Source organism: Magnolia sinica, chromosome 18, assembly GCF_029962835.1.
Source record: "Magnolia sinica isolate HGM2019 chromosome 18, MsV1, whole genome shotgun sequence".
Lineage (NCBI taxonomy): Eukaryota > Viridiplantae > Streptophyta > Magnoliopsida > Magnoliales > Magnoliaceae > Magnolia > Magnolia sinica.
The window spans coordinates 22554-76061 of NC_080590.1; the positions used below are offsets into that span (position 1 = coordinate 22554).

At 41.7% G+C, this 53508-nt stretch overlaps 1 protein-coding gene across 1 annotated transcript; it reads left to right on the forward strand.

Moving 5' to 3' along the window:
- Positions 1-8955: 8955 nt before the first annotated feature.
- LOC131233813 (uncharacterized) lies at positions 8956-49055 on the forward strand. Its single transcript, XM_058230629.1, has 7 exons — positions 8956-8993; positions 9193-9428; positions 18303-18653; positions 20024-20179; positions 25804-26147; positions 26256-27108; positions 48099-49055. The coding sequence occupies exons 2-7, from the start codon at positions 9245-9247 to the stop codon at positions 48638-48640; spliced, it is 2430 nt and encodes an 809-aa protein (XP_058086612.1). The 5' UTR covers positions 8956-8993; positions 9193-9244; the 3' UTR covers positions 48641-49055.
- Positions 49056-53508: the final 4453 nt, after the last annotated feature.

The following is a 53508-nucleotide window of genomic DNA, read 5'->3' on the forward strand; positions in this document are numbered from 1 at the left end:
GTAGGGTAGGTGGATTCTGACTACGCAGGCATAGATTCCAGGAAGTCTACTTCAGGATACTCGTTTGTTTATCGGGTGGAGCAATTAATTGGATGCCGAAACTTCAGTCCGTGGTGGCTCTTTCCACGACCGAAGTAGAATATATGGCAGTGACGGAAGCTTTTAAAGAAGTTGTTTGGCTCAGAGGCAAGATAAATCAGTTGGGACTTCAGCAGGAGGCCGTGCCCGTTAACTGTGATAGCGAGAGCAGTATTAATTTGGCTAAAAATTTTATTTATCACTCACGTACTAAACACATTGATATTCGTCACTATTTTATCCGACAGGTGCTTGAGGAAGGAGGCGTCACGTTGGAAAAGATATACACCAGCGTGAATCCAGCAGACATGCTCACCAAGGTCATTCCTACAGAGAAGTTCAACTTCTGTGCAACTTCTCTAGGCTTGGCGATGGCGTAAAAGAAGGACGGAGTGTGCACGAGAAGCATTGATTGAAGCTATGATGCGATGAAGAGATAAGAGGAGAGGTCAAGGTGCTAAAGGCTTGAAGGTTAAAGACTTAGTGGAGATTGTTGTCAGAAAGTCTTCACCGCCGACGACCCGTCGTAGGGATTGCTCGACCGCTCGTAGGGGTCGTCTCGACTGGTCGTAGCCCGTCGACTCAAAGTCCAGCGACTATGTATTTTGGTGTCCGAGACACTCGACCGGTCGTAGGGGTCCTACGAGTCGTAGCATTGGCTCGACTAGTCGTAGTTACGCAGATTCATTTCCGAATCTGATATGGACTACGAAAATTTGAGTTGGTCTTTTGCAAGGTGCGAAAGGAAGTTGCCTAAACTATAAATAGGGGTCCCTAAGGTTTTTTCTAAGAGATGAGAAATATTTGTAAAGCTTTCTAAAGGGGTTCTAGGGAATTCTGTAACGCCCTGAAATTCGGGGGTCGAGCATAACTTAGCTCCCGAGTTCTAAAACATCACTTATGCAATATATTTAATGATGGATGTATGTTGTCTGTATTAGTGCATAAAAAATGGAATAGATTAAGCCAAAGTGCAGATATAATTCAGGGATAAGTGAAGAAAGCAAGCGGAAGACTTAAAGAAATATATGTGTACATGTGTGAATCCCTTAAATACATACACATACCAGGTCGTATGACAAGTGTTACTATCAAAATTACAAGTATCAAATTATATCGTTTCCCAAAAAAAATTCGAGCAACCCGCACATCAGAACAAGACTCACTAGAACCCGTCTGAAAACTGTATAAAAGAGAAAGCAGCCTCATCATCCTCAATCTCCAACTCTGCCTCAAAGGTTGCATCAACATCTGCAACATCAGAAACTAAGACAGAGTCTGGTAGGTGTTTAACACCGCCCCAAAACGTGGGAGTGAGTAATCAACTCAATGGAACAATAAAGCACAGGTTAAGATGTTATCAGTTCAATCAAATAGTAATGATAAAGCAGAACAATTAAACAAGTCCTAAGTACTCTTGTTAATGCAAGGATGTATACAGAATGATGTGTGCCCTCACGCGTACACTCTCAGCGTCTTCATCTTACGTTACGCATGACATCGCCTCAAAGTGCACCACGTCTACAAAACACATACAAATGCGGTGCATGAACATGATTACCAAGTGGTTATTAGTCCTTTTCATATAGCAAGATTGGAAAGCTAAGATACCTTCCTCATGTTACCATCCAAACAGTGATCCTTACTAGGGTCGTCAGTCCTAGGCATCTCATACGATCATATGGTTGTAGGTCGTTGCAAAGGGCTTGTCACCAATCAATGCACGCCTATCATACCTTCGTTACTACACTAAGGCTCGTCACCTCAATGCTGTATCCAGGCATGCTCGAGGTCACTACAAAGGGCTCGTCACCTATCAATGTAGGCCGACAGCACGAATATAGTGTCTCATACCACCATAATCGGCTCACGAGTTTGGTTGCTCTCTGGTCACTACGGGGAGGCTCATCACCCCAGCGTAGGCCGACAGCTCGACCACGGTGTCCCATACCACCATGTCCGGCTCATGGGTCTTAGCGGATCAAGGTACCATGGTTAATAAGATTTCATTGGTAAGTTTGGTATCCTAGATTCAAACAGTAGCGTCCATACATGGTGAACATACATCGGACAATCGGATTACTTGAGGAACTCGACTAGCATGAGCGCACGTTGGGTTGAGCGACATAGAGTGCGCAAACACTCCGCGTGGCCAAACCACTGCGACAACTCTAATACGACTCGGGTTCGTATAATCACGTCCTTCGTGGCAAAAGCAATCTCAGCCACGAACTTAAGGCCGATTATCGATTTCCTGGACTATTCATAGTCCCAAACACATTACATTACAACAGATATTCATATCTACAATTTAGAATAGTAATGGAACAACAACTCAAGTCATGTAGCATATGAGTACTTAAAGGATATCAACTTAATATTAATGTAAGCATAAGTAAAGCTTGAACTTAAACAACAAGGAATGTAACTTGCATGAAGGAAATCATACATACTAGTGGGAGAGTTGAGAATCGCTTCTCAACGCCCATACTAGGTTGATATATCACACTTTAGATCATTCAGACATTTCTACAAACACTTAGAATACAATATACAACATACATGACGTATGTTGAAATACACACATTTGGACAATTCCTTTTGCCAAGGAGTTGTCACGCATACCATTAGCATAAGTACATGACAAATAATCATGGCAAACACAGGTTCATATTTTATACGCATACGGTACTTTATACATACACATAGAATACTCAAATCTCAATATAACACATGCATATCAAGAATACAAAATAAACATATCATTTGGCATGTGAAATCTCATCCATAGAAAGAATAAATCATTCACTAGCATTGAAAGCCTTGAAAACCATAACTTATACGATTAAAGTCCGTACCTTAATCCAGAAAAGAACACCAAACTGATTTCATACGATTTGTCTTCGTTAACGGCGACAAGACAACCTAAAGCAAGAATAGAAATGAGCTACAACAACCCAAAGACTAATCTAAGCTCTATCACAAATTAGGGCTAGGTTAACTTACTCAAAGATGAACTCAGAATCACCGGAATAACGATTCAAAAGTGAAGATTCAAGGATGAAGAAGAACAGGAAAGAATCTAAGATGATTCACCAACTTCTCTCTCACTTTCTCTCTCTTTTCCTTTCTCTTTCTTAGCTAGGGTTAGAAAATTCGTATGGAAAAGAGAGCTAGGGTTTTAAGGTCTATAGTAGGCCTAACTTTAAAGAAAATAACCCCAGGGCCAAGGTATACCTAGGGTATAACCAAAACCGGCCTCTCACGATCCAACGAAGCACTTCCGGTGGGCCTATTAACACGAAAGGTCGGACTTAAGCTCACTGACCATGGATCTAGGTCAAGCTGAGTTTTCGTACCGACCGGGTCTTCAGATCAGCCATGGCGGACTACACTCAATTCAACGGTCACCGAATCTCGATCAGTTCCACAAGCACAAGGGCGTGCCTGGGCCACCTTCCCTGATCAGAGGGTGAAATTGGGTCAGAATCCAACGGTCAGATTGCTTAAAATCATCGCGCAAGCGACACGACTTGGATTTCATAAAAGCTTAATAAATTTCCAACCGTTCTCACACTCTTCACTCCAGACTCAAACAAATCAACCCAGAACATCACATGGACTTGATTTTCGAGGTGATGGTCAAGCCCAACATGGTGACCGTAACAACCTAAGATCATCACTATCGGACTTTCGACGCCCGGTCTAGGTTCGATCCAGATTTTCCAAAAATTTCCAAGAACAACTGGATTTAGCGATGGATCCCAGATTTCAGAGTAACATAGCGCTAACTAATCTACAGGTTTTGAGCCATGCAGATACAATTTAAAGTGATTGATGCAAATTTCACAAGCAATCTAGTATAGCGCTAATTACCCCAAAAAGCTACTAAGGAAAGATTAGCACAAATTTTGCAGGGTCATTACAAATTCAAAGGGTGTAGCAAGGGTGAGATTCGAGGTTGTTCGAATCGGGTAAGTCCTCTCTCTTGTAATTTCTATTTCATATTAGATTTTTGTCACTTTATGCCGTGATTTTTTCCCACGAGGGTTTTCCACGTTAAAACTCTATGTTCTTTTGTGATTGCTTGTTACTATTGAATTGTTATTCTAAATCTAGATCTGTGTGATTCCACAGAACAAATCCCCAACACATTATTGACATTGGCTACGATGGTAATTCTAGACTTTTTGGACACCATCTAAGTTGGACTCACCTACTGACTATCGGATATAAGGTAGATGATACCTACATTCAACAACCTCAACACCTCCATCTTAACCATGTCTTTCATGTTTGGATTTAGTTGGCGTTGTGGTTGCCTTGATGTTTTTACACTCTCCTCTGGGTGTATCCGGTAAGTGCAAATCAGAGGGTCAATTCCCTTAAGATATGTAATAGTCCATTTTATTGCACTCTTGTGATTCTTGAGAGTACCAATCAATTAGCTATCTTGCTCATCAGCTAAGTGGGAAGAAATTACCACTGGATATGTATCTCCATGACCTAAATAAATATATTTCAGCTCGGATTGCAATGGTTTTAGGTCAAGTTTTGGTGCCTTGATGCTAAATGGTAAAGGTTTTGAGTCCGTGATGGGTGATTTTTCAAAGCATGGCCTCCAACGTTTAGTTTCAAGTACCAGCTCAAATTTTAATAAAGCGCTTACTATATCCAAGAACATGTGATCTTCATAACACATAAAGTGAGTAAGATAACTTTTAAGGGTCAGAGATTATAGTCAATATAAGCTCATCCTCCACGAGTGCATCGATCATATTTACCTCATGGATCTCATCTACATCCCCCGGTTGTTTGCAAAGATTGAACACGCTCATTTCCAATGTCATGTTCCCAAAAGACATCTTCATCACTTCATTCTGGCAATTGATTATTGCATTTGAAGTGGTCAGGAATGAGGGTCCTATAATGACTGGAATTTGAGTGTTAGTGTTTATAACCGGTTGTGTATCTGGGATGATAAAGTCTATTGGGTAATAAAACTTGTCAACTTGGACTAACATGTCCTCACATACCCCCTCTCGGTATATGAATAGATCGGTCGACAAGTTGTAGGGTCGTCTTGGTGGGTTTTAATTCACTAACCCCCAATTGTTCATACACTAAGGGATGCGGTTAACAATACTTGCCCTTAAGTCTAGCAATGCATGTTCAATCTGGTATTTCCCTATAATACATGAGATCGTAGGGTTACCTAAGTCTTTGTATTTTAGGGGGGCATTTTGTTTGATAATAGTGCTCACTTATTCCGTCAAAAAGACTTTTTCGTTCATGTTTAATTTACATTTAACAGTGCAAATGTCCTTAAGAAACTTGGCATAAGACGGAATTTGATTAATCGTATCCAACAAGGGAATGTTGATCTTGACTTGTTGAAAAGTCTCTAAGATGTCTTGGTTCTTAGATGGTCATTTTGATGAGGCTAGGCATTGAGAAAACGAAGTTGTGGGCTTGTACTTATGCACCAGCTCTTTTTCATGTGTAATAGTGTTAAGTCTATCATCGTCCTTGGAATTATCTGAATCCTTAGGCATGTCAGCCTTTATCAGGATAATCTTGTCAATTTTCTTTCTAATTCTAAAAGTGGTGGTGGATTTTACTTGTTCCACATGTTGTTTAGGAGGATTTGAATCGCTCAATTCATACTGTCCTTTTGGGTTAGGTTGAGCTTGGGCTGGGAATGTCCATTTCTCCCTAATAGTTAAGTATGATTTAATCCTCGAAACTAATGTTTTAAGATCATTTATGACCTGCATGATGGTGTGATTGAACTGAATTTGCCACTATATGAATGCTTGCAATATGTCCTCTTTTATGGTTGCACTTGTGGTGCACTTTGAGGTGCAGGGGGAGGTCATTGGAGAGGAGTACTGGCATTACCAGTTGGCTCATTTTTCCAATTGAAGTTGGGATGATTCCACCAGTTAAGATTCTATGTGTTAGAAATTGGCGCACTAAATGGGCGATAGGCATTTATGGCATCTACTTAAGCTTGCAACACATCTTGACAAGCTGAAATTGTAGGACAATCCATCGTAAGGTGTGCGTCACTCTCAAATCTGTCACAATCGCTCTCAACAGCCGCATTGGTGGGTTGAATCTCTTCCACCTTCCTTTTGTTTCATGGCCTCAACTATTCGAGTAACACCTGCAATCTTGTCATTCACATCGTCCTCTTCCCTGAGGATGTATATTCCCCATTTTCTCTATAAGATTAGGTTTAAAATTACTTTATTTGTTGGAGGTATTCTATGATTGTATATTTTCAGCCAACATAAAGTAATCACATTCCTCTTCTAGATCATTGGTCATGAACTCGTCGTTGCACAACATCTTAATAAATTGTCGAATATTCGAGTGTAGCCCATTATAGAAGAAATTAATTACTTGTCAAATTTTATAACCATGGTGTGGATATACGAGTAAGAGTTCTCTCCTAATAATTGAAACAACAGACTCTTTGGTCCCACCAGAGGTTTGTTCGGTCTGACTAAAGGTGTACATAAATCAGGTCGAGCCGAGCTTTGCCCAGCTCGTGCTCAATTCGGATAGCTTAAGTCTTAGCTCGTACTCGGCTCGGCTCGACCTTCAGGCTTGGAACAACAGCTCGTGCTCGCTCGATCAGCAGCTCGGTCCAATTCGAGCTAAGTTTTCGAGTCGAGTTCGAGTTCAAGTCTTCAAGCCGGTTTCGAGTTCGAGTTTTCGAGTCGAGTTTCGAGTTCCGAGTTTGAGCTTTAAGTCGAATTCAAGCTTTGAGTCGAGTTCGGACTGTACCAAAGGTTCGTCCAGCCAGTGGTTGCTGGTCAGATGGGTTCGTCCGGCCAATGGTCGCTGGTCGAATGTGTTCTGCTACTCAAACAGACGCTACTCACTGGAAAAAATGGAGAGTGGAGGAGATGACTGACTTTGGGAGAGGAGATCGTCTAGACAGACGTTGGAAAAAGGAATTTCGTCGGGTGGTGGAGAATGGCGAGAGTATTGGGTGAATGGACGACCAATTTGGTCAAAAGGGAGGGAGAAATGGGTTAGGGTTACTAAGTTGGGGGAAATGGGTAGGGTCGGGCAAATGAGAGTTTTTTTTTTTAAAACCCTTATATATTCACTTAAAATCCAATCTGAGTCGAGTCTGAGCCAAGTCAAGCTCAATACCGAATCGAGCCAAGTCGACATAGGTCCAGCTCGAACTCAACTCGAAATGTTCCGAGCTCCCAAAAAATGGCTCGACTCGGTTCGAACAGAGTTTCGATCTGAGTTAAATTGAGTTTTTTGAGCCGAGTCGAGCTAGTTACCGAGCTAACTTTGCTTGTGTATAACTTTAAGTCCGACCAAAAGTGTATAGAACAGTCCAACAAGAAATTATGATTTTTCAGAGATAATTCAATTTGATATTTAGGTGCAACCGAAGTGATGTTCGATTCCACTGAATGAGGGTTCAGTCCACCTTGAGGAAGACAATGACTTTAAAAATAATTTGAGGAAATTCATTTGCAATCAAGGGATAAATTTGGTGCGACCGAAGTGATGTTTAGTGCAACCGAAGACTACAGTTGGTGCAACCAAAGTGTAATAAAGTGTGAAATTTTAAAGTCGGTTCAAAGTCAGTGTAAATTCGGTCTGTTTAAGGAGGTGTTTTAACCTCTTCTAAATACAAGTTAGGGATTGGAAAAGAGATAAAGGAGTGGCAGAGATTTCATGAAGCCACCACTCTTCTTTAATCTTACAGTTTTAGTTTGTCATTTATATTTTTCTTTTATTTTTATTATACGGTGTTAGCCATATTAAGCTAATATCTTAGTTAAGGCTAAGAGATGAAGCTTGTACTTAATTACAATATTTAGTTTAATTGATTCAACAATAATGGTTTAAATGATTATAATAAATTGAATTGATTTAGATTTTACGTTAAAGTCTTTGAGTTGTTGATTTTTGAAGTTATTGTGAATTGCAGTTATAATAAATGCTTTGATTTAACAATTGCTTAGTCTAAATTAGAAAATGAATCAATTTATATAATGATTTATAATACTTATTCAACTTGTTCAATTGATTTTATGTTTTGATTATTGCTGACGATTGGTTTAATATAATGATTTTTCGATTAGATAAGATAAGATTTTTATTTCAATTAAATTATAAACCTTGAATAAGTAAAATTGGTATTGTGATTATAACGAGTGAATTTGTTGATCCGTAGTATTTTATTTATACGAGTCCTAACGCGTCCTGACGGTCTCCGATGTCACCACTGGGTTGGATCCGGATCCGTTTTGTAAAATACCTGGTGGCGTCTGCTCATCGTATTATTATATCGGGATAACTTTGCCGGGAACTTTCACGAGAGCACGTGAGGTTGACTTTTGCAGCACGTGTATTCAAAATGCCAGAGTGGCACGTGTACGAGACTTAGGCCGTACTTCGGTGGGCACAGCAAGTTTATGTACTCATCCATATGGCTTACTTTCATAATATCCACTGTTTTTATATGGTTGATAGGGTGGGCTGGGGCCAAAGGTAAAATCTCTGTAGGCGTGGATTGTACAGTTTAAAAGTCCGGCCCGTTAACAGCCATCACTCGAGTGTTGTGACCCTGCATTCATCGAGAAGCTTTAGGGCTGGAAACGGGTCCTTTCGACGCCTCTTTCTGACTCGTTGATGAAAGAGAAGCGGGAAGAGGTGGCCACAGCCCACAACGTTCCTCTCAATTCATTTCCTGCGACTCTGTTCCCTGCTTTTGTACGCTGAGAGAGATCCTTTCAATTCATTTCCTGCGACCGTTCCCTCCGTTTCTGCACTGAGAGAGAGAGAGAGAGAGAGAGAGAGAGTTTTTATCGTCTGCCTTCCCCTTCTCCACGAGTTTTTATCGTCTGCCTTCCCCTTCTCCACGGACAAGAAAGGTGACGTGGGATTCCTTCCTCCGTTGTTATTATTTCCTCGCGAATTCTTTGCTTTTCTCTTCTTCTTTCTTTTTAAAGAGAAAAACCTATCATCCTGTCGAATGTCTTTCAGCTTTTGATCAGGAGTCCTCCCATACTTGTCTTTTGCATCTCTCTCTCTTCAGCCTTTAATTTCTTTATTTCTGATCGGTTGGTGCAGGGAGAAGAAGAGGAGTGGGGTTACCGTTGTTCCAAGAGAGGAAAGAAAAAGGATGCCCATGGACGGGAGTGTGTTTGACGACATCATGCGTCGGCTTCTTAGTGCAAAGAACAGCAGGACCCCAAAACAGGTGCAGCTGACAGAGGCAGAAATACGCCAGCTCTGCCTCACATCCAACGACATTTTCATCAGCCAGCCTGATCTCTTAGAGCTGGAAGCTCCCATAAAGATTTGTGGTGATTTCCATGTTTTAACGATAATCTCATTACATTCTTTTCCTTGCACCCATCTATTGCTTCGACAAGTCCTTATTTTATGTCCTCTTTTGGTCACATTCATTTCTGATGGATGCTTTATGTTGTTTGCCCTCACGATTTCGTTAACCCTTTGTGAATATTCAAGACAGAAGCAGTAATTCTGAAGCATTCCTTCTATACTTTTGTCTTTATGGTGAACTTGAGCTTCGCTATGAACTGCTAGCTCCAAAGCTTGATTTAATTCTTTTCTTGATTTTTTATTTATGAACTCAAATATTTACAGCCAGCTATATGAAGTTCTTTTCACTTCTTTTATTTTCTTTTCTAATATTTCAACTGATTAGTTGAAAACATCAAGTGATTGATCTTTTATGTAAACAGCTTGTTCTAAGGATTGACTAACTTTCACATCAAATCTGAGACACGCTTGTTGTTTTTTGAGTTTTTGCATGCCCATTGTTGAGTTGTACAAACAAAGTTGTCCATCCAAGGGTGCTAACTGTTGTTATGCTGCTGCCATTGTATGCTTCTTCTTTTTTGGGGGGACTGCGTACACTATCTTTCTATATTTCCTTCAGTTGTGTAGATCAGGGTCATGTCAAGCAATACAATCCTTGTCCTATGTGTCACCATGTTGGGCATGCGCTTGTCAGACTTAATCGTTCCACAAGAATCCAACTGGTTAATCTTAGGTCTGAGAGGGAACACCCATCCATCAGAGGGGATGACTTGCATATAAGCTATAAAGAGGTGATAGAAACTTGGGATGACAAGGACAATTGTTGGCAGATGGGAGCCGCCTCTCTAGGAGTTCTCTGACTAAATTTCACAAAAGAATCCATCGCAAACACAGCGTGGGTGTGGACCAACTAGTGCCGGTAGGCTAGTACTGAAAATGCCTTTTTCAGATTCTGCACTCTCTCTATAGCAGTCTCTTAAGTTTTGATGTTTGGACTTTCTAAATGTCATAACTCATTAAAAGGTGTAGTGATGCTGATGGGAATGCTTAGAGGAGATACTTGATTTGAATGCTCTTTATATATCCATCCGCTTGGAAGTTCTTTATGCTTTTGTTTGTGTATGTTGATTGGGTGATGACCAGTGTTCGAGAAGTATCAATATCGCTACAAGTTTTGCTAGTTGGGGATACGGAACCAATATCATTATCGGCAATAATATCATCGATTCCTGGAAATGCTGGGAAATGTGGAAAACGGTGAAAATTTTCATTAAAACTTCAGAGATGCTAAAATACACATTTGAATATCTAAGAATCAAATAAAAGCAAAAAAGACGCATATTTTTTTTATTTTTTTATTTTTGCGTTAGTTTGTTAGAACACACCCATGTCAGTACACACACTCCATGTTAGCCGGAAAAAAAAAAAAAAAAGATGCATATTTTTGCATACTTAGGAATCAAATGTTTAGTTTCCCTTCAATGGGGCCTAAAAGCATGTATTGTTGACACATAAACATTGGGGAAACATGGGGAAGATGGTGGATCCATCCATCCATGCATGCACATGCATACATACAAACACATGCATGATCCATCCATCCATCCATGCATCATGCACATACACACATATACACATCCATCCATCCAACCAACTATCCAATCATCCATACATACATTCATCCATCCATCATGCATGCATACATATATGTGATCGAACCTTGGGGTTGACAACTCCAAGTATAGGGTTGTGATGGAGTAATAACTCGGTAAGACCGAGGTCAATCTACAAGGAATTTGGTGAGAATATACTAGGAACTTAAATTAAGAAAAATAGTTGGTCTGAGTTTTTAATCCAGCGGAATGAAAGAGTTGTAAAAACAATTGATAAAAGGACTAAAGATCCAGAAATCCACTTATAGGAATCACAATATGATGCAGGACATGGAAAATTAAATATGATATGCAAGATTTCAAGCTTAGATCCTACCAATTCAGAAACAATCACACAAATTCCACGTCCCACATGAAAATCCAAACATACAATTAAAAAGGGGAATCTATGCGGGTCCAAGCCGACACAGGCTAGGACTGGACCAATAAAAATTATATACCAAACGATGTCAAAGGAAAATAAAATCAGCTACTCATGCATAAAAATCAGTCCATAATCCAAGGGATTCCCTAATTTCAATTCAAGGAACCCTAAGGTGATAAAAAGGGGCAAATCAATTAGGGATCATGTAATCTAGGGTTAGGATTCATGAAAAATGGCTATGAGAGGATAAAAGAGAATAAAAACCTGAGCCAAAAGATGATCCCGCATGTGGACAGCAACAATGGCCCAGACGGACGTGCGTGTGATCCCGGCCGTACGTGTGTGGGGCCCACTATTCCGAAAAAGGCCACCTTGGCCCTGGTCGGTCAGGGATGGACTCCAAAACTCCCAAATCTCAGCTCGATCCGATGTACGGTTTGTGTGTAGTGCTCCGCCGAAGTTTCAGCTCGCCTGCGGGCGGAAATCTAGAAACCTACTGTAATGAAGAAATCTGATGCAACAAAAGGACAAATTCGAAGTACGGATGGTGAGGGAAGATGGAAAAAAAAAGATAATGGAAGATGGGGGTGAATTGGGATCGATGTGGCTTCGCACCACGGTAGTTAGCCCTTAGAAAAGAGAGGGCTTCGCACCCACTTTTGAATTCTTCCACAACTCACGAAAAGAGCAGAAAAATAAAACAGGAATTTTTTATTAACTTCAATGAATGAAAAGAACTACAAGGGGTGCCTATTTATAGGGAGAACCCTATACCCAAAAACTCGCACTATGTGCGACACCTATTACTTGGTGATGAAGTAAATTAAAATAAAAACCAAACAAGAAAATCTAAAGCGTTCACGATGTTCTAAATAATAACAATAAGCAAAACCTAAAATATAAAACTAATCCGACGAGTGGGCCACGATCATGAGATCCCATGGTGAGCTTTTCTTGACTATCAGGCCACTTTTCTGAACCAAAACTTGACTTCTAGCTAGGAAGCCCTCCCTGGATGTCGTCATCGAGCCAGATCGATGGTGGGGTCCTCCTACGTACGTACGTGCGTAGGGGGGGCGGCGTGAATGCGCGTGATATCCCCATCACAATATCTCATTTATTGATTCAATATATAACTCAATTGGAATCGAAGTCCTATCATATCCAATCGGAAGATAATTATATTAAACCAATCATTAACACCAATAAGATATGATTTTAATTGAATGATTCTCTCATGAAGCACTTGGATCTCAATCGTGAGGAATCAAAAGCATTTAAAGCACTCTTAGGCGACAATAAATCAAGATTAAATCATTCTTTAATTTAGGCCAAACAATTGTTAAATCAAAGCATTCATTGTACTTGTAGTGCACTAAAAATCTAAAAATAAATAATTCAAAGACTTCAAAGTAAAATCCAAATATATTCAATCTACTATCATCATTCAACCATTGTTATTGAATCAAATAAACTAAATACTGTAATTAACTACACGCTTTATCCCTTAGGCTTAACTAAGAGATTAGCCTAACATGGCTAATATTTTAGAAAGAAAAACAAGAGACAAATTAGATTTGAGAGATCGAAGAAGAATGATGGATCCCTGGAAGCTCCGCCTCCCCCAGGTCTTTCTCCTAAGTCCTAATTCGTACCTAGATCAACTTAAAACACTTCTTTAAATAGGAAAAGTTCGTATTGACTTAGAACCGACTTCAAATTTACGCACATTTGTTACGCTTTGGTCGCACTAATGGTAGCTTTCGGTCTAACCGAACATCAATTCGGTCGCACCGAATGGGTGTCTCGGTTGCAGCCGAACTTATTCAATTTTCATCTAAATTTTGTCCCTCTTAGGTCGCACCGAACTCCCTTTGGTGGCACCGAACCTAACGTAGGTCGGATCTAAGTACCGGGCCGAATTATCTATGAAATCACAGTTCGTTGATGGACTGTTCTGTGCACATTCGGCTGGACCGAACCAATCTTAGGTGAGACTGAACAATCTGTTATTTCTGTTATTGTACTTTGTGATTTTTTAGTTCTTCATCTTTCGTACTTTGTTTTCTTGGGTCTTTGGCATATGAATTCTTCATTAATGACTCCCAAACAAAGCCTTCTCTTGATTAATCTTTTGAGCTTTAATCATAATTCTTAAGCATGATTTTGTCTTTGTTTTCCAGATTTCCTAGTATGTATAAAATATATGTTAGTTCATTAATTAAGCACTTTAAATGCATGGAAAATACTGCAATTGAGAGGATAAATATGCAATATTTAGACGTTGTCAACATGCACATACAAACATGCATTTCATCATACAACCATCCACCTGTAAAAAAAAATTTGAAATGATTTTTTTTAATAAACAATTTTTTGGCAATATCGATGCATTGTCGATATTATTGAAATATTGCCAATACATTGGCGATGCAAGCAACACTTAGAATTTACACAGTCGAAAATATTGGTGATATAGATACATTAGCGTGTTTATACAATTGAAAATATTGGTGATATCGATACATTGGTGATACTGGGCGATATATCATCAATACTTGGAATCTCTGATACTACTAGTGTTATCACTAGTGTTACCAATGCTAACGATATCGCCAAGTTGGAGATACAGATAACATAGGGGATATTTCAACGATATTCGGGAAACTCCTAACAATGGTGATGATCATGATTTGCCAAATGGTTACGTAACAATAACGGTGGTAACCGTTACGCGTTAAGGGGCCGAAACGGTCTAGTAACAACCTTGACATGGGTTTTTATTTATTTAAAAAAGGTCGTAATGGCCTTTATAGCCCATATCATAGTGGTAATGACAATGGCCTTTACAGCCACCTTTACCGTTATAGAACACCTTAGTGATGACTTGTTCAATAGGGCACTTCTTTAGCATGTGGCATTTTGGTAGAAGAGCTAGGAAAAAGAGCAGTCCTATTGATGTAGACTAATGACCGATGCAGATAGACTTCGAGTCGGCCATGCATACGAGGCATATGTTTGGGAGGACCATCCTCTTTTTTCAAAGGTTGTCCACCATAAGAACTCTACCCCATCCAGCCAACCAAGCGAAAGCCGCTATTTTTGGGGGAGCCCCATAAGACCATGCGTCCCTCCGGAAAGTAACCCTCCATCGCCAACATGGATTAAGTTGTAGAAAGATCTGACCGAGAACCTCCCTGAGTTCTCTAGATTCCAAAGCATTTTACCCCTTTCACCCTCGATCGGGTAACAAAAAGAAAGGTGCTCTAAAAGGGAGCTCAACTTCCCCACCTCTTCATTTGACAAAAAAGGACGGCAGGGAGGAGTCCATACCACTTTATTCCCATAGCGAGAGAAGCACCGAGTCACAAGAACATTTGGGTCCGTGGCTAGTCTTGCAATCCTTGGGAATCGATATTCCAACGTCTCTTCACCAATCCACAAATCTCCCAAAATCTTGTGTTTTCTCCATTGCCAATCAAAAAGTGCACTCCTTGCTGAAATCTTCCTCTACCTGATGGTGTTTAGGGTTTAGGGTTCCGTGGAAAATCTCCAAAATCACTTCCCCAACAAAGCATTATTCATCATGCCTAGATTTTTATACCTGCATCTCCCTCCTTATAAGGCTTGCACACCTCTTCCCATTTCAATGGGTGAAGCTTGCCTCTATCTTCCACCCCTTGCCACAAAAAGTCACCCCGCGTTCTCTATCTTGTCCAAAACTGCTTTCAGGCAACGAAATAAAGACATGAAATAAATCGGGAGACTTGACAAGGCCGTCTTGATCATGGTTATGTGTCCCCTCGGAGATAAATACGTACCTTGCCACTTTACAAGCATACCTTCCGCCCTTTCTATCGTTGTGTCCCATAAATGTTTAGCTGGTTTCCCCACACACAGAGGGAGGCCTAGCTACGTAGAGGGGAATTCCCCCATCTCACATCAAAAAAATGGATGCAAGTCTCACATGCTCCTCTTTGCATACATCAACAACAACCATTGCACTCTTAGAAGCATCAACTTTTAGCCCCGACATGATTTCAAAACACATAATAATCAATCTTAAATTCTCCACCATACTTCAATTCGCCTCGCAAAAATGTAAAGTATCATCCACAAACTGAAGATGAGATACTACGGGGCTGAAGTTGTTAACCGAGAAACCAGAGAATAACCCAACCTGCTGGCTGCCCTCCAGCATCCTGCTCAAGGCCTTAACTACCACAACAGAGAGGACAGGGGAGAGAGGATCCCCCTGTCTCAATCCCCTTGAGCTTTGGAAAAAACCTTTAGGAGATCCATTAACAAGAATTGATAATCTAAGTGATTTTGCTCCTTCATCCACCTCCATACGTCTCCGCAAACAATCCTTCCTAACATGTAATCTAGAAAGTTCCAGTCAACGTGATCATATGCCTTCTCTAGGTCCAACTTGCAAATCACAACCCCCATCTCCTGCCTGTAACGAGCATCAATGCACTCATGGGCGATGATCGCACTGTCGACAATGTCTTCCTTCGATGAAGGCCCCCTTGGTTTTGCGAAATTATCCCTTGCAGCCCCCCTTTAAATCTTGTAGCTAATACCTTGGCAATAATTTTATAAATACTCCCAATGAGACTGATGGGATGGTAGTCTTTCACATTTTCCACACCCGAAATCATTGGGATTAGAGTCATAAAGGAAGCCCCAAGATCAGTGGATAACCTCCCCCTAGCATAGAACTCTCCCATAAAGTCCATAACATCCCTCTCAACAGTATCCCAAAAATTTTCAAAGAAAGCTAGGGGGAAGCTGTCTAGGCTCAGTGCTTTATCACCCCCCCAAGTCATCCGCCACTTTCTTGACTTCTTCTGACGAGAAGGGTTTCTCAAGCGAGCTCGCCATCTCCTGGGACATATTTGGAGTGCAGATTATCCAGCGAGGGTCTGTCGCAGCCTTCATCTGTAAGCAAACTTTCATAAAAACCAACAATTGCATTGCAAATTTCTTCCTCTTCTTCTAACCTTGTATGCCCTACCACCACAGAAGACACCCTGTTACTTCTAGCTTGGGCACTCGCCAAGCTATGGACAAATTTTGTGTTTTTATCTCCTTCCCTTAACCATGTTGCCCTAGACCGTTGCCTCCATCTAATTTCCTCCTCCTTAAGGTGATTAGCATAATCCAAAGCAATCTGACTGCGGAGAAATCTCTCGTCTTCCGACAAACCAACTCCGCCGCTCTCAAATCCATCTCTTGTAACTTCCTGAGCATCGCCTTGGTTTCCAAATTTCTTAATCCCACCTCCTCCTTCCAACGGACCAACAAACCTTTCAAAAGTTTTAATTTCTGGCTAAGTTTGAAACCTGCAAATCCTTCCACTCTGAAATTATCCCACCAATCCTTGATCGGATCCGAGAAGCCTTCCGCTTTGAGCCAGGATAGTTCAAATCTAAAGGGCTTTGGCCCCCAGTTTTTCTCAACAACATCCAGCAGCAGGATTGGGCAGTGATCCAATACTGGATGGGGGAGAGTTCTCTGGGACACCAAGGGAAACCTGTCCACCCCCCCAACAAACGCACGGCACCAGGGACAGTCAGCCATGCCCCTGACCTGATTGAGTTCTTCCCAAAACAACTCCCTGCCTGCAACGACATTTGGGCCATACACTGACATGAACAGCCAATGAAACCCATCAGCCACTCCTTCCAGGAGCACCGACACTGAGAACTTCCCAACCCAATGATCACATCTCTTCCAAAGAGACTCATCCCAAGCAACCAGAAAACCCCCCCGCAGATCCTTCAGAGTCCAGAGCAACCCACTCCTTCCCTTTAGAATCCCAAACAGACTCCAGTAAAAAAGAATCAAAAGAAACAGCCTTAGTTTCTAGCAAAGAAAGAATCTGCACCTTGTCGCTTTTGCAGATATCCTGGACTTGGATCCTTTTATCCCTGGATCCCAAACCCCTCACGTTCCAGGACAGAATCCTCATTTGGAAAAGGATCTTGCCCTGTGTCCCAATCTGTCTTCCCGACAAAGGTGGATATCCTCAACAGACAAAAAACAATGTAAGCATACCAGTTCTCTGTTTTTGCCTGAGGACTTCTTGGATGGAGTGACCATCGGCCCTTTACTTCCACGAGCTTCAAAAAAAAACAAAACAAACAAAAACCAAAATCCTGATAATGTTCATCTCTGTCCCCGAACACAACTCCCACTTGCCGGCCAACATGCATCAGCGCACCTCTAACCCAGCACTTGTCATTCACAAAGTTTTCTTGACAAAGTTCAATCCCCGTTTCTGATTGCTCAACAAACTTCTATGTTCTCCCCTCCTGCATAGCAATCTTGGTAGAGAGAGGAGTGACATCAAGAACTGTCGCTTGCAACAGCTCCAAAAGCTCCTGCTCCATGCCATCAACAAGCTCCTGGGGGTGGACTCGACTGCCTCAAAGGAGCAGTCTTCGATGGCTGAAGAAGAAGAAGACGTAAGAGGGATGAGGGGAGACCCTGCTGTCGCCAACTAGTTGGAGATTTCAATTTCTGGAAATAAACCGAAGTCTCTGGGGAAAATATCCTCTGCCTCACCATCCATTTTATTCCTTAGATATTCCTGGACCCCTTCCTTTACTGAGGTAGTTGTGCACTAATCAAAATACTTGTTGTAGTCCCCTTTGACCTGCATGCTATGGAAGATTGGGCATCTGCAGTGCTTATTATAATCCCACTAACCATCATGTTCCCTTTTCTGTATCTATTTGGTTTATTTTACTTGGTTTAAGGGTTGTTAGTAAGATTATTTTCTCTTGCTAAATGCATGATAGGCTCTCAATTATTTTTAACTGATGCTGCATCCATTGTGTTTGTGGCAGATAGAAAGAAGCCAGTTACTATTTCAGACCAAAATTCAGTTTCTGGAAACAAAAAGATTGATGTTGAGCTTTGCATGCATGAAGGCCTGCTTCCTAGTTTTGAATGTGAAGACAGTGACGAACATCTTAGTTCTAGGGAGGCAAATAAGTCTCTTTCATCATTGCCCAAGTGTGCTGGCATACAATTGCACCAGAGAGTAGAAAAACTATCAAGAAGTGGCAACCCTTGTTCTAAGAGACCAAGAACATATCAAGTAGAAGTTTCCACAAACATTGACGGGGCTGCTGATTGCACTGTTATGTCCGGAAATAGTGGATCCATTACAGCAAAATGCACCTCTGCTGCTAAGGGTATTGTTTTGTGCCATCTGTTTTTAGTCAACTAATGAATCCTATTCTCAAACTTAAAAGCAGACCCTAGCATTAAGGGAGCTATGGGTCCCATATACAAAGTAAGGAATGCCCAACCCAACCTGTATTTGTTTTGGGCGATGCTCCTTGCTCATAGATGCGTGGCTTGACTCTTTTACATGTTTTCGGAGCTCAGTGGCCTCTGTCATATGTCACATTGCCTGTTATCACCCTCCCAAGGAATTTAATATAAATACAGATTTTTTGTGCATTGCTTATACCATTTGAACATTTGATTATTCAACTGGTTTGCACAATATGTTGTTGTTCTTTCCTTCACCATGCACATTGCTTTCAGTTTCTTCACTAAACTCAAAATTTGACAAACCAGATAGTCCTTGAAATGTCATCATCACCTGAGCCTTATCCCAACTAATTGGGGTCAGCTACATGAATCCTGTTTCGCCATTCTACTCTATCATGGACCATATCCTTGGTTAAACCATAGGTCCTTAGGTCTTCTCTTAATACCTTCATTCATGTCCTTTCAAGCCTTCCGCTTCCCCTTTTAGAGCATTCAACTTGAACCAAGTCACTCCTAATCAGTGCAATTCTTGGTTTTCATTGCACATGGCCAAACCATCTAAGTGTACTTTCCTGCATCTTATTACCTATTGCCTATTGGTGCTGCTCACAAGTTACCTTGAATGCGTTGATTTCTATTTCTATCCTTGTCTTACTGCTGATCCATCTCAATATCATCATTTCAGCTACGCTCATTCTATGAGCATGTTGTTCCCTAACTGCCCAACATTCTATCACATAAAGTATGTTGATGTTTATTTCACCATACATAACTGTTGTAGTTTTGCCTTCAAGTGCACTGTGCACCATTGTTCCCTTTCTCTGAGGTTCAATAGTTATGCCCACTTTTTGTGATAAAATGTTAATGATTTCTAAGATGGAAATATTAGTATTATCTTATACTAGATCTTAACTTGAATTTCCAAAAAAAAATGTGATGTATTAAACAGTGGATCACTCTTTTAATTTTTGCTCTCTGAATCCTTGTTGTGTGGACATAATTGTAGAGACTCCCCATGTTCTCTAGTGTCATCTATGCGACTTCTTTCTGTTCGTCTTTCTTGTTCTTCTTCCGTTTGGAAATATATTACGGGCAGACAAGAATTTCCATTTCCAAGTGTATCAAAATTTCTAATGTCCAGTCAATAATGCATTGAAATTTTTCCTCAAACTGACTAGCTGACTTTAACATTTATAGCCAGCTTAATTGGTTGAATATGGTGATACTCTTTGTAACTTGTTGGATCATGTAGTGATGATCTCTTTCTCTTATCTTTTCATTTCAGAGAAATCCAGAGTAGTAAAGCAGAAGTGCATCCAAGATGGCAAGCGAGGTGATAATTTTTTTTTTAAAGCAGCAATGAAGACTAAATATGATTCTTTCTTGTCAAAGGCTGGTTTAATGAGCTCTTCTTCAACCACTGGTGGCAATAACATTCTTGGTATGGAATCACCATATGCTTTTTGGTTGATCTTGTTGATTATTTTTCTGCACACTACAGTATCTTTTGGTGTTGAGTCTTAATGCTTTTAAAGGATATCTTTAAAAAATTAATGCTTTTAAATGATGTAATGTTGTCGTTGAATGTTTTAGTGAAAGGGAATTATTTCCTTGTTGGGGGAGATGATCCCTCATCATCTCTTACCCTTGTTGTATGCTTTGCTCTCTTTAACAAGTCACCGTTGCCATTTAATTTTTTCTGAACATTTGTTATAATTACTTGTATTCTATGTCCTGCTATGAAACATTGTATGCTTTTATAACTTGGGTGCATGAAACTTTATGGGTACAAGCTTGAGTTAGCGAAGATGTTATGTGCTCTATCCACTATGGTATTACACAAAAATCAGGTGATATCCTATAGACACATCATTTTTGCCTGGCGTGACCAACTAGAAGTCCAATTTAAGATGATGCACCATCCCATCAAACTGAAGATGACATACCCACTGAAACTGTCTAAATCTCAGACCAGCCCATTCCATCAAACTGAAGATGACATACCCACTCAAAATTTTCCAAACCTGGACCCTTTGGAGGCAAAGAACCCAAGCCACAAAGGCTCCACTTCTCTTTTATTATCATTTATTTATTATTTTTCTTGTTATTTTTTGTGTCAATATCTCTCCCTTGCATATGGAATTTACATGCCATCCCTCTTCCTTCCCACAGGAAATCTCATTGAATCTGTTCAACCTTTTTAACCCCCTCTAAAGAAATTCGTAAATGGGGAATGAAAAATTGAAGATTTTCGATTAAGCAGGCTTTATTAGTGTGATCCTTCCACACAAAGTTAGGAATCTCCCCTCCACCTTGCTAACTTCTTCATCTCTTTCCATCACCAGATACAAAAAGCGGGATCCTTTGGATCTTCCCCCAGCAAGGCTCCAAAAGAATAGGAAACCATATCTTTATATTCCATCCAATTTGACCCTGGCTGCTTCCCTACCAACCCAACCATGTCTCCTTTCCCCACACATTGGGACCTGACTCATCTTCAAAGTAACAAACAAAGAATGCCTTTAACAAATATTTATATGCTTTCAGATGTATCATCGGCAAATTGAAGATGTACTGCAACCACATGGATCACCAACCTTGAAGCCTCTAATAAGACTAATCCTGGGTGCCTTCTCAATTAGCATACTAAAACTATCCACCACCACAGAAGAAAGAAATGGTGGCAGCAAATCTCCTTGTCCGAGGCCTCTAGAACTTAATAAATAACCAGACAGATCCATCAGGGATTTTTTGGTTCTATGTAAATGGGAGTAAAATGGGGGTAAATGGGACTTTTGGTGCATTTGGCACTGTGGAAATGGGAGTGAATTCAAATCCTTTGTAGAAGGTGAGATTTGGGTGTAGATGGGGATTGGGGAGTGAAATAATCGTGACTCTGAAATCAAACCGTCCAAATGGTGGGCCTTTGGGTTGTTCATAAAAAAATAAATGATACAATAATAATGTTTTATTTGAATTGAAAATCATCCAGTGGACTTATGTCAATAAACTAATGTCCACAAATCAGAGATCAAAATTGTTCAAGTCAATGCATTCATTTGTGATAAGGATGCTCTCTAAAATTTCTCTTCTTTACCAAGATCTTATACACACTCTGAAGAAACTAATTAGCAAAAGTCCTTAATATATGCAGGATCCTCCCTGGGGCTTAAGTGGATAAACATCTTATATAAGCCATACCGTCTCCATGAAACTCCCTTTCTAGTCAGATCGCTGACTCCCTTATCAAATGGTTGAAATACAGACTGTTGAGTGTTGGACGAATGAGATCTTCCCTCGAATATAACATGAGTGATAATTGTCGATAGCTTCTTTGACTCGATTCAGATCTTCAACCAAAAAACCTTGGATGAGCATCACATTCATGTGACTCGATCTGCGCCAACCATTGGCCATCATGCAGAAAAAACCGTGTTCCCTGATGTGGAACAGGTCGCGAATGATTTCACGAAGCACCAGTATCGTAAGAAATCTGGCAAAAAGGTTTGATGTGGAGCAAAAACAGCCTAACACATTACAGCTTCCAACAGGCAAAACTTTACAACCGGTTATCGGAATTGTATAGTTGGAAAGCTATTGAGTATTGACCCTACTACCTGAACAATGAGTAAGTCCATTGGCCTCCGAACGGTTTTGCAAATAAGGTTGTTTGAGGGGGTCAAATTTTATTATTTTTAGTAAGTTCCGAATTTTCTTTGTTTCTTTTGTTTTAAAGTTTAAAGAGTCCAATCCTATCTCAAGTCCTTTTGAGTTATTTTTAGTCAAGCTTAGAGTCAGTTTAGACACCCTAACCAGTTTAGTAAGTCTACTATTTCGAGTCGAATTAGGAGTCTTTGCTTATGTAACTAATAACAATTGTGTTGTAGAGAACAACAATTCATTATTTTCAATTTTGTTCTGGTTTAAGAGTTGTTTCTTCTTCTTCTTTTTCTTCCTATTTTCCATGTGAATTCAAGCTTTATCATAGAGGAAGAAGACAATGATATTTTCTGCCCCTCTCTCCATGCTCCTATTATGTAATTCACCCTCTCTGAATGATGTTGCTCTTGATTTTTGCCTCCATCACTGATTTTTCTCTTCTTAGGATGTGGTACTCAAAGTTAAGAGTGTCCTTTCCTCTAGCATGTTGATGCATGATAGTTTTCTAACCTAGATGATAGATGAAATCAGTTTTTCAGTTTCAACATGAGCAACAGAAGTATGGAATTTCAGCAACCTCATCATAAACCAGACAACTAATCAAATAAGCAATTACATGTACTCGTAGGCTACCACAAACTCGTACGAAGGAACTAGTAAGATGTTAATTCAAAATAGGCCCAATAGAATTAAGAAATTCCATCCAAAACATGAGGGTAAAACTACTTTAAAGGGGATCAACTAGGTCCTAAAGGGATTCTAAAGGATTCTAGGTTTAGGGAAATTAGGGTTAGGGTTAGGGTTACGGTTTGGAAATTGGGGAAATATGAAATTACGGTTTATTTGAAAGGAGAACCTAGGGTTTTAGGTTACGGATTGATTGAAGAAAGAAGAATAAGGAAGGATGTAAGAAAAGGTTTGTAGTGGGGTCCATAAAACAGTCCATACGGACTGGCTGTACAATTGTACGGATTCACACGTACGTCTAGACTTTTTGTTCAGGAATAGGCTGGGTTGGTTTGGGTTATGGATGGGCTGAGAATGCTTGGGTTCAAGGAAAAAAAAAAAAATGGGGGGAAAAAGAGAGGAGATGAGAGAATATCTTTGGAACTTGAGAAGAGCGAATCTATGGATGGACAAGGCTTCACACCAAGGTAACTTCCATTCAAATTCACACCGAATGGGGTTTCACACCACATTCTCCATAAACAATAGAGAGAGAACTTTAAGATTTTTTCATTAACATCACATTTAAAAAAAAAAAAAAAGGCTAGGGTTGGACGTCCAAGTGTTTATAGTCTAAAAGTTGATATTTTACAAAATGACCATTAATGAAAAATTTATTTGCTTTTAACCAGTACTTCGTAAATTACAAATACCACCCCTATAAAAGCATAAAACCAATAAAACATGTAAATAAAGTCTCAAAAAGTAAACTAAGTGCTCAAAAACAAAAATCACTATAATCCTAAGAAACGAAGACCATCTAACTCTGAAGACGTCCACGATCACGGCATGCCACCATCAAGTCCCCACGATCCAACGGTCCGATCGTGAAGTCCCCGCGATCCAATGGTATGAAAACATCCTCCACGCAACCCACATGCCATGTGGGGTCTTCGGCTCCTCATCGGGACTCAAGCGGTTACTCGCCTAGCCACAAGGACGTTGGAGCTCGGATCCTCCTCTGATATGTGCGTAATGGCATCTATAATGTGATGTCCCCATCACATGTCTTCTTTGATGAAGCCACCTTTCCTAGTTGTGTTCATCACAAAAGCCATTTACCCCTCCAATATTTTAACATGTTGTCAAGTAATTGTAATTTCTTTATCATCCTAAAAGGTAACGGGCATAACCATTATGCCATAAGTAAGGGATTTTAAGCCCCATTTCAACAGCTGCTTTTTTTTTTTTTTCACGATTAAAGCTTGAGATATTTTCCCCCAAATTTCAACTTCTCGCATTTATTTTTCTTCTTGATTTCCTTATTCTGATAATGTGTTAATGCCATCGCATTGGAATTGAAAGCAACTTGAGCTTTCATTGGTGTTATACAAGACAAGTGACTGAAGGTGAAATGAGGATTTTGGTGGAATTGGAAATTTTTTAGGTTACAAGATTTGGGGATTTTGGAAAATTAGTTATAGGGTTTAGAAAATTTGGGGGTGTTTGTTTTCCAATTCCATCATATAAATGCAGGTAAATGGGTATTAATTACCATTTACGCATGTTTGGCAGAAATGAGTATTTCTTTCTTGAAATGCCGTTGGAAAAGGATGGACTTAAATTTGTGGGCCCACTATAAGGTCTATGACATATCCATGCCATCCATCCATTTTACCAAGAATATTTTAGGGCATGAACCTAAAAATGAGGCAGATCCGAAACTCAAGTGGCCCACACCATTGGAAATTGTGGTCGTAGAAGGTTTTTAACGGTGAGCGTTCAAACCCACTGTTTTGTGTGATGTGGTCCACTCGAGCTTTGGTCTACCTCAATTTTGGGTTCATGCCCTAAAATCTCCCCGCAAAATGGATGGACAGTGTGAATAAGCCACATATTTCACAATGAGCCCCACATGAAATTCGCACAATCCTCGGTTTTAGTGTCCAAAAGCAAGCCATTGTTGTCAGCATAGAAAAAGGTGTGGGAATTACATTGGTAATTAATCATTACCCATTTACATGTTAAAAAACAAACAGCCCAAGGGATTTTGGCAAATTTGTTGTTTTGAATTGGTAAACTTGGGGTATTAGGGGAAAATGGGAATTTAGGGTTATGATTTGGGGAAATTGAAAAATTAGGATATATATTTGGTTTTTTTTCTTTTTTAACACGCACTCACGTCCCCCACGCACCCACGCTCTCACACCACAATGGCTTTTTTATACCACAATGGGTACTCAAACCCATGACCTCTTGTGAGTCTACCACCGAGGCATGAGGGAATTTGGGAAAAAGTGGGGATATATGGTTTTGGGCTAAGGGAAATTGAATGTCATCAACTTTGATTAGTTAAAAATCAACTTATATCTATAAATTATTAAATAGTAATACTTATGATATTGAAATTAAAAATTGTGCCTAGAATCTCTAGGCATGTGCCTAGACGTTTTGGGGGCTACACTGGCAGGTGCACCTGGGGTGCACCTAGCACCTTTAGCTACACTGGATTTATTACAACTCATTTTTAATATTTCATTCTTGCAAGGTTGGAATCATTGTATGTCACAATCAGATAACTATTTGTCTAACCGATCAAGCTACTTATTACTTTCTGAATTATGTGAACAATTTGGTACTCATTTACCTACTTATACTCTTTACTTCCATGGTGGAAATGAGCTCTTTGAAGTTGCACTTACGCAGAGTTAAAAATTGCACTCAAACATTTTATATCAGGAATATATGGTCTCAAGTCAGATATTCATGATGTTGCAAAGCTTGTGGATGAGCTGTCATTGAATGAACTCCTTGATGGCAGTTACAAATTTCCTGCTTCATGTCAACAAAAAGGGAAGAAAGCCAGCAATAGCTATGAAAACATTGTATGCTCAGTTAAAAAGGCTTGCTCTATTCTTTCACACCATAATGCAGTAGAGTCCCTAAATCTTGTTGAGCTAGATGGCAGTGGCAACAGAAGAATGAATGCATGTGTGTTGAGCTCTAGTTCACGTGTCACAAGCAGGAATGACGAGGATACTAGTAAGGATATCTGTATGGAAGATTTAGCCTCATCAAGCAAGGTAATTTTGTTTGATATTCAGTGCTTTATTCGTAACCTGAATAGCGACAATTAACTTGGCTAATGATGTTTTTTTTTTTTTTTGGTTGTGTGTAATTTAAACATTTAGGATTCTTGTAGCCAACCTGGGGCTTTGGCAAGCCTAAGTAATTCCCCACCGTGTCGGCCTGAGGTTGTACTGGAGCGCTTAACACTTCCACCATTCAAGGATTTGGATTCTCTGCTAAGGGATGCACCTGTTCCTGCAGTTTCTTTACAGACTATTGATCTGTATCCTGGCATGCTAACATCGAACAAAGCTAGCTTGCCACCTTTCCTTTGGTCACTATCTCTTGGTGGGACTTGTAAACCCAGTATTGATTCTGGCAAGTTGTTTACCAATAGGACTACATGTCAAAGTAGATGGTTTAGGATAGGAAGTAGTGTCAGTTTGTTTGGGAATGTTGCAAATCGTCTCACAGACATGGATTTAACAACACATGATTGTATTGGAGTTCCTTCCAGAGAACTAAAGATTGATGGTCTTCCTGAAAAGGATGAAGTCCCTTCTGCCACTGCTGGAATTCCTTGTTATGGGCAGGTTGGTCCATCACATGCAGTGATATCCCCTCCAGCATCCCATGTTTCAAATAGGAGCATCTTAAAGGACTTGGGCATTATGAGTACATTCCATTCCTTGGAGCTTAAATTGCCAGAGAGCTGTCTGGATTCATCGGATGGCCATCTGAAAGAGCCCAAATTTCATGGAAAACAGGAAGCTGAAGGAAGTCTGATGTATGAAGGAAATGAAGCAATCATTGTTCAGCCAAATAATTTATTGGTTCCGAAAATGGAGCGTATTTATGCAGAGATAGAGCAATCTAAAAGAAGTCATGTTTGTATTGATAGTAGCGGGTATTCTTCATCTAAAAGCACTGGATGCGGATACAATCAACATTTATCTCTGCCAAAGAACTCTCAAGGTAATTTTTTTATTAGTTACAAGCTTCATAAGTGGTGAGCCTTGCATATCTATCATTTGAAAGCAACCTCATATTGTTGGGAGAAAGGCTAAGATGATTATAACATGCTTCTTCACAAGTGCATAATGCTTAATGTCAGCACAGAATATTCGATTCTTATACTCAGTTAATCAATGGCTATTTATGAGGGAGTAAAAATTATCTTTTGTTTATTGAAGAAATATTTATGGTAGTAAGCTGTGTTCTTGCACAAAAATTATTCAAAATGGTATTTGCAGGAATTTTTTCTGTTATACTTGCGTGCTAGAAAAGTTATTCAGCCCTAATTAGTAATTACTTCAACCTTGCCTACAATATGTGGACTTACAATTGTCCTGTTAGTTCACTCTCTCAAGAGAGTGTATCAAATTAAACAGTGTATTGAATGAAATGTTCTTGCGAACTACACCGCACGATGATGATGACGCCTACGATGACGACATTTTTGATACGACGACGATGACGCCTACAACGACAATGATCGAGAGCCGACGACGATGACTACACCGCACGACGACTCTGTCAAAGGGAAGGGGATTCAAATGGATGCTAGTCGAACCCGATCTGTTGTCGATGAGCGAGATTGGAACGTGGTTCCCTCTTCAAGGCGAACTCGGAACCCGGTGGGTGAGAACCGGAGAAAGTACTCCTCCTATCCCACCCTTTTCGTTAAAGGGTATCCTCATGGTTGGTTCCCCCTTAATCTGGAGAAGATCTTTGGTCGTGCGGGTGCTGTAATGGATGTTGTAATGCCCAAAGATAGAGAAACAGGAGCTTACCGCGGCTTCGCTCTGTTCCGCATGAGCAGCGAAGCGGAAATGGCCAGGGCGGTGGCCATGCTCCACAGAGTTAGCTACGATGGAAAAAAAAAATGCTTGTTCAGAGGGCGCGTTTCGGCCCGGAAACTCTGCCTTCTTCCACCCGAATGAAGCGGCCCCCTATCAAAGCTTCCAAACCCCCGGACCTTCGGGCCACACCTCTTGGGACGACACAAAGACTGTGCTCCGTCAATCTCTTGTTTAGAGACGCCCTCGATGGTTCTAATGGATCTGACCCATCGAACCCACCACAAAAGAAGTCCTTACCAAAACCATTGCAGAAAGAGATCCCAGCCACCCCGATCAGCCCCAAAAACGATGGTAAGGTAGATAATCAGTCCGATGTCTCTATGTCTGTAGATCAACAAACATTTGAGAAGAATCGCGCTGAACTGGCCAAATTGGTGGTGATCATAACGGAAGAAGGGGCGTCAATACCGGCAGTCAGGTCATGGATTAGAGAATGCACAGGCTTTCAATACGGCAACTCCGACATTAAGCCATTGGGTTACAATGCGCTATGGGTGAGAGTCTGCCTTGGGTTAAACCCAAACATGTTAACAATGGCAGGGCATCTGCATGCCTCTGGCCTAATAAAAAAAATCATGGCGTGGGAGGAGTTCTCTGTCTTTGGCAAGGAAAATGTCCGGGTTCTCATTTGGGATGTCCCAATGGAGTGTTGGTTCGACGAACTTCTCATTCAAGCTGCATCAACTCTAGGATTTCTCCTTGAAATTGATTCTAAGACTCAGCTGGGTGTGGAATTGGGCGTTATCAGGGTACGAGTTAGAAGAGAAAAAGGGTCCCCCCTCCCAACCCATATACGAGTCAAGGTAGCTAACCAAGTCATCACGCTCCCTGTCCAGAAGGAGATTCCCAGAATGATCCACCCTAGATGGGGAGACGTTTGGAACCCAAGGGAAGTGGTAGAGCAGCATCCGATGCAGTTGCAGGGGAACCCAAGTGAAGGAGCACCGGCCCCATACTCCCGCGGTCCACCGGTGATGAGGGAAGTCAGTACGTCTACAGCAAACGTCTCTCTAGGCGATGTCAGGCCTTTTCAAAGGCGACGTGGCAGCACCTCATCGATTTCGCCGTCTGGTCTAATAGACGAAATCCCGGGCGTTGGCGTAAAGATTGCGGCTGCTCCAGAGAATGTTACACGTGTCCGAGCCCATCATACTTCTTCCAACGTGGACGATCTTTTTCCGCTTCGTTCAGCCATCGTCAAGACACGTGGCCTGCCGCTTCAACAATTACCGAGGTCTAATTATGATGATACTACATCAGGCAGTAGATCGCGACACGGGTCACCCGATCGCTTAATGGACGATAGCAGCACTATCCACCTGGACGAGCAGCCGTCAGTTCCAACTCTTACTTCTCTCATCGATATCGGGTCCGTCGAAGCGGGTCCTTTCTCGACCTGAATCTGTTTCTCTCCAGGTAAACGAGGATCCATTAAGCTACCCGAACCAATACCTATACACCCCGGACCCGTCATCATTCCGCACCCGATCTCAATCGACATTCCTATTCCTGATGGATTCTCCCTCTCACACCTTACTGTCCCTAACCCTTCCTCCCACAACCCCTCTCCTTCAATCCAGGGCGACGATATCTCCAGAGGAGACATCTCCGAGAACATGTTGTCCGACTCCATCTCCGTCTCTCCCTTCCCTTCAACCTTGGACCACTCTCTGTCATGCAGCAGAGACTGGGCTGACCTGGGTCCCATTACCTTATTCCAGGAGGAGATTCCCAGTGATGTGATTGTCGCTGAACCTCTCCAAATGTGTTCAGAGTTTCCTAATCAGCAAGAGGGAGACAACTCTTCACTGTTCATGGAAGGTAAGAGCAGAGAGGAAATATATGAAGAAATCCATGACAAAAAATGGATCCGAGACGCGGTGGGGTGCGTGGGCCGATCGATGGGTCTCTCATTCGAGAACCGTCCGGAAGATTACACAAGCTTTTTCCAGTTCATTGAGAATAGGGGCAGGCCATTACCCCCTGCAGGGCATCCCGTTAAATAGGTCTCCCGGTCCGCAACCAACAAAGAACTTCTCCGCCTTCAATCTTCTCCAGCTTACTTCCACGCCTTCTGTTCGACGTGGTCGAAAGGGTACTCGAGGCAGCTCAGTTCGCCAATGATCATTCTTTCTTGGAATGTCAGGGGGCTTGGCTTAAAGCAGAAGCGGAGCCTCATAAAAGGCTCTATCAAGAGAAAAACCCCAGACGTCGTTTGTCTTCAGGAAACCAAAGTTCCTTCCTTCTCTACGTCATTGCCGGCCACATTATGGGGCCCTGCGGATGTTCATTTCGTCTCCTTGGACACTACGGGGTCTTCGGGAGGCATTCTCATCGCCTAGAAAGCCTCTAAGTGGAACTTAGAGGCCTCTTTGTCCGGATCCTTCTCCAAAGCGGTTATTCTTCAAGATAAGTTCTCTCAGTTTCGTTGTATTATAATTTCTGTTTATGGTCCTAATGACGACTCTTTAAGACCCAATTTTTGGGATGAGCTGACTACCATCAGACAATCCTTTTCAGGCCCTTGTTGCTATGTGGGTGATTTCAACATCATTCGTTTTGCGGACAAGCACTCTCGAAACAGGCGATCAACCCTGGCCATGCAAGCTTTCTCTGATTGGATTCAGGCACAAGAGCTTGTTGACCTTCCTTTGGCTGGCGCCAGATTCACTTGGTCGAACGGCCGCAGAGCGCAGATTCAGTCCAGACTTAACAGGTTCCTCCTATCAATGGATTGGATTGAGGAATTCCCTACTATGTCTCAATCAGCCCTACCGAGGTCAACCACTGCCCTATCCTCCTCTCGGTGGTTGATGATGATTGGGGCCCTAAGCCTTCCAAATTCAATCCGGCCTGGATCAACATTGACGATTTCAAGCAGTTGATCACGAAGTGGTGGGACTCTTTTCAAGTTCATGGCTTCGCTGGGCACAGACTTGCCTCCAAGCTGAGATTTCTCAAGGAGAAAATCAAAGCCTAGAAGACTGATGTTCTTAGGAAGAGAAAAATTGAATCCGAACGCTTATTTGCTGAGCTGCACCAGCTCGGTTCTAGTGTCGAAGGTGATATCCTATCTTCAGACCTTTTAGCCAAACGTATTCAGATAATCCAATCTTTATCCTCCAGAGCCCTTGAAGACGAAGTAACCTGGAAGATCAAATCGCGGGCGAGGTGGATTTCTGAGGGAGACGAGAACACAAAATACTTCCATAGTTTAGCTAACATGAGAGCTCGGGCTAAGGCCATCCACAGCATCACTGTTGACGGCAGACAGGTCGAGGACGGAGAAGAAATTTCAAAGCTTGTTGTGGATCATTTCTCCTCTCTTCTCTCTTCTGAAGGATGGACAAGACCCCTATTAGATGGGACCCCTTTTCTCTCTCCTCAACTCGGATGCCATTTCTCTGGAAGCTCCGTTCTCGAAAGAAGAGGTTAAATCGGCTCTTGACGCAATGGAAGGAGACAAATACCCTGGGCCTGATGGGTTCCCCATGTCTTTCTTTCAGAACTTTTGGGATACTGTTAAAACTGACGTCATGAACTTCCTCTCTGAATTCCACTCTAGAGGCAAGTTATCCAAAGGAACAGGAGCTTCCTTCATCGCCCTTATCCCCAAAGCCGCTGGTGCTACCTCTTTTTCTCAATTCAGGCCCATCAGTTTGATTGGTGGCCCTTATAAAATTTTGGTGAAAATTCTCTCTATAAGACTCTCCTCTGTGTTGGACAAGCTCATTTCTAAGTATCAAAATGCTTTCATTAAAGGTAGACAGATCATTGATGGAGCCTTGATAGCAAACGAAGTTCTTCACTCTTGCCACATATCTGGAAAGAAGAGCGTGTTCTGTAAACTCGACATCGAGAAGGCTTACGACCACGTCGACTGGGGTTTCCTGCATTATATGCTTCTCCGTATGGGGTTTGGTGTTAAATGGAGATCGTGGATCAAGGCCTACGTTGAATCCTCGCATTTCTCGGTCCTTCTCAACGGCATTCCTAAAGGATTCTTCCCCAGCTCGAGGGGTCTTCGCCAGGGCGACCCCCTTTCCCCCCCTTCTCTCTCCTGGTCGCTGAGGCCCTCTCTCAGTTACTGCAAATGAGCCAAAGCTCTCGGCTCTTCCGGGGTATTTCGATGTCGGGAATACCTACTCCGATTTCCCATATTCAATTTGCTGATGACACTCTTATCATGATTGAAGCGGACTCCGAAGCAATCTTCAACCTGCACACCACTCTTAGATGCTTCGAGGCTGTCTCAAGTCTGAGAATCAATATGGCCAAATCCAAGGTCTTTGGGGTCAATGTCTCGGAGATCGATATGAAATGGTACGCTGATCTCCTCGGATGCTCGCTTGCCTCCATCCTGACGTTGTTCGTTGGTCTGCCGCTCGCTATCGGGACCCCGCCAACCGCGATGTGGGACAAGGTCGTTGAGAAATTTCAAAAGATGTTGGCCAGATGGAAATGCAGATATTTATCTATGGGAGGTAGGCTCACTCTCATTAAAGCTGCCCTGTCCAACATCCCTACCTACTTCACGTCTCTCCTTATCTGTCCTCCTTCAATCTTGTCTCGTATTGACGAGCTGAGAAGAGACTTCTTGTTGTGCGGCAAAGAAAATCAAAACAAGTTCCATCTACTGGACTGGCAGGATGTTTGTCGCCATTTCCAGGATGGTGGAGCGAGGTTTAAAAACTTGAAGGCTATGAACAAGGCCCTTTTGGGCAAATGGACATGGAGATTGGGATCAGAGCCGGCAGCCTTATGGAACATAATTATCGAAAACAGATATGGTACGTCTCAATGAGGGTGGTGGACAAAGGAGTCCACTTCTTATAGAGCTTCCCGCATCTGGAAAGGTATTTTGCTGTCCAAATCTACTGTCGTTCAGAATACTGCCTTCCATTTGGGGAACGGGGCGGCAATCAGGTTCTGGGATGACCTCTGGCTGAGGGATAGAAGGCTGAAGGAATGCTTCCCCTCTATTCATCGCCTTGCTGTTAACAAGGATAGCGTTATCGCTGATTTATTCTCTCAATCCACTTCTGGGACGGTGTGGGATATTAGATGCTACAGAAACCTTGACGATAGGGAGGCTACAGATTATGCGGCCCTTCTTGATCAGTTATCTTCGGTCACCCCGATCCAATCTGAGCAGGACAATTATCTGGATGAGAGACAAATCTTCCAGATTCTCAGTCAAATCTCCCTATGCTATTCTCGCGCCCATCCCCCCGACACAACCTTCGCCTGCCTTTTTATCCGGAAGCACCCCGTCCCTCCTAAGTACTTATGCTTTGGTTGGTTGGTGTCAAAAAATCGGATCCTCACTATAGACAATCTCAAGAAGAAAGGGATGCAGTTGGTCAACATTTGCCTTTGTTGTTTGGAGAGCAACGAATCAGTGGACCACCTCTTCGTCCATTGTACCTTTATCACGCAAATTCGTCAGAACTTTTTTTCCCAGTTCAGCGTCAGCGGATGCGTTCATGCTTCTGCCTATTCCATGTTGGCTTATTGGCACGGCTTTAGGTTGGGTAAGGTTAAATCCAAGGTGTGGAAAATGGCGATTCTAGCTATTTGGTGGGCGATTTGGAAAGAAAGGAACGACAGATGCTTCAACAACTCTCATTCTCCCCCTCACGTTGTGGGTTCAAGGGCTAAAAGATTAATTCTTGAATGGGCTGCCAATGTTTCTTATCTTAGGGACTTTAATTTCCTAGGCTTGTAATTTTCGCTTCTACTATCTCAACAGCTGCCCTCTGTATTTCCTCTCTTCGTTTTTAATATATTCTCTCGTTAATTAAAAAATAAAAATAAATGTTCTTGCAAACTGGCAAGAATTTCCAATTGAAGTGTTTTTTTTCTTGGAACATGTAGGGTTTCGTTCTTGGTCAGTGCTAATGCAGGGACTACATTGCGGGAAGTTGTGTATTCATTGAGAAGGATAGATACATATTTATACACAACGTTAGAATTTAGATGACTGTTGATCTCTAGTTAAAGACTAAAAGACTGTTGAGCTTGCTCATAGTCTTGCATTCAGTTAGAAGATTGTTGGGTCCTTTTCCCTCTTTCTTCTTTTCTTTGATCTATTTGCTTCCCCTTTCGGGGTTTGTATTAAATCGCCAATGGGAAGTGTCATTTGTCAGGAGACGCAACAACCGATGAATAGAGGGAAGTAGAGAGCTCTAGCATTCGGCTAGAGGATTGTTGGGTCCTTTCCCACAACCTCTTTCTTCTTTTCTTTGCTCTATTTGCTTCCCCTTTCTGGGTTTGTATTAAATCGCTAATAGGAAGTGTCATTGGTCAGAAGAAGCAACAACCGGTAAATAGTGGGAAGTAGTGAGCTCCACCAGTGTAAATGAAGGCAGGTTCTGATGACACGGGAGGTGGTTCCTGTTGATGGTGAGTGGTGGCGGTAGGTATGAGAGAGTTCCAACGAGTATCTGAGGTGGCATATCTGAGAGGATTCCGGCGATGGATCTTTGATGGCAGATTGAAGATGGTTCCAACAACGGATTTGAGATGGTTGTGGGTTGATTACAAAGAACAAAGACGATGGCAGGGTGTCCAAATGATGCATGTAACTCCTGCTCTATGGTCTTTCTATCTTCAGGGTATCCAAATCATGGGTTCGGCTGAGGTACTAGCGAGCCTTTGGCGTTTAGGCATCTTGTTTGGCCAGCTGGGTGTCAAGATACTGGCAAAGTATGCATATCATATATCATGAGAAGCATCGGCTTTAGATAATCATGTAGTCTTGGGGCGTACACAAGCAAAAAAATCCAGCATTGCCAAGGGTCTCATATGCTAGTTATGATTAAACGAATTGATCGAACTGCATTACAAGCAGGAGGGCGACCCCTTTATAAGGAGGGCAGCCTGGAAAGCGAGGAGCACAGCCCTTAATGCCTTATGATCAGGGGATGCAATTGAGATTGGCCTTAGCTAGCTCAGAAGTGTGGCACAAAGCCTTCTTGAAGGAGTCAGGCAAGGGTGGACAACTTCTTTGAGGACTACCCTAATTAGGGAGGAAGACTACCCTATCAAGGAGTGTGGGACCTTCCTAAAGGGGCTGTGGAGGAGGTGCTTGAGACCTTTTGAGCATGCTCAAACAAGCATGTGAAGGCCCTCTGAATAGGGTTCGAGTCCTTTAATGCTTCTTACCTTGTCTCAATCGCACAAAGCGAGGAGTAATGTTCAAAGCAGCGATATCGTTACATGTATACATGATCGTGGATACAAAAACATGTATTAGTTTATATATATATATATATATATATATATATATATATATATATATATATATATATTGAAGGATTAGTTTTGCCAATATTATCGTCGATACTCAGAAAAATATTGCTGTATGAAGGAAACATTGGCAAAGTGTTGGGAAAAAGGTGGAATTTCCCAATGAAACTTTAGGAGATGTTTGTTTACACATGTAGGAATTAAAATATTGCCAAAAAAAACTATACACAATAAGTTTCCTTTTTATGGGGCCTAACCATATGCTGTCAAAAAAAGTCGACATAACATAAATATATAAAAAATTTAGCCAATCAATAGATAAACCAAGAATCCTTAATATAGAAAATTTCTACATTAATTAACAGTGAAAAACACATACTTTACAATATTAAAATGGAAAAATTAGGATTTCACTAAATTCTCCCATTTTTCACTTAAATGTTAATTTATTTATTTATTTATTTTGCCATAAATTCATGTCAATGCATGAGAACCATGTGTATAGACATGGATTTCCATTGCAATCCATGCTAACATTTGAACAATGCTTTAAATAGCGAATAGCAGGTAGCATAACATTCATTCCTCTGAAGCATGAGGCGTAAGCTACATAGTGTGTAGTGTAAGCTACATACTAATTCTAGACTTTAATTAATAAGTTGCGCTTGGCTGCCCCAAATATCATGATATTTTGCACCAAATTAGACTAATTAGTTATGAAATTCATTATATCTGGTGCAACAAAACACAAACTAGCAGTAGTGTATAATATACATCCAAATAGGTAGTAATAAATCATTGAAAATACTAATTAATTTTTGCTTTTGGGAAAAATAACTTGCAGTGTAAGTTATATTGCATATAGTTTAGGCAATGGAGCATGTAGCATGTGTGAATTAGTATGTAGTGTAGGCTACATGCGACTTAAGCTATTTTCATGAGCTACAAGGCGTCAAGGCTAAGTTTATGTTACCGTAGCATAAGGTACATGCTACCTAGAGTAAGCTATTTAAAACACTGCATTTGAAAAAGAAAGTTTCTATGGGTTTTTTTTTTTTTTATCACCTTTGAGTTCCGGCCATTTTCATCTCAAGTCTAGACTCAAGACTTCTCCCCAAATCCAAACTTTAATACAATAAAAACCAAGAGCAACTGAAATCACGCAAGGAATAAATTCCAAAAAAGGAAAAAAAAAAAAAAAAATCCTAAACAATGGAGTTTTTATTTCCTTTTTTTTTTTTTTTTGGAGTTTTTGAAAATTTTCCCAATTTTTTAAATCAATTTTTGCTTATCTACAGATGTTTCCCGGGTATCAGGGATATTATTGATGTATCACCGATACCTAAAAGTAACGATAGAATATATTAAAACGAAGAGGAGAAAAAAACAGTGGGCAACTGCTGAGATAGCAGAAGCCGACATCACATGCCTAGAAAAAGAAAATTAAAGTCCCTAAGAGACAAGGTGTCCCGTATCGGTATCGGTTGGCGTAACGGTGCCCTCCAAAACCGATACGGATATGGGGGCGTAACGGCCCGTAGCGGTGCAAAAAAATTTTTTTGCTAAAAAAATATGAAAAAATATAGATTAAATCCAGAATATTCTAAGCATTCCAAATATGCATTCATTTATAAATTGGAACATGTTTATGGTGGTGTAACGGTCCACTCTTTAGTGAGAAGTTGTATCGAACTGTCTAATGAATTTATGAACCAGATAACCTGAATTTGACTACAAAATTTATATATTTAATTTTTTAAATATTTAATTTATATATTTAACAACTTGATATCATTTCTCCCAATAGTTCTTAAAAAAAATGAAATTAAATTTAGGTAGATGGCGTTGTCAATTTGGGGCTGACTTGGAGGACCAATCTATACACCAAATCGGCCTCAAATTCATGCAATTTATTGTCATTATCCCACTTATGAATTTGTGGACATTTATTGGATAGTGAATCATGAAAAAAAATCAAAAGACCCTATTTTAAAAAATAAAAGTCCACAAATTAACAATTAAAACTATTCAAACAATTTGATTTTGGCATTGTTAGTTAGCAATTGCAATTCATAATTTAATTGCTAAATTTTAAGTTAATATATGTCTCGTGTACAATTTTTTAAGGCTCGAATTAGGCAGGACTCAGATTGTGAAGCGTAGCACACGTGTCAAAGTTTTTTGGGTCCCACCCGTGATGAATGTGTTATATCCACACCGTCCATCCATTTTGCCAAATAATTTTAGGGCATGAGCCCAAAAATGAGGCACATCCAAAGCTCAGGTGGACTGCACCATAAGAAACAACACTAATTAAACGTTCACCATTAAAAATTTATTAGAGGCTACAAAAGTTTTAGATTAAGGTGACATGTGTGTTTTCTCTTCATTCACGTCAGCGTGACTCAATTAATAAGTTAGATTGAAAATAAACATTACAATGGACCTTAAGAAATTTTTAACGGTGAGCATTCTATAACCACTGTTTCCATGGTGTGGTCCACATGAGATTTGGATATTATTAATTTTTTAGATCCTGATGTAAAATGACGTGGCAAAATGGATGGACGACATGCATAAAATATATACATCATGGTGGGGCCCACTCAGGTCTGATCAAATCAGATTGGATGGAAAATAACGTTACCGTGGGCCTACGAATTGTTTTACGGTGAAAATATTATCTCCGCTGCTATTTTTGGTGCCGTCCAGATGATCGCTGGATATAATTCATTTTTGGGGTAGTGCTCTAAAATGATCTCTGAAAATAGATGAACGGTGTAGATGTAATAAATACATCACTGTGGAGCCCACGTAACTTTGATCTCCTTTGAGCCGTTCGTACAACTCGGAGCTCGAGGAGTGTCAGCGCTCGTCTTAGCGTTACACGTACCCTAGCTGGTGCGCGGTACGCCTGAAAAAAAAAAAAAAAAACAGAAAGAGGGAAACCGAAAAGAAAAGAGGGAAAGAAGAGAAGAAAAAAGAGGGAAAGAGGAAAGGAAGAGAGAGAGAGAGAGAGAGAGAGAGAGAGAGAGGAAGAAGAAGAAGAGGAAGAAGAGGAAGAAGGCCGCAGCCGGGGCCGCAGCCGCAGCCTCAACCTCAGCCGGAGCCGGGGCCGTAGCCGCAGCCGCAGAAGAAGAAGAAGAAGAAGAAGAAGAAGAAGAAAATAAAGGAAAACAGGTATGTTTGTATTTTTTTTATTTTTTATTTTTTTCAAAGGCCCGTAACAGCCGTTACGGGTCAGTAACGGCCGTTACGCCCGTAACGGTCCCGTAACGGCCGTTACGTGTACAGAATATGGACTCGGCCGATACGACCCCGAAACGCGTAACGGGTACCACCGTTACCGTTACGTAACGGTTACGGCCGATACGTAACCGTTTTGGGACACCCTGCTAAGAGAGGAAAAATTGGCTGCCCATTCAATAAATAAACTTTTAGCCCTTGAACCCACGACAAGAGGAGAAGATTGAGAGTTGTTGAAGCATCTGTCGTTCCTTTCTTTCCAAATCGCCCACCATATGGCTAGAATAGCCATCTTCCACACCTTAGATTTGACCTTACCCAACTTGAACCCATGCCAGTACGCCAGCAAGGAATAGGCAGAAGCCGGAACGCACCCACTGATACCGAACCAAGAAAAAAAAATCCTGACGAATTAGAGTGGCAAAGGGGCAATGGACGAAGAGGTGATCCACTAATTTGTCGCTCACCATGCAACACAGACAGATGTTTACAAGCTGCATCCCTTTCTTCTTGAGGTTGTATATTATGAGAATCCGATTTTTAGCCGCCAACCAACCAAAGCAAAGGAGCTTTGGAGGGACGGGATACTTCCAGATAAACGGGCTGGCGAAGGATGTGAGGGGGGGAGGGGGCGTGAGAGCATCATAAAGAGATTTGACTGAGAAACAGGAAGATTTGTCTCTCGTCCAGAGAATTTTGTTCGGCTCAGATTGGATCGAGGAGACCTTGGATAACTGCTCGAGTAAGGCAGATTAATCGGTGGCCTCCCAGTCGTGAAGGCTTCTATAGCATCTAATATCCCACACTATTCCGGATGTTGATTAAGAAAATAAATCGGCGATAACGCTGTCCTTGTTAACGGCAAGGCGATGAATAGAGGGGAAGCATTCCTTCAACTTTCTGTCCCCCAGTCAAAGGTCATCCCAAAATTTGATTGCCACCCTGTTCCCCAAATGGAAGGCAGTATTCTGAACAACATTGGATTTAGACCGCAATATACCCTTCCAGATGCGGGAGGCTCTGTAAGAGGTGAAATCTTTGGTCCACCACTCTCCGTGAGATGTACCATATTTGTTTTTGATGATTATATTCCATAAGGCCGTCGGCTCAGAACCCAGTCTCCAGGTCCATTTGCCCAATAGGGCCTTGTTCATAACCTTCAAGTTTTTGACACTTGCACGTCCATCCTGGAAATGCCTACAGATATCCTACCAGTCCAGCAGATGGAACTTATGATGATTTTCTTTGCCGCACCACATGAAATCTCTTCTCAGTTTGTCGATGCGAGACAGGACAGCAGGAGGGCAAATGAGGAGAGACATGAAGTAGGTAGGGATGTTGGATAAGGCAGCTTTGATGAGAGTGAGCCTACCTCCCATAGATAGATATCTACATTTCCATCTGGCCAGCATCTTTTGAAATTTGTCAACGATCTTGTCCCACATCGAAGTCAGCAGGGCCCCGATAGCTAGCAGCAGACCAACAAACAGCGTTGGGAACGAAGCAGGCAAGCAACCGAGGAGATCAGCGTACCGATTCAAGTTAATCTCCGACACATTGACCCCAAAGATCTTGGATTTGGCCATATTTATTCTCAGGCTAGAGACTGCCTCGAAGCATCTAAGAGTAGTGTGCAGGTTATAGATTGCGTCAGAGTCTGCTTCGATCATAATAAGCGTGTCATCAGCGAATTGAATATGGGAAATCGGAGTAAGTAAGCCTGGCATCGAAATACCCCGGAAGAGCCGACAGCTTTGGCCCGTTTGCAGCAACTGAGAGAGGGCCTCAGCAACCAGGAGAAAAAGAAGGGGGGAGAGGGGGTCGCCCTGACGAAGACCCCTCGAACTAGGGAAGAATCCTTTCGGAATGCCGTTGAGAAGGACGGAGAAATGCGATGATTCAACGCAGGCCTTGATCCACATTCTCCATTTAACACCAAAACCCATTCGAAGTAACATGTAATGCAGGAACCCCAGTCGACGTGGTCGTAAGCCTTCTCAATGTCGAGCTTACAAAACACGCTCTTCTTTCCAAATCTATGGCAAGTGTGAAGAACTTCATTTGCTATCAGGGCCCCATCAATCTGTCTACCTCTTATGAAAGTATTTTGATACTTGGAAATCAGTTTGCCCATCACTTAGGAGAGTCTTGTAGATAGGATCTTTGCCAGAATTTTGTAGGGGCCGCCAATCAAACTAATGGGCCTGAATTGGGAAAATGAGGTAGCACCTGCGGCTTTGGGAATAAGGGCGATGAAGGAAGCTCCTAATCCTTTAGATAGAGGATAGAATTCAGACAAGAAGTTCATGACATCAAATTTAACAATGTCCCAAAAATGCTGAAAGAAAGACATGGGGAACCCATCAGGCCCAGGGGATTTATCTCCTTCTAAAGCCTCAAGAGCCGATTTAACCTCTTCTTCCGAGAATGGAATTTCCAGAGAAAGGGCGTCCGAGTCGAGGAGAGAGAAAAGGGGTCCCATCCTAGAGGGGTCTTGTCCATCCTTCAAAAGAAACGAGAGAGGAAAAATGATCCACAGCAAGCTTGGAGATTTCTTCTGTCCTCAATCTGTGTGCCATCAACCATGATGTTGTGGATGGCCTTTGCCCGGGCTTTCATGTTCGCTAAACTGTGGAAGTATTTAGTATTTTTGTCTCCTTCAGATATCCACCTCGCCCGCGATTTGATCTTCCAAGTTACTTCATCCTCGAGGGCTCTAGAAGATAAGGTTTGGATAATCTGGATTCGTTTGGCTAATATTTCCGAAGATAGGATATCACCTTCGACCCTGGAATCAATCTGGTGCAACTCAACGAATAAGCTTTGGGATTTAATTTCTCTCTTCCTAAGAACTTCAGTCTTCCAGACTTTAATTTTCTCCTTGAGGAGTCTCAATTTGGAGAGTAGGCTGTGACCAGCGAAACCATGAACGTGGAAAGAGTCCCACCATTCCACAATCAACTGCTTGAAGCCGACAATGTTGATCCAAGCCGAATTGAATTTGAAAGGCTTAGGGCCCCAATCAGCATCAACGACTGAGAGGAGAATAGGGCAATGGTCCGAAGTCGTCCTAAGCAGGGCCGATTGAGACACAGTGGGGAATTCCTCTATCCAATCCGTGGACAGGAGGAATTTGTCAAGTCTGGACTGAGTCTGCAACCTTCGACCGTTCGACCAGGTGAATCTGACACCATCCAGAGGGAGGTCAACGAGTTCCTAGTCCTGAATCCAATCAAAGAAGGCTTGCATGGCCAGGGTGGAACGCCTCTTCCGAGAGTGTTCGTCCGCAAAACGAATGACATTGAAGTCACCCACGTAGCAGCAAGGGCTTGAAAAGGACTGTCTAACGGCAGTCAGTTCATCCCAGAAATTGGATCTTAAAGAGTCGTCGTTAAGACCGTAAACAGAAATGATGATATAATGGAACGGAGAGAACTTATCTTGAAGAATAACCGCTTTGGAGAAGGATCCAGAGCAAGAGGCCTCTAAGTCCCACTTAGAGGATTTCCAGGCGATGAGGATGCCTCCCGAAGACCCTTTTGCATCCAAGGAAACGAACCGAGCATCCGCAGGGCCCCATAGGGTGGCTAGTAACGTTGCAGAGAAGGAAGGAACTTTGGTTTCCTAAAGACGAATGATGTCCGGCTTTTTTCTCCTGATAGAGCCTTTGATAAGGCTCCGCTTCTGCTTAGAGCCAACCCCCCTAACATTCCAAGAGAGAATGATCATTGGGGAACCGATCTGCCCCGAGTACCCTTTTGTCCACGACGAGCAGAGGACGTGGAAGACAAAGGCGGAGAAGTTCTCTATTGCTAATAGACCTGGAGACCTATTTAGCAGGATGCTTAACAGGGGGTAAAGGCCTGCCCCTATTCTCAATGAACTAAAAGAGGCCTGTGTAGTCTTCCGGTCGGTTCCCAAAAGAGAGGCCCAGCGGTCGGCCCACACAACCCTCTGCATCACGGATCCATTTTTTGTCATGGATTTCTTCGTAAATTTCCTCCCTACTCTTTCCTGCCATGCGTACTATTGAGTTGTCTCCCTCATGCTGATATGGAATCTCTGAACACATCTGAAGAGGTTCCGCGACTATCACATCCCTGGGGATTTCCTCCTAGAATAAGGTAATGGGACCCAGGTCCGCCCAGTCTCCGCTGTTGGACTGTGAATGTTCTGGGGTTGAAGGGAAGGGAGAGGCGTCGATGGAATCAGACAACATGTCATCAAAGATATCTCCTCTGGAGATGTCATCGGCCTGGGTTGAAGGAGAAGGGTTGTGGGATGAAAGCTGAGGGACGTTTGAGGGAGTGAAGCCATCTGGGATAGGAATGTCGATTAAGATCGGGTGTGGAATGAGAATGGGTCTAGGGTTAAAAGGGACAAATTTGGGTAGTTTAAGGGATCCTCGTATGCCTGGAGAGAAACAGATTCGGGTCGCGAACGGACCCGCTTCCACGGACCCGATATCAGTGAGAGAAGTGTAGGAGCTGACGTCTGCACTTCCAAGTGGCCAGCGCTGCTACCGTCAATCAACCATTCGGGTGACCCGTGTCGCGATCTCCTACCTGAAGCAGTTTCGTCATAAATATTTCTCGGGAGGCGATTATACGGATGGCCACGTGTCTCAATGATGGCTGAGCAAATCGAAGAAAGATCATCCGCGTTGGAGATCTGATGATCCCGAACACGTGTCTCGTTCTCTGATAAAGGAACGATATTTTCGCCAGCGCCTGGGATTTCGACTGTCATACGAGACTTCGAGTGGGATGAGGGGCTGTCACGTCTCCTTTGAAAAGGCTTAACGCCGCCCAGAGAAACGTTTGCTGCAGGAGAATTAATATCCATTGGCACCAGTGGTCCGCAGGAGTAAGGGGCCAGTACTCCTCTAGGGTCCTCCCGCATGTAAACTGGTTGCTGCTCCGCCGGCACCCTTGAACTCCAAACATCACCCCATCTTGGGTGAATCATTCCGGTAATTTCCTTCTGGACAGGGAGAGAAATGACCCTATTGGCAACCTTAACTCAGACATGAGACAGGAGGGAAGAGCCTTTTTCTCTTCTAACTCTAGCCCTAATAACACCCAATTCCACTCCCAGCTGAGTCTTAGAATCGATTTCAAGGAGAAATCCTAGAGTTGATGCGGCTTGGATGAGAAATTCATCATACCAGCACTCCATTGGAACGTCCCAAATAAGAACCCAGATATTCTACTTACCAAAGATAGAGAACTCCTCCCACGCCATGATTTTCTTTACTGGGCCAGGGGCGTGCAAATGCCCTGCCATTGTTAACATATCTGGGTTTAACCCAGGACAGACACACACCCACAGGGTGTTGTAACCCAATGGTTTGATATCGGAGTTAACGTATTGAAAGCCTGTGCAATCTCTAATCCATGATCTAACTGCCGGTATTAACGCTCCATCTTCCGTTATGATCACCACCAATTTGGCCAGTTCAGCACTATTCTTCTCAAAAGTTGCTTGATTTATAGATACAGAGAAGTCGGAATGATTGTCTGCCTTACCATCATTGTCGGAGCTGTTCGGAGAGGTCGGGAGCTCCTTCTGCAGAGGATTAGGCAAGGGATCTTTCTGCGGTGGGTTAGGCGGGTTCGAATTGTTCGGACCCTTGAGGGCATCTTTGAAAGAAAGTCCGACGGAGCACTGTCTCAGGGGCAGCCCAAGAGGGGCGGGCCGATGGTTCGGGGGTTTGGATGCTCTACTGGAGGGTCGCTTCAGGCGAGTAGTGGACGGGAGGGTTTCCGGGCCGAAACGCGCCCTCTGAACTAACATTTTTCCGTCATAACTAACTCCGTGGAGCATGGCCACCGCCCTAGCCAGTTCCGCTTCGCTGCTCATGCGGACCAGAGCAAATCTGCGATAAGCCCCGGAATCTCTATTTCTAGGCATTACGACGTCCATTACAACACCCGCTCGGCCAAAAATCTTCTCTAAGTTTAAGGGAAACCAGCCATGGGGATATCCTTTAACGAATAGTGTGGGGTAGGATGAGTACTTGCTCCGATTATCACCCACCGGCTTCTGATTGCGTCGTGAAGAGGGAACCACGTTCCAATCTCGCTCGTCGATACCAGAGAGGGTCTGGTTAGAATCCATATGAGTTCCTTTCCTTTTGAAACTATCCTCGGTCATCGTGGTCGTCGCAACAGTTGTCATCGTCGTTGCAGCTCGGTCATCGTCGCCGCAGCACGGTCTCTTTTTTTTATTACTCGTATTTTCCGTATTTTCCCTGAACCATGCTTGTTTAATGAAACCCTAGCCATGGCGAAATTCAGGTGGAAGTGCAGGGTAGACGCGAAATCTCTCTCTCTCTCTCTCTCTCTCTCTCTCTCTCTCTCTCTCTCTCTCGATGTTTTTATAAGGGATTTTTTTCAAAATATCACTGATATCAATAATATCGTTGATATCGATAATATTGCCAAGTATCGCCGATGTTCTCGAAAATATCAACGATATTTGGACATTTTTAAACTTCCAGCAATTTCGGTATCGTTAACCTGGCAGTACCGATAATATCACCTAGGAGAAGAAAGCAAGAAATTTTGAACTTCTAACCAGAGAAACCGACAGGCGTTCCTCGAAAGAGTTGAATATTGGAAATGAGGACCCTTGGGGCCCTCATAGGCCTTTTTTTTTGGGGGGGGGTGTGGGGGTTGGGGGGTTTCCTAAAGGTTGTTATTTTCAGCCTAAGAAGCTGTTAGACAGTTATTTTCCACTCAAATGGTGGTTTTGGACTCCGTAATTCTTGTCAGTCTGGAAGTCAGTAGATATCATATCAGCCTAAGAAGCTGTTAGGCAGTTATTTCCAACTCAAATGACGGGTTTGGACACATGTTACACAAGCTGGTCGGACGAGTCGTAATTATTGTTAGTCTGGAAGTTGGTGGATATCATATCATGCTCTTAGGAGAGCATTTGCTCTCGATCTAGGCTGGGTGTACAAGCTGTTGTCTGACAAATGTATCCCGAAGAAGTGAGATCTTGTGCTCCCTTCTGGAGGTGGTGTGCGACCCACTGTTTCCCTTAGAAATCAAAGTGTGTTAACCAATTGGTGTGCAACACGAAAAATCACTGTTTCACTTAGAAACCAAACTGTGTCATCCCATTGATGTGCAATGCGGAAAAAGAAAAGAAAAGAGCACCACTGGTGCATGACCTGCAATATCTGGAGCGCGAGAATGACTTGGCCAAATTTCATACTCAACATTTATTCTATTTAATTTCAATATTCTTTGTTTGCTTTGTTTCTTATCTCATTTTTATGTATTGAATGAACTGCTACTGTACATTTTCAAAAACTTTCCCATGATGTTTTTTCCTTACCTCCTGCTTAAAGCATGTGTTGTGTTGTTCTCCGTCAATCTGTTTGATTTGTATTCTGTTGTTATTTCTTTCCTTCGTACCATTATGAACCATCCGAGGATCATTTCTTAGGGTACATTTGGATAATACCCAAATCTCTGATTTGGGGCAGAAGTTTTTTAAGGTAATGAAAATTTTTATTACCTTAAAAGCTAAAGCCCAACAGAAGAATTACATACATCAAAACCCTTCAAACTACAAGTCCAACCCAAGGCATCTAGTGTCACCTTTCTAAAAACATCCAGCACAAACCCACATTGATTGTGGAAGCACTGATGTTCCTTTTTCCCCAAAGAGCCTAAATAACTGCCAACATGGCTATCCTCCAAACCACCCTTTTACCGACACCGCCTCCGCTTCGTGCCATGCTAAAAACAAGCCCTCTATGTACCCTAGCATCAACCAAGGGTTTAGACACCTTGAAAGGGGAGAAAAATCTCTCCCACACCTCTCGAGCAAATGTACAATGGATGAACGAATGATTTACCGATTCCGCGTTCTGTATGCACAATACATAGATGTTAGGAATAACCATCTACCTCTTCCAAAGATTATCGATAGGAAGCACCAATGTTATAAAAAATTGCACGATTCACGATATGAATCGTACGATTCATATCGTATCATATGGGCATATGATTCAAATCGTCCACCCAAATCACAAATCCTAAATAATCGTACAATTATCGTATCGAATCGTAAGATAATTGTAGACTGCGTAAATGGGCCCAAAAATACTTTAAAAAATCAATTTATTATTATTTTTTATTCAATTTTTCCTTTTCTCTGTACCCTTTTGCTCATAAAATATGAAAAAGGCTCTGTCCTATTAAAAATATCCTATTTTTTCTTTTGGGGATTTTGATATTCAAAAACCCAAAATAAAGAAATCAAGATATCTTTTGATTCACAATGGAATTGAATGTCATTTTTTCTAACATGATTCTACACTCAAGAAAGTACAAAAATTTAAGGACTCTTGTATATTTTTTAAGGTGAATTTTTTGAAAGAAAACACAGGAAAAAGACGAGAATCCTTTACTATCATGATATGTATACAATATACATTTTCCCAATTGATAATATCATGATGTGTATTAGTACACATTGATAGTAAATGGATGATTGATGAGTTTTTAGTCTTTTATGATTTACACGTCTTTTATATATGTTTTTGTAAATCAGAAAAAATCTTACCATTTGCAAGTCGATAAGATTCAACCCCTATTACAATTTGCAATATGATAACGACTTTAACAACATTGGTAAGCACCTTGTTCCTACCAAACAACCAAGCAAAAGCCGAAACCTTGGTGGGGCGCCACTTTGAACCATCTCGTAGAATTATTGAATCAAGAAGCGATCCAACTTATCCTGTCTTGAAGACTCGTCAAAAGCCAAATAAAATCATTCACTTTGTCATCCAATAAAATTCTTTCGACGGGGGGAGCCAAACCATTCTATCACCCGAAAGAGAGAAACAATGAACAATAGGAATTTTCACTTCCAAAGCTATGTCTAACTAACCTTGGAAACTCATCAAGAAATGGTTCCTCTCCTAATCAAACATCCTCCTAGAAGTGACTCATCTTACCGTCACCAAGAGAATCTAAACCCTTCTTTGAATTTGGCCCCCAAACTAGCAACTGCCCTCCACAGTCCAGAGGCCCTATATAAGGAAGAATCCCTAACCCACTGACCCCCTTCATTGACGCCATACTTGCTAACAATCTCATCTCTCCATAAGCTCCCTTATTCTGTCCCGAGTAGCAGAAAAACTTGGAGACGAGGAATGAGATTTCTTTGATTTGACAAAAGAAATTTACATAATGAAAAAAAAAAAAAAGGATGGTAGGAGAACTTCATGGTGAATATGTTCTGACGCTTCAATTGAAAGAGTCCGATATGAACGCTTTTTCATGACATCACCAGCACATGGTCCATACAAATTTTGGAGTCTTGTGCCATGTTGAGGAATGGTAGTGTCCCTAAGGCCTCCACCCTAGGGAAGGATGAAAAGGTGATGATCATCCGTTCTACCATTAGGTGTTCTATTTCACTTGTGATTTGAGGTACATCCAAAATGCCATCTTATTTCTTTTGTTTCTTGGATTAATATCCAAGTGTATCTTTGAGTACACGTTTATATAGCTATGCAAAGATTTTGTCTCTTCTTTATTCATCTGTGAATGTCAACACTAAATCAGTCTTGTTCGATAGCAGCTGGGAATTCTCCAAGGCTACTGACCGCCGCTAAAATACTCTATGAGATTGCAAGCGAGTCAAATGTCATGTGGAAGCAAGACCAGAACAGTGGAAAGCATAAATGGTCCAAGAAAGCATCACAGAAGACCATGAAATCCCTCAAGTTGAGGCCTGCTATTGGGAAAACAGAAGTGTTATCTATGACACACAAATCAACAACCAAGCCTGGTTATCTGGTCAAAAGTACAGGCCAAATATCTCCAGGGGAAAAGCTCCCATCCACTGAGAAGAAAAGAAATCAATTGGACATAAAACATATTCATCAAGGATCAATGATGTCGTCAGTACCCACAGTGAGTAGATTTACCAGCAATTCAGAAAGGGATTTGGCTGTGACTACGAAGCAGTGGAATGTGGATTCTACAAGGCTGTTAGGCCCAATGGTGTCGTCTACACTGCCAGAAAAGACCAGTGTCAGTCAGCAGAAGCCATGGAAAGCAGCAGCAAGGGCCCCCCATGGGAAAGATTGGGTTAGATTAAGAAACAAGAAAGAGTAACAGTGTTGTTTCATTTGTTGCAGATTTTGGTACCAGACCTTGCCTTGTTGAGAAGGGGGTTGTGCAACTATGGGACCATTAAGTCCTGATGGAATTCCTCCCATCAGCAACATATTATCATGGGGCAATAAAAAGGAAATGGTCATGAGATCAGGTACCATTGATTGTACAATATGGAGTGGATGTGGTGAATGAGAAAATCATGGAGGATTATGGGGGGCAGTTGGGTGTAAGAAATATGATTTATGATGTGCCATTGCATTGTCTAGAGCACTGGATAAATCAGCAGGATCCTCCCACACTGCTGGGAGGAAATGTCAAATAGGTGCAGTAGTAGGAAGCTGAGCTGTTATGTAAAATCAAAGATTGATTGTTCCTTTTAATCAAATGATAGGCCCCCATTCTTTCCTCTTAACCTGAAAAATGCTTGCCCTACTCCAGTCTCCACCCCATCGTTTTCACTGCTCCCTATTCTCACTCACACCCCTTGTCTTCCATAGCTCAAATCTCACCAGTGACAAAACTATGTACATTTCTTTTTAGCAGTCAGTACCCAAATGTCAGAAATTCCTTGTCTTTTCTTAGGAGACTGAATGGAATTCATTCATGATTCCCCCCAAGCTCCCAACCGAAAAGACTGAGATTTGTGATTGTGTTTTTTTTCTTGGCTTGTTCTAGTGTAATATGCAATGGGAAATGGCTAAGATGCCATTGCTTGTTAGAAGGAAGATGCAATTCTGGCTGAGGCATGGCCCTATCATGTGCAGAACTTGCAGGGTTAGGATTGCCCATTGGACCTACTGAATGGATGGTTCTGATCTCGTCCATATGTAAGGCAATGAAATGGAGGAATGGTGCCCCCGGACACGGGATCTCATGCTCAAAGCTAGCCGCAATCTGACTACTGCTAGCTGGAGAGGTGAAAGTTCCCGGCTAAGATGCTTTCTTTTTAAATAATTTATTTATTTACCCAATACCAGAATAAAAGGGCAGTTAGCTCTGCCTTCTTAATCCATCGATGAGGGGATTTTCAGAGGCAATTCAGGCTTTATGCTTTCAGACTCTTAAGGAATTTTATAAATACGTGATACATTTATATACCACTACTTGAATGAAAAAAGAAATATTTTATAAAATGTTACTTTTCTTTATCAATCGACTCAGCATTGGATTGTTTGAGTTATCATGTTAGTCGTGGGTTTACCTTTTCAATCATAGGTATTCTTTAAGAAGAAGTATAGACTAATAAGGCGTGGGGATCTTATTGGAATTAGGACTCGAAGCAAACTTGAGCATTTATTACTTGGGACTGTATCTGCAATTTATTTACATACCAAGGGCCTGTTTCGATGCCACTCAAAAGGTTACTTTTTTATTTTTATTTCTCATTTTTTACTTTTGTTAGTCAAATAAATTACTTTTTTAAAAAAAGTTAACTTGACAAGTGTAAATTGCCAAAGTAACTTGCATGATGAAAGCTACTTTTTATTCCCATGAGTCTTTTTTTCTTTACTTTGTAACTTATTACTTCTCTACTTTTCTCTCCTCTCCATGTTGTGGGCGGTCCATATCAAAGACGTCCACATGATAGACAGTCCACATCAAAGGCGGGGCCCACATAATGGCCGGTCCACATGATGGATGACCCATATAATGTAGGCCCATATCAAAGGACGGCCCTAAATGATAAATGGCCACATCCAAAGTAGGTTTTGTACAATGATGGTCCACTTCAAAGGTGGGGCCCGCATGGACAGTCCACATCAAAGTGGGCTTCACATGATGGGTAGTGGACATTGAAGGTTGGCTCCACATGATGGATGGCCCACATCAAAGTGAGCACCACATAATAGATGGTCCACATCAAAGGTCACCCCTAATGATGAATGGCCTGCATACAAGGTGGACCTTGCATGATGAATGACCCACTTTGAAGGTAGGGCCCACAATATGGACGGTCCATATCAAAAGTGGGCTCCACGTGAAGGGCAGTGGACAATGAAGGGTGGGCCCCACATGATGGACAATCATTGATGGTGGGCCCCACGAAATGGATGGTCAACGTCAAAGGTTGGGCCTTTAAGATGAATAATCTACCGAAGGTGGGCCACGAATGATGACCATCCATTTTTCTTTTATGAAAAAGTTGCAACTGAAATAATAAATAAAATGCAAGTTTACTGTTTATTAGCCTTGCCGTGTGGGCCCCACTTTTTCTACTTGCGTTGCTTTTTCCTTGAACTGGTCTGCATTGGTCTCAGATGAGGGATGAGGCACGCTTGTGTGATATGAGAGCCCTTGGTAACGAGATCCCCACTGTGTAGACATGGGTTCTTAAAATATATGCCGGGTATAAAAATCAGGCGGTGGTTGTACAAAACAAATGAACAGTTGAAAAAAATCAACCAACAGCCAATATTAAATTTCCAAGCCCGGAGATTATGGAGTAGAAATGTGGAATTTTGTATCAAGGAAGGGGCCAGGCTGGGTTGATCATCTCACCATAAAAAGGAGAAGATGGGCCCAACGTCAAAATCCCTCAAATTGTATCCGACTAAATCCAGGAATCATAGACATTCCCTCATTTCCATCCCAGGGCATCTTAAGTTTCCCATTTATCGAAAAATCTCTTGTTTTTCATTCCCATTCCCACAAGAATGAATACTATGATTCATATTTCCAACCTTCAAAATTTTTGCCTAAACAAGACATGCCCTATTTGCAAGATGGAACACCAGTTGATATGGTCTTCTATCCATTGATAAGAAGAAGAAGAAGAAGAAGAAGGAAAAAAAAAAACATGAGCAGTGATTGGATTGATGATGAAATAGAATCCTAGGTTGCAAATAGTGATTTGATTGATGATGAAGAAAGAGAATTCTTGGCTCAGTCCTCTTAATTGTCAAATATCAAATAAATCAGAAAATGTTACGAGATTTAGATTAACCGCATTCAGTGTTAAGCTCAAGACACATAAGTGCTCTAACAATGTTTCGGCTTGTGATCAATCCCAACATATGGTCCACATCAAAGGTTGGCCTCACATGAGGACAACGGATAATAAGGGTGGACCAAACAAAATTGAAGGATATGTACTTATGTGATGTTGGAAGCCAAACATATTTTTCTACTTTTTGGTTGATAAGTAAAAATGCTTATCCACTGAATAAGGAGAAATAAAAATAAGCTACTCAAGGCACAAGTAGCTTATTTAAAGTAACTTACAATCCAAACATTCCCTAAAATAAATTAGAGTTTGCAAGGTGTGAATTTGGCAACTGTGGCTTTCATGAGATTTCTTATAATCATTACCATATATAACAAAAGTTTGTGCGAGATTTTGAGAATCATTTAAATTACTACTTGATCTCATTAATCAGATGCATCCTTCCATGGTGAGCCATGGGCCTAAAAATCGGGCTAATCCATGACTTAGGTGGGCCACACCATAAACATCAGTTGGGAGTGGATGCCATCCCCCAACACACATTAATGTATGCAATGTATGTAAGGAAGGAGAGGGAGGGGGGGAGAGAGAGTCACACTCCACACTCTTTTTTTTTTACACACGCACGCACAACCCCACAAACTCAGGCCGCAGTGGGATTTCACCACCAATGGATACTCGAACCCTTGAGCAAGAGTAAGGATCCTCGCAACTTGAAACATGTTTGGGGCGTCCGACCTAGGAACAATATGAATTTGTTTTTGGTACAGAAATCAGGCCGGTTGATTCATCAGATATGCCACACATAAAGCCTGTTGAACCATCAGATGTGCCACACACGTTTTTTTTTTTTTTTTTTTTTAACACACGCGCACACACCCCACACACTCACGCTAGGGGAATTTCACCACCTATGGGTACTCGAACCCTTGACCGGGAGTTGAAACTCCTGAGAGTCTAACACCCGCGCAAGAGTAAGGACCCATGTGCCACACATGTTTGATTGAACATAGAGTGTTGCCAAGTTTCTCCTGGCTTTGGTTCTCATGATACATAGATGAGCTCACGGATGTGTTTCATCTTTGACATTCTAACTGTTGATCTTCAATATTGACCCAATCAAATTGTGACCTTGAGTATTAGCTTAATACGATGATTAATCTCCAATTTCGGCAAATTATTGATTTGTACTATCCACCATGTGGGCCCACCTTTGACCCTCCCAAAAATTAACTCTTTTTTTTAAAATCCAATGATCTTTAACCAACTAATCAATGGTGGGAGGAATGGACAATCGAAGGTATGTCCCATGTCGAGGATGGACCAAATATCCTAGGGTTTAGGATCCCACATGGGTATAATGTATTTTAAATTTTAATGCATTATCCAATCATCTCTAACATATAACGAGATCTAGAAGGCACAATTAGGAGACAGATAGTTGAACAGGCTTGGACATTCCTGCCCCTTTCAAATTAACAATAAAGGCTGCCATTGACTTTTCATAATTTCTAAGAAGTCTGCACAACAAGCCTTAAAGCAGATTTGCAAAATCTTCTTGATTCTACAACTTTGTGAATCCATTGGATTCCATAGGTTCTAAAATCCACGTTGCTAAATGACACCAAACAGCTTTGAACTTTTAAGTCGTGTCTAAACAGGGCCTGTATGTTGACATTTAAGCTGGACAATAAAACTATCATGTAACTAGTGTGTGAGGATGCCTTTCTGACTCCATATGCATAGATGAGCACATACCTACACATACAGGGTCCATGTCCTCCAATCAAGTGACCTGCTTGTGTGACCAGTCTCTAGATACACATGCCGTCCTAAACTCGCTGCCAACCTCAAAGATCTTGTCCAGGATCAAGGTCCCACTTTAGATGGTCCCTGACCGTCAATCCCAACACCTACAACT

Bases quoted from the DNA above. Each gene is read 5' to 3' on its own strand.
- LOC131233813 (XM_058230629.1), top strand. From the start codon at position 9,245: ATGCCCATGGACGGGAGTGTGTTTGACGACATCATGCGTCGGCTTCTT. The intron at 26,148-26,255 runs GTAATTTTGTTT...TTAAACATTTAG, and splicing joins ATTTAGCCTCATCAAGCAAG to GATTCTTGTAGCCAACCTGG. The intron at 27,109-48,098 runs GTAATTTTTTTA...CTTGTTCGATAG, and splicing joins TCTGCCAAAGAACTCTCAAG to CAGCTGGGAATTCTCCAAGG.